The sequence below is a fragment of the Melanotaenia boesemani genome, chromosome 2, assembly GCF_017639745.1.
Source record: "Melanotaenia boesemani isolate fMelBoe1 chromosome 2, fMelBoe1.pri, whole genome shotgun sequence".
Classification (NCBI taxonomy): domain Eukaryota; kingdom Metazoa; phylum Chordata; class Actinopteri; order Atheriniformes; family Melanotaeniidae; genus Melanotaenia; species Melanotaenia boesemani.
The window spans coordinates 38,381,628-38,453,716 of record NC_055683.1 but is presented as its reverse complement, the minus strand read 5'-3'; the positions used below and the strand labels follow the sequence as shown (position 1 = coordinate 38,453,716).

Below are 72,089 nucleotides of genomic sequence, written 5' to 3'. Positions count from 1 at the left end.
TCATTTTTACAGCAGTAGAACCAGGGTCATTATTACAGCAGTATTACCAGGGTCATTATTACAGCAGTAGTACCAGGGTCAGTATTACAGCAGTAGTACCAGGATCAGTATTACAGCAGTAGTACCAGGGTCAGTATTACAGCAGTAGTACCAGGGTCAGTATTACAGCAGTAGTACCAGGATCAGTATTACAGCAGTAGTACCAGGGTCAGTATTACAGCAGTAGTACCAGGATCAGTATTACAGCAGTAGTACCAGGGTCAGTATTACAGCAGTAGTACCAGGGCCAGTATTACAGCAGTAGTACCAGGGTCAGTATTACAGCAGTAGTACCAGGATCAGTATTACAGCAGTAGTACCAGGATCAGTATTACAGCAGTAGTACCAAGGTCAGTATTACAGCAGTAGTACCAGGGTCAGTATTACAGCAGTAGTACCAGGATCAGTATCACAGCAGTAGTACCAGGGTCAGTATTACAGCAGCAGTACCAGGATCAGTATTACAGCAGTAGTACCAGGGTCAGTATTACAGCAGTAGTACCAGGATCAGTATTACAGCAGTAGTACCAGGGTCAGTATTACAGCAGTAGTACCAGGATCAGTATTACAGCAGTAGTACCAGGGTCAGTATTACAGCAGTAGTACCAGGATCAGTATTACAGCAGTAGTGCCAGGGTCAGTATTACAGCAGTAGTACCAGGGCCAGTATTACAGAAGTAGTACCAGGGTCATTTTTACAGCAGTAGTACCAGGGCCAGTATTACAGAAGTAGTACCAGGGTCATTTTTACAGCAGTAGTACCAGGGTCATTATTACAGCAGTAGTACCAGGGTCATTTTTACAGCAGTAGTACCAGGGTCAGTATTACAGCAGTATTACCAGGGTCATTTTTACAGCAGTAGTACCAGGGTCAGTATTACAGCAGTATTACCAGGGTCAGTATTACAGCAGTAGTGCCAGGGTCATTATTACAGCAGTAGTACCAGGATCAGTATTACAGCAGTAGTACCAGGGTCAGTATTACAGCAGTAGTACCAGGGTCATTATTACAGCAGTATTACCAGGGTCATTATTACAGAAGTAGTACCAGGGTCAGTATTACAGCAGTAGTACCAGGGTCATTATTACAGCAGTAGTACCATGGTCAGTATTACAGCAGTAGTACCAGGGTCATTATTACTGCAGTATTACCAGGGTCATTATTACAGCAGTAGTACCAGGGTCAGTATCACAGCAGTAGTACCAGGGTCAGTATTACAGCAGTAGTACCAGGGTCAGTATTAAAGCAGTATTACCAGGGTCAGTATTACAGCAGTAGTACCAGGGCCAGAATTACAGAAGTAGTACCAGGGTCAGTATTACAGCAGTAGTACCAGGGTCATTATTACAGCAGTAGTACCAGGGTCATTTTTACAGCAGTAGTGCCAGGGCCAGTATTACAGCAGTAGTACCAGGGCCAGTATTACAGAAGTAGTACCAGGGTCATTTTTACAGCAGTAGTACCAGGGCCAGTATTACAGAAGTAGTACCAGGGTCAGTATTAAAGCAGTATTACCAGGGTCAGTATTACAGCAGTAGTACCAGGGTCATTTTTACAGCAGTAGTACCAGGGTCAGTATTACAGCAGTAGTACCAGGGCCAGTATTACAGAAGTAGTACCAGGGTCAGTATTAAAGCAGTATTACCAGGGTCAGTATTACAGCAGTAGTACCAGGGCCAGTATTACAGAAGTAGTAGCAGGGTCAGTATTACAGCAGTAGTACCAGGGTCATTATTACAGCAGTAGTACCAGGGTCATTTTTACAGCAGTAGTGCCAGGGTCAGTATTACAGCAGTAGTACCACGGCCAGTATTACAGAAGAAGTACCAGGGTCATTTTTACAGCAGTAGTACCAGGGCCAGTATTACAGAAGTAGTACCAGGGTCATTTTTACAGCAGTAGTACCAGGGTCATTATTACAGCAGTAGTACCAGGGTCATTTTTACAGCAGTAGTACCAGGGTCATTATTACAGCAGTATTACCAGGGTCATTATTACAGCAGTAGTACCAGGGTCATTTTTACAGCAGTAGTACCAGGGTCATTATTACTGCAGTATTACCAGGGTCATTATTACAGCAGTAGTACCAGGGTCATTATTACTGCAGTAGTACCAGGGTCAGTATTACAGCAGTAGTACCAGGGTCATTATTACTGCAGTATTACCAGGGTCATTATTACAGCAGTAGTACCAGGGTCATTATTACTGCAGTAGTACCAGGGTCAGTATTACAGCAGTAGTACCAGGGTCAGTATTACTGCAGTATTACCAGGGTCATTATTACTGCAGTATTACCAGGGTCATTATTACAGCAGTAGTACCAGGGTCATTATTACAGCAGTAGTACCATGGTCAGTATTACAGCAGTAGTACCAGGGTCAGCATTACAGCAGTAGTACCAGGGTCAGTATTACAGCAGTAGTACCAGGGTCAGTATTACAGCAGTAGTGCCAGGGTCAGTATTACAGCAGTAGTACCAGGGCCAGTATTACAGAAGTAGTACCAGGGTCATTTTTACAGCAGTAGTACCAGGGCCAGTATTACAGAAGTAGTACCAGGGTCATTTTTACAGCAGTAGTACCAGGGTCATTATTACAGCAGTAGTACCAGGGTCATTTTTACAGCAGTAGTACCAGGGTCAGTATTACAGCAGTATTAGCAGGGTCATTTTTACAGCAGTAGTACCAGGGTCAGTATTACAGCAGTATTACCAGGGTCAGTATTACAGCAGTAGTGCCAGGGTCATTATTACAGCAGTAGTACCAGGATCAGTATTACAGCAGTAGTACCAGGATCAGTATTACAGCAGTAGTACCAGGGTCAGTATTACAGCAGTAGTACCAGGGTCATTATTACAGCAGTATTACCAGGGTCATTATTACAGCAGTAGTACCAGGGTCAGTATTACAGCAGTAGTACCAGGGTCATTATTACAGCAGTAGTACCATGGTCAGTATTACAGCAGTAGTACCAGGGTCATTATTACTGCAGTATTACCAGGGTCATTATTACAGCAGTAGTACCAGGGTCATTATTACAGCAGTAGTACCAGGGTCAGTATCACAGCAGTAGTACCAGGGTCAGTATTACAGCAGTAGTACCAGGGTCAGTATTAAAGCAGTATTACCAGGGTCAGTATTACAGCAGTAGTACCAGGGCCAGTATTACAGAAGTAGTACCAGGGTCAGTATTACAGCAGTAGTACCAGGGTCATTATTACAGCAGTAGTACCAGGGTCATTTTTACAGCAGTAGTGCCAGGGCCAGTATTACAGCAGTAGTACCAGGGCCAGTATTACAGAAGTAGTACCAGGGTCATTTTTACAGCAGTAGTACCAGGGCCAGTATTACAGAAGTAGTACCAGGGTCATTTTTACAGCAGTAGTACCAGGGTCAGTATTACAGCAGTAGTACCAGGGCCAGTATTACAGAAGTAGTACCAGGGTCAGTATTAAAGCAGTATTACCAGGGTCAGTATCACAGCAGTAGTACCAGGGTCAGTATTACAGCAGTAGTACCAGGGTCAGTATTAAAGCAGTATTACCAGGGTCAGTATTACAGCAGTAGTACCAGGGCCAGTATTACAGAAGTAGTAGCAGGGTCAGTATTACAGCAGTAGTACCAGGGTCATTATTACAGCAGTAGTACCAGGGTCATTTTTACAGCAGTAGTGCCAGGGTCAGTATTACAGCAGTAGTACCACGGCCAGTATTACAGAAGAAGTACCAGGGTCATTTTTACAGCAGTAGTACCAGGGCCAGTATTACAGAAGTAGTACCAGGGTCATTTTTACAGCAGTAGTACCAGGGTCATTATTACAGCAGTAGTACCAGGGTCATTTTTACAGCAGTAGTACCAGGGTCATTATTACAGCAGTATTACCAGGGTCATTATTACAGCAGTAGTACCAGGGTCATTTTTACAGCAGTAGTACCAGGGTCATTATTACTGCAGTATTACCAGGGTCATTATTACAGCAGTAGTACCAGGGTCAGTATTACAGCAGTAGTACCAGGGTCATTATTACTGCAGTATTACCAGGGTCATTATTACAGCAGTAGTACCAGGGTCATTATTACTGCAGTAGTACCAGGGTCAGTATTACAGCAGTAGTACCAGGGTCAGTATTACTGCAGTATTACCAGGGTCATTATTACTGCAGTATTACCAGGGTCATTATTACAGCAGTAGTACCAGGGTCATTATTACAGCAGTAGTACCATGGTCAGTATTACAGCAGTAGTACCAGGGTCAGCATTACAGCAGTAGTACCAGGGTCAGTATTACAGCAGTAGTACCAGGGTCAGTATTACAGCAGTAGTACCAGGGTCAGTATTACAGCAGTAGTACCAGGATCAGTATTACAGCAGTATTACCAGGGTCAGTATTACAGCAGTATTACCAGGGCCAGTATTACAGCAGTAGTACCAGGGCCAGTATTACAGAAGTAGTACCAGGGTCAGTATTACAGCAGTAGTACCAGGGTCATTATTACAGCAGTAGTACCAGGGTCATTTTTACAGCAGTAGTGCCAGGGTCAGTATTACAGCAGTAGTACCAGGGCCAGTATTACAGAAGTAGTACCAGGGTCATTTTTACAGCAGTAGTACCAGGGCCAGTATTACAGAAGTAGTACCAGGGCCAGTATTACAGAAGTAGTAGCAGGGTCAGTATTACAGCAGTAGTACCAGGGTCATTATTACAGCAGTAGTACCAGGGTCATTTTTACAGCAGTAGTGCCAGGGTCAGTATTACAGCAGTAGTACCACGGCCAGTATTACAGAAGAAGTACCAGGGTCATTTTTACAGCAGTAGTACCAGGGCCAGTATTACAGAAGTAGTACCAGGGTCATTTTTACAGCAGTAGTACCAGGGTCATTATTACAGCAGTAGTACCAGGGTCATTTTTACAGCAGTAGTACCAGGGTCATTATTACAGCAGTATTACCAGGGTCATTATTACAGCAGTAGTACCAGGGTCATTTTTACAGCAGTAGTACCAGGGTCATTATTACTGCAGTATTACCAGGGTCATTATTACAGCAGTAGTACCAGGGTCAGTATTACAGCAGTAGTACCAGGGTCATTATTACTGCAGTATTACCAGGGTCATTATTACAGCAGTAGTACCAGGGTCATTATTACTGCAGTAGTACCAGGGTCAGTATTACAGCAGTAGTACCAGGGTCAGTATTACTGCAGTATTACCAGGGTCATTATTACTGCAGTATTACCAGGGTCATTATTACAGCAGTAGTACCAGGGTCATTATTACAGCAGTAGTACCATGGTCAGTATTACAGCAGTAGTACCAGGGTCAGCATTACAGCAGTAGTACCAGGGTCAGTATTACAGCAGTAGTACCAGGGTCAGTATTACAGCAGTAGTACCAGGGTCAGTATTACAGCAGTAGTACCAGGATCAGTATTACAGCAGTATTACCAGGGTCAGTATTACAGCAGTATTACCAGGGCCAGTATTACAGCAGTAGTACCAGGGCCAGTATTACAGAAGTAGTACCAGGGTCAGTATTACAGCAGTAGTACCAGGGTCATTATTACAGCAGTAGTACCAGGGTCATTTTTACAGCAGTAGTGCCAGGGTCAGTATTACAGCAGTAGTACCAGGGCCAGTATTACAGAAGTAGTACCAGGGTCATTTTTACAGCAGTAGTACCAGGATCAGTATTACAGAAGTAGTACCAGGGTCATTTTTACAGCAGTAGTACCAGGGTCATTATTACAGCAGTAGTACCAGGGTCATTTTTACAGCAGTAGAACCGGGGTCATTATTACAGCAGTATTACCAGGATCAGTATTACAGCAGTAGTACCAGGGTCAGTATTACAGCAGTAGTACCAGGATCAGTATTACAGCAGTAGTACCAGGGTCAGTATTACAGCAGTAGTACCAGGGCCAGTATTACAGCAGTAGTACCAGGGTCAGTATTACAGCAGTAGTACCAGGATCAGTATTACAGCAGTAGTACCAGGATCAGTATTACAGCAGTAGTACCAGGGTCAGTATTACAGCAGTAGTACCAGGGTCAGTATTACAGCAGTAGTACCAGGGTCAGTATTACAGCAGCAGTACCAGGATCAGTATTACAGCAGTAGTACCAGGGTCAGTATTACAGCAGTAGTACCAGGATCAGTATTACAGCAGTAGTACCAGGGTCAGTATTACAGCAGTAGTACCAGGGTCAGTATTACAGCAGTAGTACCAGGGTCAGTATTACAGCAGTAGTACCAGGATCAGTATTACAGCAGTAGTGCCAGGGTCAGTATTACAGCAGTAGTACCAGGGCCAGTATTACAGAAGTAGTACCAGGGTCATTTTTACAGCAGTAGTACCAGGGCCAGTATTACAGAAGTAGTACCAGGGTCATTTTTACAGCAGTAGTACCAGGGTCATTATTACAGCAGTAGTACCAGGGTCATTTTTACAGCAGTAGTACCAGGGTCAGTATTACAGCAGTATTACCAGGGTCATTTTTAAAGCAGTAGTACCAGGGTCAGTATTACAGCAGTATTACCAGGGTCAGTATTACAGCAGTAGTGCCAGGGTCATTATTACAGCAGTAGTACCAGGATCAGTATTACAGCAGTAGTACCAGGGTCAGTATTACAGCAGTAGTACCAGGGTCATTATTACAGCAGTATTACCAGGGTCATTATTACAGCAGTAGTACCAGGGTCAGTATTACAGCAGTAGTACCAGGGTCATTATTACAGCAGTAGTACCATGGTCAGTATTACAGCAGTAGTACCAGGGTCATTATTACTGCAGTATTACCAGGGTCATTATTACAGCAGTAGTACCAGGGTCATTATTACAGCAGTAGTACCAGGGTCAGTATCACAGCAGTAGTACCAGGGTCAGTATTACAGCAGTAGTACCAGGGTCAGTATTAAAGCAGTATTACCAGGGTCAGTATTACAGCAGTAGTACCAGGGCCAGTATTACAGAAGTAGTACCAGGGTCAGTATTACAGCAGTAGTACCAGGGTCATTATTACAGCAGTAGTACCAGGGTCATTTTTACAGCAGTAGTGCCAGGGCCAGTATTACAGCAGTAGTACCAGGGCCAGTATTACAGAAGTAGTACCAGGGTCATTTTTACAGCAGTAGTACCAGGGCCAGTATTACAGAAGTAGTACCAGGGTCATTTTTACAGCAGTAGTACCAGGGTCAGTATTACAGCAGTAGTACCAGGGCCAGTATTACAGAGGTAGTACCAGGGTCATTTTTAAAGCAGTAGTACCAGGGCCAGTATTACAGAAGTAGTACCAGGGTCATTTTTACAGCAGTAGTACCAGGGTCATTATTACAGCAGTAGTACCAGGGTCATTTTTACAGCAGTAGAACCGGGGTCATTATTACAGCAGTATTACCAGGGTCATTATTACAGCAGTAGTACCAGGGTCAGTATTACAGCAGTAGTACCAGGATCAGTATTACAGCAGTAGTACCAGGGTCAGTATTACAGCAGTAGTACCAGGGTCAGTATTACAGCAGTAGTACCAGGATCAGTATTACAGCAGTAGTACCAGGGTCAGTATTACAGCAGTAGTACCAGGATCAGTATTAAAGCAGTATTACCAGGGTCAGTATTACAGCAGTAGTACCAGGGCCAGTATTACAGAAGTAGTACCAGGGTCATTTTTACAGCAGTAGTACCAGGGCCAGCATTACAGAAGTAGTACCAGGGTCATTTTTACAGCAGTAGTACCAGGGTCAGTATTACAGCAGTAGTACCAGGGCCAGTATTACAGAAGTAGTACCAGGGTCAGTATTAAAGCAGTATTACCAGGGTCAGTATCACAGCAGTAGTACCAGGGTCAGTATTACAGCAGTAGTACCAGGGTCAGTATTAAAGCAGTATTACCAGGGTCAGTATTACAGCAGTAGTACCAGGGCCAGTATTACAGAAGTAGTAGCAGGGTCAGTATTACAGCAGTAGTACCAGGGTCATTATTACAGCAGTAGTACCAGGGTCATTTTTACAGCAGTAGTGCCAGGGTCAGTATTACAGCAGTAGTACCAGGGCCAGTATTACAGAAGAAGTACCAGGGTCATTATTACAGCAGTAGTACCAGGGCCAGTATTACAGAAGTAGTACCAGGGTCATTTTTACAGCAGTAGTACCAGGGTCATTATTACAGCAGTAGTACCAGGGTCATTTTTACAGCAGTAGTACCAGGGTCATTATTACAGCAGTATTACCAGGGTCATTATTACAGCAGTAGTACCAGGGTCATTTTTACAGCAGTAGTACCAGGGTCAGTATTACAGCAGTATTATGAGGGTCATTTTTACAGCAGTAGTACCAGGGTCAGTATTACAGCAGTATTACCAGGGTCAGTATTACAGCAGTAGTGCCAGGGTCATAATTACAGCAGTAGTACCAGGATCAGTATTACAGCAGTAGTGCCAGGGTCATTATTACAGCAGTAGTACCAGGATCAGTATTACAGCAGTAGTACCAGGGTCAGTATTACAGCAGTAGTACCAGGATCAGTATTACAGCAGTAGTACCAGGGTCAGTATTACAGCAGTAGTACCAGGATCGGTATTACAGCAGTAGTACCAGGGTCGGTATTACAGCAGTAGTACCAGGATCAGTATTACAGCAGTAGTAACAGGGTCAGTATTACAGCAGTAGTACCAGGATCAGTATTACAGCAGTAGTACCAGGGTCAGTATTACAGCAGTAGTACCAGGATCAGTATTACAGCAGTAGTACCAGGGTCAGTATTACAGCAGTAGTACCAGGGCCAGTATTACAGAAGTAGTACCAGGGTCATTTTTACAGCAGTAGTACCAGGGCCAGTATTACAGCAGTAGTACCAGGATCAGTATTACAGCAGTAGTACCAGGGTCAGTATTACAGCAGTAGTACCAGGATCAGTATCACAGCAGTAGTACCAGGGTCAGTATTACAGCAGTAGTACCAGGATCAGTATTACAGCAGTAGTACCAGGGTCAGTATTACAGCAGTAGTACAAGGATCAGTATTACAGCAGTAGTATCAGGGTCAGTATTACAGCAGTAGTACCAGGATCAGTATTACAGCAGTAGTACCAGGGTCAGTATTACAGCAGTAGTACCAGGATCAGTATCACAGCAGTAGTACCAGGGTCAGTATTACAGCAGTAGTACCAGGATCAGTATTACAGCAGTAGTACCAGGGTCAGTATTACAGCAGTAGTACAAGGATCAGTATTACAGCAGTAGTACCAGGATCAGTATTACAGCAGTAGTACCAGGGTCAGTATTAAAGCAGTATTACCAGGGTCAGTATCACAGCAGTAGTACCAGGGTCAGTATTACAGCAGTAGTACCAGGGTCAGTATTAAAGCAGTATTACCAGGGTCAGTATTACAGCAGTAGTACCAGGGCCAGTATTACAGAAGTAGTACCAGGGTCAGTATTACAGCAGTAGTACCAGGGTCATTATTACAGCAGTAGTACCAGGGTCATTTTTGCAGCAGTAGTGCCAGGGTCAGTATTACAGCAGTAGTACCAGGATCAGTATTACAGCAGTAATACCAGGGTCAGTATTACAGCAGTAATACCAGGGTCAGTATTACAGCAGTAGTACCAGGATCAGTATTACAGCAGTAGTACCAGGGTCAGTATTACAGCAGTAGTACCAGGATCAGTATTACAGCAGTAGTACCAGGGTCAGTATTACAGCAGTAGTACCAGGGTCAGTATTACAGAAGTAGTACCAGGGTCATTTTTACAGCAGTAGTACCAGGGTCATTATTACAGCAGTAGTACCAGGGTCATTTTTACACCAGTAGTACCAGGGTCATTATTACAGCAGTATTACCAGGGTCATTATTACAGCAGTAGTACCAGGGTCAGTATTACAGCATTAGTACCAGGATCAGTATTACACCAGTAGTACCAGGGTCAGTATTACAGCAGTAGTACCAGGGTCAGTATTACAGCAGTAGTACCAGGATCAGTATTACAGCAGTAGTACCAGGGTCAGTATTACAGCAGTAGTACCAGGGTCAGTATTACAGCAGTAGTACCAGGGCCAGTATTACAGAAGTAGTACCAGGGTCATTTTTACAGCAGTAGTACCAGGGTCATTATTACAGCAGTAGTACCAGGGTCATTTTTACAGCAGTAGTACCAGGGTCAGTATTACAGCAGTAGTACCAGGATCAGTATTACAGCAGTAGTACCAGGGTCAGTATTACAGCAGTAGTACCAGGGCCAGTATTACAGAAGTAGTACCAGGGTCAGTATTACAGCAGTAGTACCAGGGTCATTATTACAGCAGTAGTACCAGGGTCATTTTTGCAGCAGTAGTGCCAGGGTCAGTATTACAGCAGTAGTACCAGGATCAGTATTACAGCAGTAATACCAGGGTCAGTATTACAGCAGTAATACCAGGGTCAGTATTACAGCAGTAGTACCAGGATCAGTATTACAGCAGTAGTACCAGGGTCAGTATTACAGCAGTAGTACCAGGATCAGTATTACAGCAGTAGTACCAGGGTCAGTATTACAGCAGTAGTACCAGGGTCAGTATTACAGAAGTAGTACCAGGGTCATTTTTACAGCAGTAGTACCAGGGTCATTATTACAGCAGTAGTACCAGGGTCATTTTTACACCAGTAGTACCAGGGTCATTATTACAGCAGTATTACCAGGGTCATTATTACAGCAGTAGTACCAGGGTCAGTATTACAGCATTAGTACCAGGATCAGTATTACACCAGTAGTACCAGGGTCAGTATTACAGCAGTAGTACCAGGGTCAGTATTACAGCAGTAGTACCAGGATCAGTATTACAGCAGTAGTACCAGGGTCAGTATTACAGCAGTAGTACCAGGGTCAGTATTACAGCAGTAGTACCAGGGCCAGTATTACAGAAGTAGTACCAGGGTCATTTTTACAGCAGTAGTACCAGGGTCATTATTACAGCAGTAGTACCAGGGTCATTTTTACAGCAGTAGTACCAGGGTCATTATTACAGCAGTATTACCAGGGTCATTATTACAGCAGTAGTACCAGGGTCAGTATTACAGCATTAGTACCAGGATCAGTATTACACCAGTAGTACCAGGGTCAGTATTACAGCAGTAGTACCAGGGTCAGTATTACAGCAGTAGTACCAGGATCAGTATTACAGCAGTAGTACCAGGGTCAGTATTACAGCAGTAGTACCAGGGCCAGTATTACAGCAGTAGTACCAGGGTCAGTATTACAGCAGTAGTACCAGGATCAGTATTACAGCAGTAGTACCAGGATCAGTATTACAGCAGTAGTACCAGGGTCAGTATTACAGCAGTAGTACCAGGGTCAGTATTACAGCAGTAGTACCAGGATCAGTATTACAGCAGTAGTACCAGGGTCAGTATTATAGCAGTAGTACCAGGATCAGTATTACAGCAGTAGTACCAGGGTCAGTATTACAGCAGTAGTACCAGGATCAGTATTACAGCAGTAGTACCAGGGTCAGTATTACAGCAGTAGTACCAGGGTCAGTATTACAGCTTAATTAACAGGGTCATGAACAGTGTTGGGCACGTTACTTTGAAAAAGTAATTAGTTACAGTTACTAGTTACTTCTCCCAAAAAGTAACTGAGTTAGTAACTGAGTTACTCCACTATAAAAATAACTAGTTACCAGGGAAAGTAACTATTTCATTACTTTTTTAAAGTTTAAAAAATGTCAAAGAAGTTTGATTTTTTTCAGAACAGGTTTCACAGGCCAGGTGCATAGAGTAGAACAGCAAAGACTGGTACCTGAACAGAGGTTTTAATATTTATTGCACCTCAAAAGACCACAACTGGTACAACTGTACTTCAAGAATTTTCTTCATCATTTCCACCTCGAAAACGCCGTCTTTCCCTGAGACTCCGGACTCGCCATCTCTGATTTTTTGTGTGTGTGCTTCTATGTGCTGGGTTTGTGTGTAAACATCCGCCCACCTGGTGTCTCTGATTGGCTTATAAAATTTTCCTCCAATCATCATTACTTAATCGCTTACCCCTGTTTTCACTACAGGGGAAAACACACACACATTTGGAGCTCCTGTGTCTGTGAGCCAAGCTAGCGTTAAACCAAGTGGGACGACCACTTCGTAGCTTCACTCAGTAACTTGTAGTAACGGCATTTTGGTAATGGTAACGGCGTTGTAACGATAGAAAAAGTAATTAATTAGATTACTCGTTACTAAAAAAGGCAACGGCGTTAGTAACGGCGTTTATTTTAACTCCGTTATTCCCATCACTGGTCATGAAGAGCTTCAACTCACCACTAATGTTCAGATGTAAACCTGCTTTAAAACTTGTATCCTGCATTCATTAACCAGTTTGTTGCTTCTGCTGGTGGGAACTTTTAAAACATCAAAATGTTTCCTCGTCCTGAATATCTTGTTAATTTCTTTAGTAAGGCCTCTCTCTGCTCCTTCTTTACTGTTTTTTCCCCGGGTCCATTGAGCCACCATCTTCTGCGTCTTCTAAGCTGTTTTGGCTCAATGCACTTTGCTTATGTTGATTATTAAAACCAGTCAGACTAGTTGAGGCCCAGTTCACTGGGAACTGTCCCACTGTAAGGCAGACCTGGACTATAGACACTGAGAATTGTCTCAATAGCCTGTCCATGCCTGTTTTCCAGTTAGTTATTGGGATGGAGAAATCTATTGTAAATCTGTCCAGCCCACGGGAAGAGAAATGAAATGTGAAAATGTGAATTATTTTAAATGTTTTGGCTGCATTTCACTGCTTGTCACTGACAACAGATTAAAAAAAATCCTAGATGTTTTATTTTTCTGTTCCAAGTAAATTGAAAGATAATGACAGGACCAAAATCCTGCCAGATCTAACACAAATAAATCCAAAATCCAGATAATGGTGTCATCCTACATCAGTTGAAAGTTTAACAGAATCCAACGCTTGTATCTGTGTTCGTCTACCAGCTGAGCAGAGAGAGTAGAAACAGAAAGTTTCCACTCATACACACATGTTAATGCTTGGGGAGAATATTGAACCACTGGGATGACCTGGACTGTTTGGTCCGTCACTTTAACCCCATCATGATTTTATGTGAGACTAATGTTTAACAAACACATCAAATCTCAGCCCAAAAGATTTATGGGACAGAAATCTGACCAGAAAAAAGAACATGCGAAACTTAACCCGATGCTGTAACGCATCTGATGGGTTTCTCTTTAATGACTTGACGAAGCAAAAACCCAATGCACTAAGATGGCTCATCTTGGGCTGTTCAACAAAATCAGAGGATTTTATTTATTTATTTATTTTTTTTTTTTTTTTTACCCTGTCCTGTCCAGCGTCCTAACATACAGAACGGTGGTCTGTGTGCCATATTTTGCTTGACAGATTTGCTCTACCAAGGGAGACATGTTATATACATGGCTGCTGTTGCAAATATTTTATATGCATTCTCATTCATTTACTCATTTATTATTCATTTACTTATTTAAGCATTCTTATTCATTTACTTATTTACATTTTATCCTTAGATTTTAGTAACATGCATTAGGCTCTGCTTTTAATTAATAGAACTACAGCTTAATTGTTATCATTGCTTTGCAGGTTACAGATAAAGCATTCACATAAACAGGAGACAGGGTTACTGGGTTCAGTGCTGGGAAAGTGGCAAGGGACCTTGAAAATTGTTCTGGTGCCCAGCAAGAGAAAGCTACTGAGAAGATAACAAATAAGCAGAAATAGGGAGGATAAAACTTGTTTTGCAGATCTCACCCAACTGACTGTGGGAAAGAAGAAAACAGCCTGGGAAGAAAAGTGACGGAAGAAGGATGGACCACCTTGCAAAATACACATTCACATGAATGCGCACCACATGCACGCACATAGCCACAATGCTTTGTATCACTATAAATGAGGAGGATAATTTAGGTAGGCGGGTCTTTTGGCTGAACCGAAGGTTCCCGACACTTCTGTGTTTTAGTGGACCAGATGCTAAGGCTAACAGGCCTCCTTCTCGAGAAGATATGTATTGTTTTCTTATTACTGGCTTAACAAAGAATTGTCAATTCTACTCAAACTCTGGTGTTTTTGCCTTCTTTTAAAAATGTGGATTTTTGAACACTCTTCCTTCTGATGATTGATTTACAGGGGGTGAACAAATCTTTTAAAGCCAACAAAGAATATTTTAAAACTTCAATTGGTGACCCCGACGTGATCCACTAAGAACGGCAACGGAGAGCATCCAGAGCAGGATTCGGGTTGTCTGAGTCTGGGATCCCACCACAACAAAGGTAAGCAGTAACCTATTGTACTTAATGTACTAAATACTGCAGATTGATTTTAACCAAATTTATCAGACATCCTGAACCCTCACTCTGGTGAGTAAAAAGCCAGTCTGTAGGAAAGCAATTCATTATGTGGTAAAAAGTTAAAGGGTATTTCAGTCCCTTTAAGGATAGGGGTGCCAGTCCCCTACAAGTAAACAGGGTTTGAGTCCCTGTAAAAGTGAGGTGCCAGTCCTCACCGCAGGAGGTTAGAGTCCTCCTGTGAGTAAAAAGGGTATTTCAGTCCTTTTAAGGATAGGGGTGCCAGTCCCCTACAAGTAAACAGGGTTTCAGTCCCTGTAAAAGTGAGGTGCCAGTCCTCACTGCAGGAGGTTCGAGTCCTCCTGTGAGTAAAAAGGGTTCCAGTCCCTTTCTAGTTTTGGGGTACCCCGTTGTATGTTTTATGTTTGTCTAATGTCTTATGAATAATAATTTATAAATATAAATATTAAGATAAATATATAATTACAACAATAATAGTGGGGAAGAAAATATATATATATATATATATAAATAAATTGTATGTAGAGCAAACTGTGGTGGCTTTGATACACAGAACATAGAGCAACTGAAGATAATAACCTAAAAGTGTGGGATTGCACTGTCCTATTCTAGAACCGGACAGCAGCAGCTCAGAAGGAGGTGATTTTGCTTAAAGCATTGTGATATTTCTGCATTGTGAGTGTTTTCAGAAGTGTTTTGAGAAGCTGTGGTGATTTTGCTTAAAGCATTGTGATAGTTCTGCATTGTGAGTATTTTCAGAAGTGTTTTGAGAAGCTGTGGTGATTTTGCTTAGAGCATTGTGATATTTCTGCATTGTGAGTGTAAATCAGAGCTTCAGTTATTTTCCTAGGGTATTTTGCATACTGTATTGTGACATCTTTACATTGTGAGTGTTATTAGAGCTTTAGAGATTTTTCTGTGGTGATTTTTGCCTGCAGCGTTGTGGCATTTTTGCATTGTGAGTGTATTCAAAGCTTTAGTGATTTTGCTATGGTATTTTGCATGCTGTATTGTGATATTTCTGCATTGTGAGTGTAAATCAGAGCTTCAGTTATTTTGCTATGGTATTTTGCATACTGTATTGTGACATCTTTACATTGTGAGTGTTATTAGAGCTTTAGAGATTTTTCTGTGGTGATTTTTGCCTGCAGCATTGTTGCATTTTTGCATTGTGAGTATATTCAGAGCTTTAGTGATATTTGCTATGGTAATTTTGCATGCGACATTGTGACATTTTTCCATTGAGAACTTCATTGATTTTGCTATGCTGATTTTGCATGTGGCATTGTGATATTTCTGCATTGTGGGAGAATTGTATTGTGGGGAGGCTTTTAAACACAGAGCTTTAAGTGTTTTGAAAAAAAAAAAAAAAAAAAAAAAACTCTCTGCTGTCTTCATTTAATTCCGGACAGTAGAGGATTGAGACAGCAGAGGGGGAAACTGTATTGATTGTTGACTTCTGTTGTGTGGAGAATTAAAACCGGGTTTTGCGATTATCACACCGGACGCTGAGTGAACATTTTGACTGAAGCATCGCACTGGTGGAAACCTAGCGGTGTTAACATAAGCCAGTGGTCTGGTGAAGTAGGTTGATCTGTGATCTCAAAGGTGCTGTGAAGGTAGCAAACCCGGGGACACGATCCATTCACATACATCAGAGTCCATATTTTATAACATGTCTATTTCAGCAGAGCAAGTCCCTCCTGCGGAGGGCAAGAAAGACAACTTTTTAACTCGTGTAAAAAATCAAGCCCAGTCAAGCATTGCAGGCAAAGAAAAAGAGTTTGATTCTTTTTGGTCAGATTGTGTGACTAGAATGCAGACAAGCCAGGTGAATGTGGTAAACCCTGACCCTCGGAAAGTTTTGATATGGTTAAAATGTGCAGGATCTGAGGCAGAAGGAGCTGAGGAGGTTGTTAAGAAAGACATGGAAAATGCGAGTAGGATTAATAAGGGTAAGAAGAAGAAAAAATTTGAAGAAGCAGAGAATTGGAGAGTTTTTATTCATCATATCTATATTACTGCAACAGCATTGTATGCACTTCAGCTACACCAGCGTAGCAGACACGGGGAGTCGAGCTTCTCTCCCTCCCGTCCTGGTCCACCTCCTTATCAGACCTCTCCAAGCCCTGCTCTTCAGGCGCCCATCCTTAATGTAAAAGGAGGATTTTTGGATTGTGAGGAGGCTCGGGCAGACTCTTTGACTTCTCATACTACCCTGTATCCATCACTTCTCCATTCTACATCAATGGAGCAGGATAAGAGGGACAGTTTTAGCAGAAGAAATGTTACTAGTCAGCTTATACACCACCCTCAGGAGACTGAGAACACATCTTGCTCCCAAACTGAACCTCTTTCTGGTTCAGACGGAACATTTTCTATGACAGTGGCAGGAGTTTTGAGTGCCACTCCAGTAAAGGCCAGCACGAACCCCTTTCTGCAGCAGATGGAGGACATTTCTAGACAGAACCATCAACAGGTCACACATGACTCCACTTCTTTGTGGCATTCTTCTCGGGACCCCGCTCCCTCTGCCAGCATGGCCACTTCTGACTTGATTACTTTTAAAAGCACAGAAAACATTTCTTCAGTGGAACCGCAGAGCCCTCTCACCGAGCCACAATTGGGCCCACCATACTTTCAGAACATGCCACAGCGACTTGGAGGAAATTTTCCTCTGATGCAACACCCAGCTGGAGGCTCAGTTTACAAGCCTTATTCTTTGACAGATATGCATTCTCTTACTTCTAAGTTACCTGCTCTCACTTCTGGGGGACTGATGTGGTGGAACAAAATGATTTCTCTTACTGCAGGGACTCAATTGGCTCTGGGAGATGTGCGAGGGATGGTTGCCTCTTGTACATCCACGCTGACTCTCAGAGAACTTGATTACTTGGCAGGAACTTTTACTCATCCTAATGACACCCCTTTGGGACCTTATGCTACTGCATGGTCAGCTGCACTTGACAGAACATTTCCCCCTCCTGCGGGTGATGTAGCTAAAATGACTTTCCAGAGAGATGACAAAGAGACACCAGAGGACTATGTACTGAGATGCATTACTACATACACTGACAGGGTGGGGCATCACCCCAGCCGTAGTGAGGTCCACTGTTCATGGTTTAAGCAGGCGTTTGAGCCTGGGCTCCCTATTGAGGGTGAGGACAAATTAGGGGACCAGCCTGACCTTTTCCCTTCAGAAGCTTTTGAGCGCTATTACATGTTTGCTAAGCATCATCTTAATCAGTATGACAAAAAGTAGAAGGACCAGCAACATCAGAAAGAAGACATAGAAGTCACTGTGCTTAAACTACAGCTTGCTAAACTTAGAGAGGAAGTTAATAAGGACAAAAAGACCAAAGAAGCTAAAAAACAGATGATAGCCACGCCCCCTACTCCTCCACTTCAGGCCCGGTGACTGTAGCTCCACAGGCCCCTCCCCCAGCTATGCATCAGTCCTATTATCCAACCTACTCTGGCCCTCCCAGAGGGCAGGGTAGCTTTCAGGGACGGTCCAATGGGGGCTGTACTAGGCGGGGTGGGCGGAGAAGGGGTGGATCTGGGCGTCAGGGTTGTTACAGTTGTGGACAGACTGAACACTGGCAGAGGGAGTGTCCCTTCCTTCAGCCACTCCCACATCAGGCACCCTATGCTTCTGCAGCACCGCCTCCTGGAACAGGGACGGGGGAAGACCGCGAATAGGGGTGCCCACAAGGAACCTATCCAGTCATGGGGGAGGAGGCAGAGCCCATGATGACCGTCAGAGTGGGTGGAAAGTTTGTGAATTGCTTGGTAGATTCAGGGGCAAAATGGTCCACTTTAACCTCTGTTTCACCTGAACTTCGGTCCACTGACATCTGCCACTAACTGCTTCTCTTCCCACCGAGGCAGCTGGATATCATTTTGAGCATCGCTATGTTTCCTCTCCACACTGCCCAGTCCCACTGATGGGCAGAGACATCCTCACAAAGCTGAGGGCAGAAATTCTTTGTTCTGCAGATGGAGTGACTGTCAGATTCCCTAATGGAAATATAGTGGACTGCAACTCTGGTCTCATTCATTCTGCCTCACATGGACAATGGCTTCTTTCCACCCCTCCTGCTTCTGCACCCAGCATGCAAACTGAACATGCACGTATATTCTGGCTTCTTTTGGATGACCTCACACCTTCACCACAGTCACTGCTCACCCTGTATGCTCAATGGTCCCCCTGGATCCATCACCATGCTCCCTACGGCCCCCCTCCTGACCCTCCTCACTGTACTATGTTATATGATCGCTGGGACACCAGCACTGATTATTATCACAGATGGACAGATGAGGCTGTGGGGACCTGGGACCTGTCTGGCTCTGGCATTGTTTTGGGCCCCCAAGGTGTGGCTGCTTTAATTGATTTAACCCCTGAACAGTTATCCTTTTATGAAATGTCTCCTTCTGCAGCACCTCATGTCACTCTGGCAGTCAGTCCTGCTCATTCTGCTAAAGATTTAGGCCCTATGTGTAAGCAGGCCTCAGATGCTTCTGACTGGGTAAACACTCAGCTGCCCCAGGTTTTGTTTTCTCCTTCTACCTCACTGTACAAAATCTGTTCCCTCACTCAGGACAAAGCTACACCTGAAACTCTTCTTTTGGACAGACAGCATGGCTGTGAAAAAACTGACCATCCACATAAAGATTTTCTTTGCTCCACTCTGTCCTCTTCCCTGTGGGCTGAGGGGCCTGGTGATGTGGGGACCCCTATGAAAGTGTCTCCTGTCACCTTCGACTATGAGTCCCCCAAACCTGTCTTTCGAGCTCAATATCCCATTTCTGAAAAAGCTATGGCTGGATTGAGACCTGTCGTTGCTGATCTCAAAGCTAAACAGGTTATTTATCCTACCTCTTCTCCCTGGAACACTCCTATTCTTCCTGTCCCCAAACCAGGAACTGACATTTTCAGAATGGCTCATGACCTCAGACTCATTAACCAGATAACCAAAACCAAACCACCTGCAGTTCCTAATCCTTATACCTGCCTGAACTCCATCACCTCCTAATTCCAGTTTTTCTCTGTCATTGATCTGAAGAATGCTTTCTTTCACATTCCTCTTCACCCATCAGTCCAACCTCTTTTTGCTTAGTTCAGTGTCATCCTCTCACTGTACACACTCCTCATGGAGTTAGAGCTTTGTTGGACTCTTTTGCTTTCACTCTCTCTCCTCTTAGACGCACAAAAATTTCCCGCATTGTGTGTCAGCCCCATATCACCTTTGAGTGCACCCGTTCTAATGCTGCTGAGGCCTTCCCTGATGGAGAACCACATGACTGTGTGCCCAGAGTTATCTCTCTTTCATCTTTTCGCCCTGGCCTGTATGCCACACCTCTTTCTGATCCTGATCTCTCACTCTTTACAGATGGTTGTTGTTTCAGGGGCGCACAGGGGGAGTTAAGGGCTGGATTTGCAGTGGTCCAAGATGTAAATACACAGAGAAAAGAAGGACAGTTTGAAACTGTCCTAGCTGAAATCATTACAGATGAACACAAGTCAGCACAAAAAGCTGAACTAAAAGCTATCATTGCAGCCTTAAAATATGCAAAACATAGAAGAGTGAATATTTTTTCAGATTCTGCTTACATTGTAAATGCTGTACATATGGAACTTCCACAGTGGGAAAAAGGTGGATATCTGACATCCACTCACAAACCAATTAAACATGCCAAACTCATGAAGGACTTGGCACAGGCTCTCTTAGAACCCACAGAAGTGGCAGTTGTTAAAGTCAGAGCACACACGAAAAGCCAGGACAGGCAAGCCAGAGGAAACGCAGCGGCAGATAAAGCAGCAAAAAACGTCACTGGCTATTGACCACATCTATTTCAGATGCTACTCTCAGACCAGGAGGGACTGAAGGAAATAGAAACACAGGAATTGAGAGCATTACCAGAGATTATAAAAACTACTGTTTACTATTCATTTGATATTTAAATTTTTCCTTTCTTAGACCTTTTTGGGAGCTAATGAAATTTAATATTTTTATATTCTAAAATTGTATTGTATTTTTTATTCTAAAGCAGCACTGTTTAGGCTTATAGGGCAAGTTTCTTATTTTATTAATTTTAGTTGTCTTTAGAAAAATAAATAAATAAATAAATAAATAAGGTCTTATTTCCATACATTCCTTAAATGACAGATAATGAACCTGGACACTGTTGTATTTACAGCAAAGGCATTAATTCAAAACTCTGAACAGATGTTATTCTCACTGAAAACAATTCAGCAGATTTTAAAATCATATCAGACATACGTTTTATTTTAAGACAAAATTTGGAACTGAACCATGTTTGTTTTTTCTTTTCCTTTTTTCATAGCCGATTTTTAAGATGAAATTGATCTGTGGCTGCTGTTGTATTACACTAATCCATTCTCTCTGTGAGCGTTCTATTCAGGCTGCGGTTGACAAAAAGTATTCTCCTCCACCGCCCTATTCAGCTCAGTTTCCCCTTCTGGAGGTCCAGTCCCTGCTGGACTCTGATGACCCCCTGGATGGAGAACTGTCAGGGGAGGACACAGAGGTTTGAGACCCCTTAACCATGTTTTCTGCAGCTGACTTCCTGCTTAAAGATACAGACCGTACTGTGTTGGTTGATGAGGGTTTGAAGCTCCGGGAGACAACGGATCTCTCGTACAATTGCTATTTAAGGGTTAACCACACAGGAGGATGGTTTAGTGGACTGAAGGGTTCCTTCAGTCCAACAGGGGGAGTTGTTGCAAATATTTTATAAGCATTTTGATTCATTTACTCATTTATTATTCATTTACTCATTTAAGCATTCTTATTCATTTACTTATTTACATTTTATCCTTAGATTTTAGTAACATGCATTAGGCTCTGCTTTTAATTAATAGAACTACAGCTTAATTGTTATCATTGCTTTGCAGGTTACAGATAAAGCATTCACATAAACAGGAGACAGGGTTACTGGGTTCAGTGCTGGGAAAGTGGCAAGGGACCTTGAAAATTGTTCTGGTGCCCAGCAAGAGAAAGCTACTGAGAAGATAACAAATAAGCAGAAATAGGGAGGATAAAACTTGTTTTGCAGATCTCACCCAACTGACTGTGGGAAAGAAGAAAACAGCCTGGGAAGAAAAGTGACGGAAGAAGGATGGACCACCTTGCAAAATACACATTCACATGAATGCGCACCACATGCACGCACATAGCCACAATGCTTTGTATCACTATAAATGAGGAGGATAATTTAGGTAGGCGGGTCTTTTGGCTGAACCGAAGGTTCCCGACACTTTGTGTATTAGTGGACCAGATGCTAAGGCTAACAGGCCTCCTTCTCGAGAAGATATGTATTGTTTTCTTATTACTGGCTTAACAAAGAATTGTCAATTCTACTCAAACTCTGGTGTTTTTGCCTTCTTTTAAAAATGTGGATTTTTGAACACTCTTCCTTCTGATGATTGATTTACAGGGGGTGAACAAATCTTTTAAAGCCAACAAAGAATATTTTAAAACTTCACTGCCCTTGATATTTTTATTATTTTTATTGTAAACTTATTTTCTTTAGTCTTATATGTCAGTGCCGAACCTGACAGGGAGATAGAGGAAGAGAGAGAGAAAGAAAAAGGGAGAAAAGGACAGGATTAAAATGTGGAAATAACAGTTGTCTATGCTGCCCAGAACATATCACAAAAAAAACAACAACATAAACTACAACAGTACTACATGATACCGAAAGAAAGATAGAATGATGATGATATAAAAAATTACAATAGTCATCAAACGTACCTGCAGATGAACGTACCAACACACAAACATCAGCTACATCTAGTGAGAAGCAGATGGAGAGATGAGTATGGCGTTTATTCGGTTCCAGAAGCAGCGCGCTTGAAAACCGCACGCGCACGGGCATCACCGCGCGCGAGTACGTGATATGAGCGAGTAAATTAGTACCCGCGAGTTAAAACACACGTCGCGAGGAGGCATTTCTGCATTGCGAGGGAATAACACAGTATTTGCAAGCAGAGAATCACCCTCGTGAGAGCTCATCAATCCACCGTGTTCACACATGTGGACCTGCTCGCTCTCAGTTCTGTCACTGCGCGCTCGGCTTAACAGTCCTCCTCGCTCGACTGCTGGAGTTTTGAGACTCTGGAGGCGGAGACTTTATGGCAAGCCGTTTTAACATTTATTCAAAGCGCACTCCTCTCATTGTTCCCATTGGTAGATGTCTACATTACATTCTTCCAAGTCAAAATTACATTCTTACTAGTCAGAATTCTAATTAAAGATATCTTCAATCACATTATTGATTGCAGAAACTGAATTTTAAGATATCTACAATTACAAATGTACTGGTAAGAACAGAATTTCAGATATGCACAAATCTTTACAAATTTTAGTTAGCCATTTTTAACATATATTAGCTTGACTGGATATGTATTTCAGATATCAGTAAATCAATTCTTCCTAGTCAAAATCAACATTTCAGATATCTAAAATGACATTCTTACTAGTCAAAATGAACATTTCAGATATCTAAAATGACATTCTTACTAGGACAAATGACGTCACATTCTCCATTCATGTGTATTGCGTTTTTACTTCCAGCTATCCTAAATGACATTCCTCCTATCTAAAATAAACATTCTGGATATCTGAAACAGTATTCTTACTAGGAAAAACGAGAGTTTCTGATATCCAGAATCCAATTGTTTCTAGTCATAATTTTCATTTCAGATATTAGCAATGAAAAAACATTTCAGATAGCTACAAAATCATTTCTATTATCACAAATATATTTTGACTAGTAACAATGTCATTATAGATATCCACAATGGGATTTCTACTAGGAACAATGAAGTTGTGGATATCCATAACTGCATTTTTTCCTATCAGTTATGAAAAGCCTTTTTTAACATTTAATAGCTAGGTAGATATCTGTAATTCTATTCCTCCTAGTTAAAATGAACATTTCAGATATCTAAAATGACATTCTTACTAGGACAAATGAACATCTCAGATATCTAAAATGACATTCTTACTAGGACAAATCAACATTTCAGATATGACATTCTTACTAGGACAAATGAACATTTCAGATATCTAAAATGACATTCTTACTAGGACAAATGAACATTTCAGATATCTAAAATGACATTCTTACTAGGACAAATGAACATTTCAGATATCTAAAATGACATTCTTACTAGGACAAATGACGTCACTTTCCCCATTCATGTGTATTGCGTTTTTACTTCCAGCTATCCTAAATGACATTCCTCCTATCTAAAATAAACATTCTGGATATCTGAAACAGAATTCTTACTAGGAAAAACGCGAGTTTCTGATATCCAGAATCCAATTGTTTCTAGTCATAATTTTCATTTCAGGTATCAAAAATCATTACTAAAACAAACTAATGTAATCAGCCGCGTGTGACCCATAATGCTTAGCGGCTCACATTCCGTATTTAACACATTCAGCTTCGTTAACTCCGTTTTCTCCATGATTGTAATGGCATTAGCGGTCATTGACAAGAACAACCTAATTTAAAATCCGCCCTGTTTTTGGATTTTGATAATTCCTTTTCTTTTTATTTTTCCTTCTGAATTGAAAGATGAAGACATGTTAACAGGCGGCCCAGAAGTTAGACTATTTCTTTCAAATTAAAAGCCTAGATTAACACGTAGCATCGTTCAAGCACATACTGCGTTGACTCATACAAAACAAAATGAATATGTTCGTTCGGGCAGACAGCGACCCCAAGATGATGACAATAATAATAATAATAATAATAATAATAATAATAATAATAATAATAATAAGATAATGATAGATAGATAGATAGATAGATAGATAGATAGATAGATAGATAGATAGATAGATAGATAGATAGATAGATAGATAGATAGATAGATAGATAGATAGATAGATGTAAATAAAAGCCTAGTGGGTAACAAGTAACCAGGATTATAATGATTGTTCACAGTGATCACAGTGCTGTGAACTATTCATAGCTATTATTCCTTGATGGCTAAGTTACGTTGAACGTCTGGAATTTATCTGTGCCAAGCCGTCATATTACATGGTGAACAACTTAATCTGCCAAAGCGGAAAATCAGCATTTTCATTCAGATTTTTCCAGAGGGTGGGTCATTTTGTGCAGTTTTCTCAATAGTAAATGTAAATGGAGTCTATAAAAGTTGTTTCATCAGTACAGGGCAGGAAAACTTCTAATATTCTATTTCCTTACACAGCTGCTGTTACTGAATCACCACAAGGTGGCAGAATACATGAGGGAAATGGACTGGACTTTTGGCAGGCTACACATACTGAAGACTTTATTCCATGTGGGAATGCCAAAGATTGAACAATATACCATCCACTCCAATGTACAAAGGAAGCTGTTGCCACAGTTTCCACAACAGTGCCTGATATGGAGCCTGAGTGAAATTAGGGTGTAATCAAGACCTGTTTCTATGTTTATATCACCATAGAATAAAACTATATGTCATGTCAGTATTGATGAACGTTTAAAAGTCCATTTAATAATTTACTACACTAGAATGAAACTCCTGATTAAGTTAATACTTAAATTAACTGGCTTTCCCACAGGAATCCTGGTAATAACCAAAAACACAACGGCTTGATTTTGATGGTGCACAAGCTCTTTAAGGTAGTTACCACTTGTATGGGAGATGAAGTTAAATATGAAAGGCTGCTGGCAACAGCTGATGAAAACTAAGTGTATGCTGGTTTTACAGTGTATGCTAGTCTAACAGATGTAGCTGTCGAACGTATGCCGATCTGACAACGTATGCTAAACTGACAGAACATGGGCAGACAGACCAAGTGTTTGGGAGAGGACAAAATGGACAGAAGATAGAGGTGTACAGGAGGACATGGATGCTGAAGTGCTGCTTCAGTGCCATGATTATGATGTAAAACCAGAACCAGGAGCTTTAGGTACAGTGCACAAAATCATGGGGCTCAATATGTTTTTCACTTTTAAGGTTTGCCAGTTACCGTCATCTACTGACATTTTGGCATCACACTGAACAAAGAGCTGGTACACATCATCTGCATCGACCAGTAGGAATAGTTTATAATTCAAGTTTTTGGTTTAACTTTTAAAACAGCTTTCTGCCAAGTAGCCCTTGAAAACACTGTTTTTCATTTTAATAAAGTTAAAATTTTCTTTTAAATGACCACTATCCCTTCTTCACTTTACCAGAACCAATGTCTTCCAACAATTGTTGAATAGTTCCAGTTCTTGGTGTACCTGTCTCTCGGTCTGAAGGAGAAAGATCTCAGTGACCGTTTCAAAGTTCATCAGTCCACTGTAAGCAGGATCATTACAACCTGGATCAATTCTTTGTACACTTGGCGAAGTTGGGATATGGATGTCTCCTGACATGATTAAAGCCACAATGCCAAACGTGTTTTGACAGTACTCTGACACCCCAGTAATTATTGACTTAACAGAGATGAAATGTCACAAAACTTCATCTTTTCTCTTACAGAGTGAGATGTTTTTACAGTACAAATCCCACTCTGCCATGAAAGGAATGTGTCCCCACATGGTGCTATCAATCCTGCTTCTTCGTTGGATTCTGGCTCTATTAGTAACAAAGAATTGTTTAGGCAATCTGGCATTAACCCGCTTCTGGAAAAAGATATGGCCATTATGGAGAATTTTAGAATAGATGACCTGGTGCCCTTCAAAGTTTACAAACCACCTTTTCTCACTAAAAACTCACAGTTATCACATGACGTGCTGTTCACTCAGGACTTTGCATGGTTAAGGATACAAGTGGAAAGGGCCAATAAGGAGAACAAATTATTTGACACCATCATCCCCTGAACCATTGCTGGCAGTGTCAACCAGCTTTTTGCAACAACCTGCCTCCTGAGTAACTATGAAAACAAATCCCCGGTCAAAACTTGGGCCAAGGAACTGACAGCAGGTTAAGTTGCACATGGGGTGATCAGATAGCTCAGTGGTGCCCTACTAGTGTACAGAACAATAACATGTTTGAAAATGCCATTTAGACAGGGACTTCTGTTTCTAATGATAAGTAATCTGTCACTTTAAATTTTAGTTGCAGACCTGATGGCCAGACCAGTGGTAGCACCCTGCTGCCGCAGTCTGATTGGCTAAGACACGTGCGCTGCAGAGTGGGTGATGACTTCGCCTAATTGCCCAAAATGCAGAGACAGCCCCCCAATCCCAAACCGAAAACTTGAGCACTCGCCCTGAGCCCCTGATGACTAAATGACATCACCTGCGTGAGGAGTCTAGGGTGACAGGCCACAAGGGCTCGAAATGCTTTAAATAGGATTGGGACAGCACTTTGAGACCTGCACTGCAAGGAGAGAGACGCCATACACACATATATATATATATATACACACATATATATATATATATATACACACACACATATATATATATATATATACACACATATATATATATATATATATACACACACATATATATATATATATATATATATACACACATATGTATATATATATATATACACACACACATATATATATATATATATATATATATATATATATATATATATATACACACAATATATATATATAGTATATATAGTAGAGGTCAGGAAGCTCCTGTAAACGCCGCCGTGGGGAAATTAAACGGCGAAAAATATAACGACCCAGCGCCACAATACTGAAGAACATGTTTCACACGTCGGCTTCTCTCGGTAAACTCCGTGTTTCACGTGACATCGCAGTGATTTATGGGTAATTCCTTAGCGAAAGTTGGCATCGATGCTGACTTATGGAAAGGGGGCAGAAAGGGCTCAAAAATGTCCGCCATCATCCCTTGATCACTCACACAGTTCCAATTGGAATACCACTGAACCCTTGAGCCCCTCGCGGGAGCGCGCCCGTGAGTGCAGGAGTGCTCAAGTGTTCCATTTGGGATTCGACCTTCATCTTTCAATGGGCTTTATGCGCAGTCTCTTCCTGGTCACGATGAGCCAGCCCAACTACTTCTGGTTGACAGCTGCCAAAGCGGTTAATATGGTGTTTTTTACCCGTTGTCTTCAAGACTTGTCTCGCATCAACGTGGACGATGTCCACAGGATTTTCCAGAAGCATACGGCGACGTCCGCAAGCAAGCGGATTAAAGGCTTTAAGTTGTTTATCACCAACTTTATACACGATTATGAAGGTAAGTGTTTCGCTAACAGTGGTAGCTCGAAGGTAGCATCATAAGAAGACAGGCAGCTAGTCAACGTGTTAATGTGATTAGGACACCGTGTAGTAAGAACATTAAATATTAAGCTCGCATTTTACACAGAAATATATTTGGTCTGGTTTTGACATATAGTAATGCTTTGCTACTTATATTGTGTGTTCTTTGGTTAGCACCATTTGCTAATAAGTCACTACTGCTTCTCTTCCTCAGTTTCCGACAAGAGTGAGACAGAAGTGACAGTGAGGGCAAAGTGCTTCAGATCCATGAAAAAGAGCCAGAAGCCGCATTCATTGAGTGTAGTGTATTAAATATGACCTCAAACGGTAGTTAGTTGCAGTACTGGGTTTTCATGCTGCTGTAATTTTTGCTGTTAATGTCTGTCGTTCAGAGGCATTTTCTACTCTGGTTTATTAATGGCATGGAACTATGTAGCTCTACATTTATTGTCAGGAGTTTTTTTTTTTTTTTCTTCATTTAGACGAAATAAGGGGAAACGATGCATATTAATGAACATTCAGTCAAATGTAAATATAGCTCAAGGCTAATTTCCATCTGTAGACCCCCTGGCAGGTTAATGGTACTACAGAAATGCACACTAGACAAAAATAATTCAGTATTTTATATCTATTCAGTATTTTAATATATAAGAATATTTGGCTAAAACATATAACAAGTTTAACAACTTTAGTTTCTGTGTTTTATAAGTCATACCAGTTTTAGGGCTATCATTCACTGCATGGATATAAAAACACTTCACATTGTACTGTTTCTATCAACTTCTTTTACAGGTGGTTCTCAAAGACACTAAGCCTGTTGAGCTGCTGACGTACCAGTGTTCATGTGTTGCTGGGCTTGTCCTGTGCAATCATGTTGCAGCCTTGCTGTATCAGTCTGCTGATTACAGCCAGAAGGGACTTACAGCTGTACCCCCAACACAAAGCTGCACAGATTCTGAACAGCAGTGGCACAAACCTCGTACTCAGGTGAAAAATCCAAATTTTTTAACATAATGTTGTTAGTTACACACATACAAAAACATCATCTTTAACTTTTACATTTCTTTACAGGGCTTCAAACCTGGTCCGACCAATCAGATGGTGATAGTATCAGCAAGACCCAAAGAAAGAAGACTGGCTGAAGGAATCCGGTAATACATTACACATAGCATAGTTAATTTATTTTCCTTTGTCTGTTTCATTAAATTTCCCTTTATAAGCATGCACACATGCACACTCTTCTTCTTAAAGCACACAGCTTGTTAACAGTGAGGCACAAGAGAAGGCATAGATGCAGTGAGTACATAGTACATGATAGATGATACCAAACCAACAAGCAGCGTGAACAACTTATTAAGAATAAAGTCTACTCAAAAGTTTGGCAGGTCAGAAGGTTATACTGAATTGATCTCATAAAATATTTGACTGAACATGTAAAACAATTACGCTATGTTGTAATTGCAGGAGTAATTTATACAAAGCAGCCTCAAACCTGACCTGCGAGCTCCCAGACATGACTGTGCTTCACCTGAACGAGGCCTATGAACAGATGCCAAGGGACACTGCTCCACTTATAACCACCATGGGGATTTCAGGGGCTATACCACTGGTGGACAGTGCCTTTGGCAAAGTTCAAGAAGGAAGTGTCCTCGCCTATCTCCTCCCACCTAAAGCGTGTTTGCATCACACTGCAACACCACGACCATCTGTACCTCCCTCGAATTACTTCTTGGGCCCCACCAAGTGCTGCTTTGTACTGAGCCATCATCAGCAACTCCACACGATGTCTCTGGAAACATCACATGACATGGCCCACCGAATGGAGGAGAGCACAAGGCAGCAAAGCTCTCTGCAGGAATGGCACCTCTTAAGGAGGCTGCGTGCGACATCCTCTAGATTTAGGTATGTGCACTTTTCGCCCAACAGGATATATAGTTGTAAACAAACATTAAACTGCCGACATGAAGAGAGGCCTCGAGCTGGAGCCTGAGGCAATAGAGGAGTATTGTCTGGCGAGGGACGTCAACCACTACCCATGTGGCGTCATCATTCATCCCGATGCGCCGTGGTTTGGGGCTTCACCAGATGGTCTGATCTACGACCCAAAAGCTGAACCTGCATTTGGACTGGTAGAGGTGAAGTGTCCTAATGTCAGAAGCTATGTGGACTGCACTTACCTCAGGGTCTCTGATGACATACTTCAGTTAAAAAAAAATCACATGCCTACTACTGGCAGGTGCAGGGGCAACTTTTATTAAGTGGATTTGAATGGTGTGACTTTGTAGTCTACACTGAGGATGACCTGTTCATTCAGAGGATTTACAGGGATGATGAAGTTCTACAAGCTAAAAAAGAGAAAACTGATTACTTTTATCTGCCTATGCTTTTGGCATGAAAATTATGATGCTTGCACTGCTTGTAAACAGAGGTGGGTAGTAACGTGGTACATTTACTCCATTACATTAACTTGGGTAAGTTTTTACAAAAAATGTAGGAAGTAGTTTTAAAATGGTGTGCTTTTTACTTTCACTCAATTATACTTATAAATTAACACTACTTTTACTCCATTACAAATGCATGCATTCCACTTGTTGCTTTTTTTTTGGCCATTTATTAATATGAATCAGTTTTGTTACACGACTTCCACATGACCATCTCAGAAAACAAACATACTGTGCTGGTGGCTACGTCAGTTTTATGAAGACTGTTTTAATGTGATGGATGTTTTATTCATGTTCATTTTTAATCACTTTCAGTTATTGATTTTTAGTTAAAAAGAATATATCTGATGTTGTTCAGAGAGCACTCAGTATTTTAGTAGTTTTTTTCAATAAGTACTTTTTAGTCTAACTAGAGTAATTATTTGGATGACTAGCTTTGACTTTTACTTGAGTCATATTTTTCTCATGTAACAGTACTATTATTTCAGAATTTTTGGCTTCTCTACCCACCTCTGCTTGTAAATAACAAATAAACACAAAACAATTAAAATTCCACCGTTTGTGTCCCAAAGGAAGGCTGTGAGATCGCCTTTTTTATTGCATCAAAATGTTTAAAACAGCAATAACAATATCACATTCAATGACTAACTATTCTACAATAATCACTTGCAATGTCAGATTTGATTGTTTTACTTTGCCCAAGCCTTAACCAAGGGGCCATTTTCGTAGTTCAGCAGGAGACATGCAACAACGTACAGCTGATTAATGTTACCAAACATATTCAAAGGAATGACTGAATCGAATAACTTGTGTTCTTTCGATCTTCGAATCACATGCTCCACATGCACTCTGAGGTGTGCGATTGCCTGCGTTTCCCTGACCTCACTCTCAGGCATTTGATGTCTTCCTGAAAGAAATGCAGGTCTGTACATCTTACAGGGCACACAGTTGTCGATCAGGAAGCCTCTGTCCACCATGATCGCTGAGTCTGGACGGAGAAGCTTGCAAAGACCTGATTCCACAAACAGCTGCTTGTCACTGATCGAACCAGCATAGAGGGGAGAAAAAAAGGTCACTGGACCATGTGGTGCTATACCAATCATTCCTTTCAGGGTGCAGTGGGACTTGTAGTTTGAGTAGACCTCACTCTGTAGCAAGGGAGAAGAAGGGGTTTGGCACCTCAGCTCAGTGCAGTCCAGAATCACAGTGGTGTCAGCATAGTCTCTGAACTCTACGGGTAGGTACTCCCGGATCCTCTCTTGTGTCATCCAGATTCTCTGTGCACCCAGGACAGAAAGCAAAAAAAATGCTCCACGTGAGAATTATTCTGCTCACAGTAGATTGGTGGATTTGATAGCGGTCAGCCAGGTCCCTCTGCTTCAGTCCAAGGGCCAGGTAGATCAGGAACAGGAACATCTCATCTATTGGGTGTAGAGCCTGTCCCTGTGAAATACACAAGATAAGAAATAAATGGTTGGCTGTACTACTTTATTGTGCTCTAGTTGGAAAATCACATAATTACAAATAAGGCCTACCAGCAGTTAAGCTGGTCGCTCGGACCATGTATTTCAGTGATGGTTGAATGACCTGCCAAAACCACATCAGGTGGTCATAAGATGCAAACCTGGAAACAGATGGAGGCCTATCTTCACCTGAGGGACATTCCATTTTGTTTTATTTATTATTTTGAAAATTACGATAAGCAGGATAAATGTTAACCAAACTACATTAGTCAGATATTCAGTCATTTTTTTCCCCACACGCTGTGTACATTTTTAGATAGACATTTATTTATGCCTCAGTGGGGTAATTCATAGTGCTGTAGACAGCTGTACAATTTCAAAGTAAACAAGTAAAAAAAATATGAATAGATAAACAAATTGTGTATACAAATATATATATACACAACTAGAATATAAATACATCAACACTGCTGCGAACAGGCCTAATTGTGGAGTCTGACAGCAGAGGGGAGGAAGGACCTGCAGTATCTCTCCATTGCATGATGCTTTTGGTGTTCTTGACCTTCATCTGCGATCTGAAGTAAACCTTCCTGCTACAAGCAACCACCTGTTAGACCGGGGTCTTATTAATTTGTATTTCAGAATACGTTTTTAATTTCCATGTTCATGGAGTCTAACAAGTAAACCAGTCTATCCAAATATAAGAAGACAGCCCCTCATTTCCCCTTGATGTTTCACTCTCAGCAGATATCTGCATCTGATCCATCCACCTGGCTGCTTACTACCTGCAGATTCTACAGGTGAAGCTCCTGCAAACTTCAGTTATACTGAGGGGTTACCTTATGAAATAAATGCTTAACATTTTCACAGTACAGGGCAGCCCCTTTCACCCTGCTGCTGTCAGACCTTACAATCAGACCAGCAATATACCATCTCCTGTTCTATAACTCAGGTCTTTAATTTTCACCAATCCATCCATCCATCCATTCTCTTCCGCTTATCCGGAGTCGGGTCGCGGGGGCAGCTGCCTAAGCAGGGAAACCCAGACTTCCCTCTCCCCGGCCACATTCACCAGCTCATCCGAAGGGATCCCGAGGCGTTCCCAGGCCAGCCGAGAGATGTAGTCTGTCCAGCGTGTCCTGGGTCTGCCCCGGGGCCTCCTTCCGGTGGGACGTGCCCGGAACACCTCACCAGGGAGGCGTCCAGGAGGCATCCTAACCAGATGCCCGAGCCACCTCATCTGGCTCCTCTCGATGTGGAGGAGAAGCGGCTCTACTCTGAGCCCCTCCCGGATCACCGAGCTTCTCACCCTATCTCTAAGGGAGAGCCCGGCCACCCTGCGGAGGTAACTCATTTCGGCCGCTTGTATTCGAGATCTCGTTCTTTCGGTCATTACCCACAGTTCATGACCATAGGTGAGGGTAGGAACGTAGATCGACCGGTAAATTGAGAGCTTTGCCTTTCGGCTCAGCTCTCTCTTCACCACGACAGACCGATGCAGAGCCCGCATCACTGCGGACGCCGCACCGATCCGCCTGTCGATCTCTCGCTCCATCCTTCCCTCACTCGTGAACAAGACCCCGAGATATGTAAACTCCTCCACTTGGGGCAGGACCCCATCGCAGACCCGGAGAGAGCACTCCACCCTCTTCCGGCTGAGGACCATGGTCTCGGATTTGGAGGTGCTGATTCTCATCCCAGCCGCTTCACACTCGGCTGCGAATCGCTCCAGTGCGAGCTGAAGATCACGTCCCGATGAAGCCAACAGAACCACGTCATCCGCAAAAAGCAGAGACCCAATCCTGAGGCCACTGAACCAGATCCCCTCGACACCTCGGCTGCGCCTAGAAATTCTGTCCATAAAAGTTATGAACAGAATCGGTGACAAAGGACAGCCTTGGCGGAGTCCAACCCGCACCGGAAACGATTCTGATTTACTGCCGGCAATGCGGACCAAGCTCTGACACCGGTCGTACAGGGACCGGACAGCTCTTACAAGCGAGTCCGGCACTCCATACTCCCGGAGTACCCCCCACAGGAGTCCCCGGGGAACACGGTCAAATGCCTTCTCCAAATCCACAAAACACATGTAGATTGGTTGGGCAAACTCCCATGCCCCCTCGAGGACCCCAAAGAGGGTATAGAGCTGGTCCACTGTTCCACGACCGGGACGAAAACCACACTGCTCCTCCTCAATTCGAGGTTCGACTATCCGACGGACCCTCCTCTGCAGCACCCCTGAATAGACCTTACCGGGGAGGCTGAGGAGTGTGATCCCCCTGTAGTTGGAGCACACCCTCCGGTCCCCCTTTTTGAAGAGGGGGACCACCACCCCAGTCTGCCAGTCCAGGGGGACTGTCCCCGATGTCCACGCGATGCCGCAGAGGCGTGTCAACCAAGACAGCCCTACGGCATCCAGAGCCTTAAGGAACTCTGGGCGGACCTCATCCACCCCCGGGGCCTTGCCACCAAGGAGATTTTTAACCACCTCAGCGACCTCAGCCCCAGAGATAGGCGAGCCAGCACCAGCTACCCCAGACTCTGCTTCCTCATCAGAAGACGTGTTGGTGGGATTGAGGAGGTCTTCGAAGTATTCCCTCCACCGCCTCACAACGTCTCGAGTCGAGGTCAGCAGCCCCCCATCCCCACTGTACACAGTGTTGACGGAGCACTGCTTTCCCCTCCTGAGCCGCCGGATGGTGGACCAGAATCTCCTCGAAGCCGTCCGGAAGTCATTCTCCATGGCCTCTCCAAACTCCTCCCACGCCCGAGCTTTTGCCTTAGCGACCGCCGAAGCCGCGCTCCGCTTAGCCCGCCGATACCCATCAGCTGCCTCTGGAGTCCCACAGGCCAAAAAGGCCCGATAGGACTCCTTCTTCAGCTTGACGGCATCCCTTACTGTCGGCGTCCACCAACGAGTTCGGGGGTTACCGCCACGACAGGCACCGACGACCTTACGGCCACAGCTGCGGCTGGCCGCCTCGACAATAGAGGCACGGAACACAGCCCATTCAGACTCAATGTCCCCCGCCTCACCCGGGACTTGGTTGAAGCTCTGCCGGAGATGGGAGTTGAAACTCTTTCTGACAGGGGACTCTGCCAGACGTTCCCAGCAGACCCTCACAACACGCTTGGGCCTGCCAGGCCTGACCGGCATCCTCCCCCACCATCTGAGCCAACTCACCACCAGGTGGTGATCAGTTGACAGCTCCGCCCCTCTCTTCACCCGAGTGTCCAGGACATGCGGCCGCAAGTCCGACGACACGACTACAAAGTCGATCATCGAACTGCGGCCTAGAGTGTCCTGGTGCCAAGTGCACATGTGGACACTCTTATGTCTGAACAAGGTGTTCGTTATGGACAATCCATGACGAGCACAGAAGTCCAACAACGAAACACCGCTCGGATTCAGATCAGGGGGGCCGTTCCTCCCAATCACGCCCCTCCAGGTCTCGCTGTCATTGCCCACGTGAGCATTGAAGTCCCCCAGCAGAACGAGGGAGTCCCCAGAAGGAGTGCTCTCCAACACCCCCCCCAAGGACTCCAAAAAGGGTGGGTACTCTGAACTGCTATTTAGTGCATAGGCACAAACAACAGTCAGGACCCGTCCCCCCACCCGAAGGCGGAGGGAGGCTACCCTTTCGTCCACCGGGGTAAACCCCAACGTACAGGCGCCAAGTTGGGGGGCAATGAGCAGGCCTACACCTGCTCGGCGCCTCTCACCGGGAGCAACTCCAGAATGGAAGAGGGTCCAGCCCCTCTCGAGGGCAGTTGTTCCAGAGCCCAAGCTATGAGTCGAGGTGAGTCCAACTATATCTAGCCGGAACCGCTCAACCTCGCGCACCAGCTCAGGCTCCTTACCCGCCAGAGAGGTGACATTCCACGTCCCTAGAGCTAGCTTTTGCAGCCGAGGATCAGACCGCCAGGGTCCCCGCCTCTGGCAGCCGCCCAGCTCACAATGCACCCGACCCCTATGGCCCCTCCCGTAGGTGGTGAGCCCACGAGAGGAGAGGCCCATGTCTCCCTTTCGGGCTGAGCCCGACCGGGCCCCATGGGCAAAGGCCCGGCCACCAGGCGCTCGCCTCCGTGCCCCACCTCCAGGCCTGGCTCCAGAGGGGGGCCCCGGTGACCCACGTCCGGGCAAGGGAAACCTTGGTCCTTGTTTTTTCATCATCATAAGGGTTTTGTGAGCCACACTTCGTCTGGTCCCTCCCCTAGACACCTGTTTGCCATGGGTGACCCTACCAGGGGCATAAGCCCCCGACAACATAGCTGCTAGGATCGTCAGGACACACAAACTCCTCCACCACGATAAGGTTTCACCAATATAAAAAATAAAATAATGGAGCTCCTCTTGTGACACTGTATTATTATTATTATTATTATTATTAAGAAGAATAGACTATGCATTATGTGGCGTGGCTATGTATTATTATTATTATTATTATTATTATTGTCATTGCTGTTATCGTTATTATTATCACTTTATTTCTAAAGAGGGGCTCCATGTAACTGGTCTAAAAGTATAAGATAACTAACAAAATGTACTTACCGGGTGAAAAAACGAATGTCCACATCGGACCCATCAAATCGCTGTATCCCGAAACGTGACAGGAACATCTGCTCCAGCTGCTGCCTTAGTGGAGCGACTTCCTCTTGTAGCCTCTGCTTTTCCTCCAGCACACTGTCCACAACGGCAGGATCCGGACCCACGCAGTAGTCGTGATCGTGTGCACAATCTGGTTCCCCAGTTTCCACATTCTCTGGTTCTCTAGCTGTGCGTTCCCACACAGAAAGTCTTCTCTCACCAAGAGAAAAGTTGTTCCACGGAAATAAAACTGGAACGGCGCCGGGTCTCAGCCGCCCCCTCTTGCCTTCCTTACTCGGCTCTTTGACATCTTGCGCTGTAAAGTGTCGACTGCATACACGGGTGTGTGGAGTGATGGTGAGATTATCCCTTCTGATGTTCACCATCCATCTCTTCCGTTGTTGATCATCCGAGGGAAACATGTGGAAACTGATTGTTGAATTGTATTTAGCTGACGAGGTACACAATGGAACACAGCAGTGTTCAGCTGTCCACCTTTCACGCCGCTGAAACTTGTGTGCCTGCTTCATCTCACGTTATATATTATACCATTATAGTAATACACTCTTCTATAAACAACTATACAACCTGTTGTCTCGAATATGAACAATATCTTATTCCTTTGTTTCCCTCAGTGTTCAAATCTACAGCCACAACGTTACCATAGCTTTAACCGGAAGCGTTTTTACTGGCGTGTCGTGAACCGGAAGTAAAAAAAAATCAGCACCGTGCATAAAGCCCATTCAGAAGGAAAAATAAAAAGAAAAGGAATTACCAAAATCCAAAAACAGGGCGGATTTTAAATTAGGTTGTTCTTGTCAATGACCGCTAATGCCATTACAACTCATGGAGAAAACGGAGTTAACGAAGCTGAATGTGTTAAATACGGAATGTGAGCCGCTAAGCATTATGGGTCACACGCGGCTGATTACATTAGTTTGTTTTAGTAATGATTTTTGATACCTGAAATGAAAATTATGACTAGAAACTATTGGATTCTGGATATCAGAAACTCGCGTTTTTCCTAGTAAGAATACTGTTTCAGATATCCAGAATGTTTATTTTAGATAGGAGGAATGTCATTTAGGATAGCTGGAAGTAAAAACGCAATACACATGAATGGGGAAAGTGACGTCATTTGTCCTAGTAAGAATGTCATTTTAGATATCTGAAATGTTGATTTGTCCTAGTAAGAATGTCATTTTAGATATCTGAAATGTTCATTTGTCCCAGTAAGAATGTCATATCTGAAATGTTCATTTGTCCTAGTAAGAATGTCATTTTAGATATCTGAAATGTTGATTTGTCCTAGTAAGAATGTCATTTTAGATATCTGAAATGTTCATTTGTCCCAGTAAGAATGTTATATCTGAAATGTTCATTTGTCCTAGTAAGAATGTCATTTTAGATATCTGAAATGTTCATTTTAACTAGGAAGAATGTCATTTTAGATATCTGAAATGTTCATTTTAACTAGGAAGAATGTCATTTTAGATATCTGAAATGTTCATTTGTCCTAGTAAGAATGTCATTTTAGATATCTGAAATGTTCATTTGTCCTAGTAAGAATGTCATTTTAGATATCTGAAATGTTCATTTGTCCTAGTAAGAATGTCATTTTAGATATCTGAAATGTTCATTTTAACTAGGAAGAATTGAATTACTGATATCTGAAATACATATCCCAGTAAGCTAATAAATGTCAAAACTGCTTGCCATAGAATGTCTTTAATCACAATTGTCACTAGGAACACTGTAATTCTGAACAGGAAACAAGCAGTTCAGACGAGCAAGAAAATTATTCTAACTGGGAAGAATGCTTTAATGCTATCTAAAATAGAAATGTGGAGAGTCAGTTAGTCTTTTTTATGTCAAAATGGTGCCCCACCATTCTGTCTCAAGATAACTAAAATCTGTTTGTAGGTATCTGTAACTGCATTATTCCTAGACATAATTATAATTATAGATAGTTGAAATGTAATTTTAACAAGTCATATTAGCAGTAGTTGACATCTGTAATGACATTGTTACTATTTAAAAAAAATTGTAGATGTCTGAAATGATTTTATAGCTATCTGAAATGTGTTTTTCATTTGTGATATCTGAAATGAAAATTATGACTAGAAAAAATTGGATTCTGGATATCAGAAACTCTCGTTTTTCCTAGTAAGAATACTGTTTCAGATATCCAGAATGTTTATTTTAGATAGGAGGAATGTCATTTAGGATAGCTGGAAGTAAAAACGCAATACACATGAATGGAGAATGTGACGTCATTTGTCCTAGTAAGAATGTCATTTTAGATATCTGAAATGTTGATTTTGACTAGGAAGAATTGAATTATAGATATCTGAAATGTCCATTTTGACTAGGAAGAATTGAAATACAGATATCTGAAATACATATCCCGTTTACCTAATAAATGTCAAAACGGCTTGCCATAGACTTTGGCTGATGTGCCTTTTCCTCTGATTGGTCAGTTTTCGGACTGTAAGAGCGGTCACGTGGGTCGTGGAGCCTCCAATAGCCCCAAACAAACCCCACGCTGCTGGACTCTACTACGGAACAGACAGCAGCGATCAGATTACTGAGGGTGAAAACTAAATAAACATATTATTGCTGCACATACACGTTTGTCACTGAATGCATTATTAAGCTAATGTTGATTTAAGTGATGATCAAGTCATGTTTGACAATAGATTAAATAAGTGTAACCAGCACAATAATTTCATATTTTTTTAGAGGGAAATATTCATCTCAACCAACAAGCTAGCATTTATTAAAGATCAGACATGGTCCTCATTAGCCTCTATATTTCTTACTGATAACCATCCTTACAATTCACTTTCATATGGTTAAATGATTAGGTTGATACGGCTTACTTTCATCTTTTAAAGCCAGCCGTGTGGTAGCATCTAATGTCCCAGCAGTATGGATTTAAAGTCAAAGACAATGCAGACACCACTGAAGATCCCCTTCACACAGGATTATATCTCTCAGCTGCATTTCAATGGTTTGTACTTAAAAGACCAAATTTGCACCGTCTCTCTTAAGGTGGATAAAAAAATAAATAAATAAATAATAATAAAACGTGATCATGCTTAGTTTATATTCTTACCTTTTCATCTTTTTTAAAATTATGCTTTATATAATCTTATGTGTTTAATGTCTTTGTAAAGCCCTTTTAATCACCATGTTGTTGAATTGTGCTCTACAAATAAAGTTGCTTTGCTTTGAATCTAAAATGAAATGTCTCACTGAGTAAGAACTTGGTTTAACTAAAAACTCACCTGACCTACTGGTGGGACTGGCACCACAGGACAAGAAAACAAGTGAAACCTTTTAAAAAACAAACTTTTTAATGACATAAGACAACAGGACAAGAGAATAAAGTAAATAAATTAGTTCCAGTGTGCATAATGAAATGATAAAAATAAACCTTGGGAAAGGAAAAATGACAAACTGATAGATATCAGTGTTCCCGCCTGCTGCTCCTGAATAATTTTTTTTTTAAATGATTGTAATGGCTAAATTAGCTTCTGTGATAATGACAGGTATTTGTACATAATTAGATAGGGTGTCCAGGACGTACAGCTTCTGGCGACATAAAAACTCCAGATAATCAAGATTCAGTGGTGTTGTGCTGAATCCTCTTTGTATTTTATGCAGAAGCCGTTCAAGCAGGTGACATCTCGGCTATTGACAAATGAAAGCATAGTTGAAGATATGTGTTATGATGCACAAACATGGCATTTTTTAAAGATATAACAATTGAATGTTTAACATGCATTGGAAAAAACGTGCAATCGGATATAACGTGAATACTTATTAGTTATACAAAACTAAAGCTAGTTTAACCAACTTAAAGCCATTTGAAATTCGCTGCACAGGTGCTGGTTATCTGTTAAATAAAGCATGTTAAGCTACAGTTGTTTCTATTACTTTTTTATTTACCACTGGGGATTTATTGTATTTAAATCACCGGTTTAAACAAAACCCCTCTCCATGTAAAATCTGCTTAAAAAATAAAAATAAAAAATCTGCCTTTTAAAATTATAATATTAATTTAGTATCTTAGTGAAAAACTAAAAAAAACTAAACCACACTTTATTGTAGGATTTTTGCATTACACCACATTTTTTGGTACTGTGTACCAATAACTAGTAGCAGTTTAATTTAGGTGATTCAGAGTTTATCACATTAGACTATGAGTTTTTATTAAGGGGCAGCTAGTTAGATTTACCAAGTGGCAATAAAGTGAAGTCTGAGTGACATACACACACAGTTCCAACTATGTTGGGCTGCCTTTTGGAGAGGAGGCTTTTACAGCGGTATAGCAATCAAAAACAATAGCTTGAAACTTTTAAATATAGTCTCTAGAAGTGTACTTATTCAATATCTTTTTCGCAGTATTTCTCTGTCCACTAAATTAGCATGTAAACCAGGGCAATTCAATTAAAAATTCACTCGGGCCAGATTTTCGGACTAAAGATATGAACAGGGCCGCACAATTTTAGCAGACAGCGAGTAAAGTTAACCATTTTGAATAAATACAAATAGATAAGATAAACATACTGGATGTTTATTAACATATTGCCACATCCAAAAGCACAGAATAGAAGAGCAATGCTAAAACTCGACATGCTGAAATACTGCCTCTTTATATTACATTTTAAAACACATAACTTTGACACATTTTGAGCACATGTTAATGTGCAGATAAGAAACATTTGTTTTGGCTACATCTTAAAGTGCATAAAAAAGTAACTTGCTTAACAGCAACTTTTCAGAACTTGATATATTTTTCTTCTTTTGAAATAACAAAAACAGTTTTTCCCTGCCCATATTTGATCTCATCTGAGACAGATCTCATCTTGAGCGCATGTTTACTATTGTTCTTAAATGAAATAAAGCTGACATCCAAGTGTATAATAAAGTGCAACTAAATTAAATAATTGAAAACAAAATGTCTTTCCTAAATATTTAACCTATAATAAGTTAACAAAAAACAGTCACTTAAAAGACATAAAACTGCATTTAGTTTGTGCTACAACACAGTCTGATGCACGATACAATGCAGGGTTGTCAGCTGAGGCGCAACAGCGGACCAACGTGCAGCCAAGCCGCTAATTATTCCAGCCATGGATGGAGCCCCATCCGTTACGAGCATGCACACGCGCTTCATGTCCAGATTATTATCTTCAAAAAATTATATTTTTTCAAACAGTACCTCGCCTGTTGTGTGCCCATCTAATGGCAATAAACCCAGCAGTTCCTCTTTGAAAATGTTGCCGTCAAAAAAACGGACATACATGCAAAGCTGGGCTGTGTCGGTTTTATCTGTAGACTCGTCTACTGCTACAGCCATATTATCAGCCTTTCTGAGCTCTTTTAGTAGCGTCTCGAATACATCTGTGGCAAGAATATCAACCCTGCGAATGTTTGAAGTGTCAGACAGAGGTACCTGTTTGATAGCAGATGCCACACTCGTCCTCATTTTTTCGTCAGTTAAAACTTCTTCCACGACAGCCAACATGCAGTCCTTTACTGTTTCTGAGTCTGTGAAGGGTCTCTTTTTCTTTGCCAAGATCCATGACACGCGAAGCGAAGCTGCTGTGGCCCTTTCCTGAGCAGTGCAAGTCTGCTTCATTGTAGAACAGCTCCGGTTGTAAGATGCAGTCAAACTCTGGATTTTAGCCACCCTCTCATGTGATCCCTCAGGAAAGTTTTTCCGAAACGCGGCATGTTTTTCAACGTGGTGTCTTCGGACATTATAGTCTTTCAGCACTGCAACGCACTCATTGCAGAGTAAACACATCGGCTTGGCGTTTGGACTAGGTGGCAAAATAAACAAATACTTGTCGGTCCACGCAGGATTAAACTGACGATTTTCCTCGCCAATACGTCGTTTCAGGGTAGGTAAGGACATGCTGTAAAATTGCTAATGCTAATTATTGCGGATTGCTTCTCAAACGCGCCTTCTTAACAACGCAATGCATTGCGGGATAGTTGCTAGGTTACAGTAAACGTTGCGTTCAATGTTTGTGATACTGTTGGAATTTTATGGAAGTCACTGCTATTAATAGGTGTTTTCCTGTAGTCCTCGGACCCAAATTCCAATCACTTGGCATTTGCTATCGGGCCACTGCAGGGTTGCTTTCGGGCCGCATGCGGCCCGCGGGCCGCTAAATGAATAGGGTTGATGTAAACAATAACCGTGCTCCCGCTATGGTGGACAAAGTCCCCGAATGCACTAGCTTGGCTGGGCAATGTGTGAGCATTTAAACTGACCAATCAGAGAATAAGGCACATCAGCCAAAGTCTCCGCCTCCAGAGTCTCAAAACTCCAGCAGTCGAGCGAGGAGGACTGTTAAGCCGAGCGCGCAGTGACAGAACTGAGAGCGAGCAGGTCCACATGTGTGAACACGGTGGATTGATGAGCTCTCACGAGGGTGATTCTCTGCTTGCAAATACTGTGTTATTCCCTCGCAATGCAGAAATGCCTCCTCGTGACGTGTGTTTTAACTCGCGGGTACTAATTTACTCGCTCATATCACGTACTCGCGCGCGGTGATCCCCGTGCGCGTGCATTGTTTTTATGCGCGCGTGCGGTTTTCAAGCGCGCTGCTTCTGGAACCGAATAAACGCCATACACCAGGCAGCCCAGGGCGACGGCGAGCAGGCCCAGCGGGCGCCGGGCACTGTGGCGCGGGCCGCACGGAGGGCAGGCGCCCCACAGGCCCAAGGGCCACCCTTTCCCCCAGCAAAGCCCCACCCAGGAACCCGACGGAGCCCAACCACCCCAGGCAAAACCACCGCGGGCCACGCCAACTCAACACCAAGGCTAGGCACCCCAGGTACAAGAACATGTCCGCAACCCCCCGGCAGCCCAGGGAGTCTAGGGCCTGGTGGGCCCCAGACCCGACCCTCTCCACATACACACACCCACACAACCACATACATTCTCCCTGGGGTCTCACCAGCCCCCTGATGCGGCACCGAGGGCAGCCCCCAGGGCAGATGGCGCCCAGTGGCACCCCGCACAGGACTCCAGGCAGGCACCGAACCTCCACCCCCCGCAGCCCCGAGTGCATCCCGGGACACGAGGGCGTAGGAAGACCCCCGCCTAAATCAGAGGATTTTAAAATCAACCTGGTGGCTCCTGAACCCACCATAAGAAATCTGTTTTCCACAAAGTGTCAGAGTCAAAACTGGAAACTATTTGTAGGCATCTGAAGTCAAACATACATGTCCCCTCAGGTTTCCCTGTAATTGTAGCTTCCAGCATGAGTGATTCTATCATCAGCAGCAGTTCCAGTGTCTCTTTGTTGAATAAAATCAAATTCAAATTTAGCTTTATTGTCATTTTGCTGTACATACAACAGTAGCGCAGACAAGATGAGAGGATATTTCTCCAGGATCCACAAAAAAGTATTCTATTCTATTCTATTCTGAATAGAATAGAATAGAACAAAAAAGTACAAACCAAATCTAAAAAATTTAAGGGTTTAACACACACACACACACATACACACACACTCTCCTGAGATGTAATATTTTGTAGATGACAGAATATATGAGACTGGTTGAATTTAATGTCCGTAGCGGCACCCTGTGATGTAAAGTACAGTTCACAGTTAAAGCGACTTAGTGAATAATTAAAACACACAAACTAAAAACTATAAATACTGAATACTGAAATTAAACTAAAATTCTAAAATTAGATGAAGGTGCCTAGTGTGAGCATATCTGGATCAGCAGCTCAGCATGCTGACAGCTGGTAGAAAGAAGCTGGTCTACTGGTTCTGCCTCCAGCAGCATCTGCCTAATGACAGCAGTTCAGAGTTCATGGGGAGGATGTGAGGAGTCTCTGACAATGTTCAGTGCTCTGCTCCTGCAGTGGATCTGGAAAAGTTCTTGTACAGAGGGGAGAGAAACTCTGATGACCCTCTCAGCTCCCCTGAATACCCTCAGCAGGGCTTTTCTGTCAGACACACTGCAGCTGGAGGGCTATACTGAGATGCAGCTTGTCAGGACGCTCTCAACCACACCTCTGTAGAAAGTTCTGAGGATGCTGGTGGGGAGAGAGGCTTGTTTCAGCTTCCTCAGGAGGTGCAGTCTCTGCTGGGGTCATTTGACCTATTCCAGCTCAGGTCCTGCGAGATCTGCATTCCAAGGAACTTGATGTTATCTACTTTCTCCACTGTACAGCTGCTGATGCTGAGGGGAGCATTCTCAGGTTGTGGCCTCTGGAAGTCGATAATGATCCCCTTTGTTTTGTCCACACTGAGCAGCAGGTTGTTCTCTCTGCACCACCCTCTTGTTTATGATGGTCTGGGCATGCCCTTGCATATATGCGAACATCTGCTTGTTTTTTCAGTTTGAGAGAAAGGAGTGTTTCCTTCCCATCCATCAGCCAGTACTGGGTGTCCACCATGTTTAGAGCCAGTGAACATGCCTGGCAGAGATAGTCGATAGCAACACGGTAGTTATTATTTGCAACATTGAACCAAAGTGGGACCATCTGTCTTGGTTCAAGGTCTTGGAGGTGGCCCTGGATTTAGGCTCTATCAGTGACCTTCATTGCTTTGGCCAGCAGTCTGCAGACTTCAGCACAGATTGGTCTGATTTCTCAGCAGAAGACGAGGACATCATCAGCAAATTTTGGACCTGACAGTGTCGGGTCTGGCAGGTGAGCCGCGGCTTTGGCCACATCAGCTGCTGTCCAACACCAGAAAACCAACATTGCAAAATTCGTTCCGGCTGCTTTAACCATAGGAAAGTTGTATGTTTAATTGAGGTCACCCAGGCTCTGTCTACACAACCCAGTGTCTCCCACAAGAACCACACTCTTACCTGTTTAGGGTCAGAGTCTCTCAGGTCATCATTTGTATTCAGAAAAATACATAAAGACTGATTAAAAAATTTAATATGTGACTGTACAGGAGTCTTTATCTGGATCAAACTGTGAAACCACAGATTTATTCACCAGTACCTTTATGGTGCACCTGCAGTTATGAGTCACCTGCTCTGAAATTAAATCTGCATCGTGGTTTCTGACAGAGATGACAAATTCAGTTTTATTTATGTTAAGATGATAAAACAGTAGAATCTTAATGATGGAAATTTAAAAGACTGGAACTGACAGGAGTAACAACCAGTCAGGTGATGTATGGATTTCCAGATGAAAACAAGACTGATGAGAAAAATCTGACACTTTAGAATTAAACTGACAGTTGGAAACTGAGGAGGAGGAAGATCTGATGTTGCTCCTCCTTCCTATCCTCCTCCTACCTCTCCTCCTACCTGTCCTCCTCCTACCTGTCCTCCTCCTACCTCTCCTCCTCCTACCTGTCCTCCTCCTACCTGTCCTCCCTCCATCACAGGTAGAAATGTGACTCATTCCAGGAAGCAGCTCACCTGTGTATCAGTGGAGATTCTTCTTCTTCTTCTTCTCTGAACAAACTGTAAGTGTGAACTTTCCTCTTTGTTTCTGGAATGTTTGGAGAACTTGTTCACTTCTGATTTCAGCTCCAACTTTGATCTCTGCTGTTTGAAGACAAATCTACATGATGATCAGATCGTTATTTCTCTGAGGATCAAACTGTGGTTTTGTTGATGTGTAATGAGGCGGGAATGTGGCTCTACAGAACAACTTGAACTCTGACTTTCTCTTCGTGTTCACAGTAAAAACAGTCAGGCAGGTTTTTCAGGTTTTAAGTTCTGTGTTGCAACATTATTTCCTGGATCATCCTCCACCTCCACCTTGTTTCACATAAACAGCTCCAGTTACAACAACGTTGGGACTCTGTGTAAAAGTGTAGAAAACCAGAATTCACCGATTTATAAACCTCATCAGGTCATATTTTATTCCCAGTAGAAGATAAACAACATGTCAGATGGTGAAACTGAGACATTTTACTATGTGATGGAAAATATTAGCTGAATCTGATGCAGCAACACGTCTGGATAAAGTTGTGATGGTCTTCTTACTGGTTTCCAGTTCATGTGCTTTGTGGTGAGAACTTCTAGATGCTCTGCATGGACAAGCTCCTCAGTTAATTTCAGATTTCTTAAAGCTGAACTCTTTAACTTTCACTCTCAGCTCATCTGGAGGATTGTTTTTAGCTCCAACATCTGGTTCACCCACTCAGAGACATTTTCTAACTCAAACTGTCCCACTTCCACTGTGTTTAATGTGCTTCTGTTGTTTTATCTTCTTCTTTGTATTTGCTATGAAAATGTGAGTGAAGTGAATTATAATTGTTCTGCATATTATGGTCCTCTTTGTCCTGTAAATAGTTTCATCATCATGTCCTGTGCTGGTCTGCAGCTCCATCCCTCCATCTGGTGTCCTGATAGAAGTCCAGCAGCTGAAGGCAGCTTCCTCTTCCTCACTGCTGTCTGACTGCATCCATCTGACTCTGATATGAAGCAGAAACTCAGAGCCAATCAGAGGAGGAGCAGCAGATGATGGAAAGGAGGATTTCAGTTGATGTTCAGATGAATGATGTGTGTTTCCTCTGCAGGTGAAGGTAGAAAGTGTGTGTGAGCTGATGTGAATCCAGCATCATGGATCAGGACAGAGAGGAGGGAGTCCCTCCCTCTAAAACCACTCAGAGGTGAGATGTCCATCTCTAACTGTCCATGACTCTTCTCCATGTCAGAGATCACAACTCACATCACCAAACATCTGGATTCACAGGAACCAGTCTGGACCTGGACCTGGACCTGGACTTGGAGCTGAGCCCAGCTGTTTGTCCTTCAAGAGCGACCGGTCGAAGAATATTCCTCTTGATTTTCAATCAGAGCCACAGAGGTGAGCTGTGTGAAATTATTGCATCAGTTTAGTTTTATTCCATCTTGTGTTTAAACTCAATAATAACAATGATAATAAATAATAATAATAATAATAATATTAATAATAATAATAATAATAATAATAAAGGATATCTTCAGTATTTAAGGTGAAACATCCAGATGAAGCTCTAATAATAAACATGTGAGTTTTATTAAATATTTCTTGTGAGCTGAGAATAATCAGGAGGATTCTGTCTCAGTGCAGGAAACATAGAATCTCCATAATTCAACTTTCTCATCTGTGGAACGTAGAAGCAGACGAGAGTTTTTCCTCCTCTGGAAAAAGGAAACAGATTCTGGACGTTTTCCAGAAGTTCAGGAGATTCTCTGAACCTCAGTTACTAAGTGACCTGCAGTCAGTTTGGCTCCTCACAAACACACCAAACTTTTTCTTAGTGGAAAACTCCAACATCACACACATTTATACTGGGAGCTGCCCAGTCTAACCAGTCTCATCCAAGCACACACTGGCTGTGGCTGCCTTGCTCCAGGGCACCTCAGCACAGAGCTTCATGAAGGTGTTGGTGAGAGCTTCCTAAAAGCTGAAAGCAGCTTCTCCATGTGACAGAATGTGATGTGATTCTTCCTGATTCCTCCACAGAGTGGACCAGCAGAGCTCAGAGCTTCCCAGTGGTCAGTCTGCCCAGCAGCATCAAACACAGCTGGACTCCATATTTATGGTCTGTACATGTACAACAACTACTTCTCCATCTCTTCTGTCCACATCATCTCCATGCTGACCTTTGTAGACCAGTGGATTGTCAGTGTGTCCAACATGGATCTGATGTTTGGCTCCATGATTTCAGTCTGATTGTGTCCTTCATATCGTTTCTCTTCCAGCTGCTGGAGGACAACATGATCACTTTCATGAAGAAGGAGCTGAAGAAGATCCAGAAGCTTCTGAGTCCAGATTACCCAGAATGCTCAGTGTTGGAGGGTGAGGATGAGGAGCAGAGGAAGAGCAGCAGAGAGGCGTTAGTGAAGATCACAGTGGACTTCCTGAGGAGGATGAAGCAGGAGGAGCTGGCTGAGCGTCTGCAGAGCAGTAAGAGGATTTCTCTAAAGATTGAAGCTGCTGGATAAACGACACATTTACTGATGTCTCAACACATGAACATCACATATTCACATCCTCATTCCTCAGAGGCTTCAAATCTTTACTGACTCTTCTTATTTCTTCTTTTCTTTCAGAACTTCTGGCTGCAGCTTGTCAACGTAAACTAAAATGTGGTCTGAAGAAGAAGTTCCAGTGTGTGTTTGAGGGGATTGCTAAAGCAGGAAACCCAACCCTTCTGAACCAGATCTACACAGAGCTCTACATCACAGAGGGAGGGACTGCAGAGGTCAATGATAAACATGAGGTCAGACAGATTGAAACAGCATCCAGGAAACCACACAGACCAGAAACAACCATCAGACAAGAAGACATCTTTAAACTCCCACCTGGAAGAGATGAACCAATCAGAACAGTGATGACAAAGGGAGTGGCTGGCATTGGGAAAACTGTCTTAACACAGAAGTTCACTCTGGACTGGGCTGAAGACAAAGCCCACCAGGACATCCAGTTCACATTTCCACTGACTTTCAGAGAGCTGAATGTGCTGAAAGAGAAAAAGTTCAGCTTGGTGGAACTTGTTCATCACTTCTTTACTGAAACCAAAGAAGCAGGAATCTGCAGCTTTGAAGAGTTCCAGGTTGTCTTCATCTTGGACGGTCTGGATGAGAGTCGACTTCCTCTGGACTTCTACAACAATGAGACCCTGACTGATGTTACAGAGTCCACCTCAGTGGATGTGCTGCTGACTAACCTCATCAGGGGGAAACTGCTTCCCTCTGCTCGCCTCTGGATAACCACACGACCTGCAGCAGCCAATCAGATCCCTCCTGACTGTGTTGGCATGGTGACAGAGGTCAGAGGGTTCACTGACCCACAGAAGGAGGAGTACTTCAGGAAGAGGTTCAGAGATGAGGAGCAGGCCAGCAGGATCATCTCCCACATGAAGACATCACGAAGCCTCCACATCATGTGCCACATCCCAGTCTTCTGCTGGATCACTGCTACAGTTCTGGAGGATGTGCTGGAAACCAGAGAGGGAGGAGAGCTGCCCAAGACCCTGACTGAGATGTACATCCACTTCCTGGTGGTCCAGACCAAAGTCAAGAAGGTCAAGTATGATGGAGGAGCTGACACAGATCCACACTGGAGTCCAGAGAGCAGGAAGATGATTGAGTCTCTGGGAAAACTGGCTTTTGATCAGCTGCAGAAAGGAAACCTGATCTTCTATGAATCAGACCTGACAGAGTGTGGCATCGATATCACAGCAGCCTCAGTTTACTCAGGAGTGTTCACACAGATCTTTAAAGAGGAGAGAGGACTGTACCAGGAGAAGGTGTTCAGCTTCGTCCATCTGAGTGTTCAGGAGTTTCTGGCTGCTCTTCATGTCCGTCTGACCTTCATCAAGTCTGGAGTCAACCTGTTTGAAAAACAAAAAAAACTTTCTAAGATGCCCACAAACTTAAAGAAACCAGATTCAAAACGTCTCCATCAGAGAGCTGTGGACGAGGCCTTACAGAGTCCAAAAGGACACCTGGACTTGTTCCTCCGCTTCCTCCTGGGTCTTTCACTGCAGACCAATCAGAGTCTCCTACGAGGCCTGATGACACAGACAGGAAGTAGCTCACAGACCAATCAGGAAACAGTCCAGTACATCAAGAAGAAGATCAGTGAGAATGTGTCTGCAAAGAGAAGCATCAATCTGTTCCACTGTCTGAATGAACTGAATGATCGTTCTCTAGAGGAGGAGATCCATCAGTTCCTGAGATCAGGACGTCTCTCCACAGATGAACTGTCTCCTGCTCAGTGGTCAGCTCTGGTCTTCATCTTACTGTCATCAGAAGAAGATCTGGAGGTGTTTGACCTGCAGAAATACTCTCCTTCAGAGGAGGTTCTTCTGAGGCTGCTGCCAGTGGTCAAAGCCTCCAGCAAAGCTCTGTAAGTACATATATAGCAGGATGTGGAGAATTATCAGAAGACTCAGATAATAGTGTCAAGAAATGAATCAGAGATGATAAAACATGCTTTTATCTCTTCATGATTAGACCACTGTCACAGTATGTTGATTTAAAGAAGAGGTCCAGAACTCTACCATGAGAACTCTGCCTCATCCAAACAGAAGATTTCTATGTTTTATAGAAATTTCACTGGTACCATTTAATGTTAAAATTCATTTTAAGACTTTGCTCTCAACCTTCAGAGCATCACATGGTCAGTCTCCTCTATATATGAACTGCTGCAGCCTTACACATGCTGTCGCAGTCTGAGGTCATCTAATCTTTTAATGGTCCCTCACACTTCAGGACTCAACCAATCTTTCCAAGCAGTCGCCCCCACTATAATTCCCTTGAAGCAAAGGCTTTCTGGCTTTCTTGCTACTAGTTTATTTGAAGACTTCTCCCCAAATTTCACAGTGAAAATTGAAGAAAAAATCCTTCCAATCTCCAGCTTATTAACACACCTCGATGAGGGACCACAGCTCTGCAGAGAACACCATCCCAGTCATTGTAATTCTGGATTTAATCTTCAGTTTATTTCTGGACTTAGTTCAGGGTATGATAACCTGCTTCTGCAGAGAGGAAGAGTCACAACCGATTTCCATCGGGTCCGTGTGCGCTGTGTTCTGGTTTTCTGTGGCGCATCAAGTCACCAGAAACGTGTCAGACACGAAGTGCTTTACGAGTGTAGTTTACATATCTGCTTCTACAAGATTATGAAGTCACAGGAGAGTTGCGAGATCACGCGTGATGCCGTCAGTTCACGCAATTACAACCATGGATAAAGATGGCTGCATGTAAACAGAAGATCACTCTGCCTGTCTGACGTTCATTTTCTGGTCTTTTGGTTCACTGACCTTTTAACTCGTCTTTTAACAAGTATTACAGACAGCTCACCTGACTGAATGGGTAGCATGCTGTAAAAAAATGTATTTATGTTAATAAGCATGTTAAACTCACCATCTGCTCCTAAAACTGTTGATATCTCAGTCCAGACCTTCTCCTTTCTGCTGTTGTCCTTGTAAAACGGATCTGTGGTGTCATATAAAATCTTTTGATTCTCCACTTCAAGGATAAATGTCTCATCATCCATCATGAAAAAAAAACCCTGAGGCCTGACTGATTGACTTCTCAAGCTGTTTTTATACATTTAGCTCCGGAGGATGGGGCGCACACGGACCCGGTGGAAATTTGCTGTGAGGCCGTGTTTCTTATTAAGGCAGCGTCCTAGCCTCAGGTGGTGCTGCCAAATAAATGCCTCAGTGCCACTGCTGGCTCGGTGGTTTGATGCCACAGTTACCTACGGTGAACACACACTGGCAGTTCATATGAAAGCAAACATTATTTATATGGTCTTTATGGGTACTTTGCAGATTCTTTTTAAGTGATGTACAATCTTGTAAACCATTGCAGCTTCCTCAGTGTTACCATGGAAACGGGCCAGTTGTTTCCGAATCAGTTTTCAGATCAAGGACAGTTTTGTTTACGCCACAGACACCGCTTAATCTAGAGGTTCATCACTGATGAATAAACATACAGAACCTATTGCATTAATCATTTCTAAGACTTATAGCCTATCTACGTCCACGAATCCGGCTAAAAACTGCTAAAATTTATGTTTGCTGTAAGTGTGATGGATTTGTCACACATCTCCATTTGGCTTTTAGCAATAGTTTTACCTGGTAAGGAATTCATAAAGGTGTCCGCCGATGCCTGACAGAATGTAGAACTATACAGCTTTTGGTAAAAACCACTGCAGTAACTGGATATAATTCTATGATCTTCTGTAATAACTCCGTCTACATTAAGACAGTGTACGAAAGCACATTTACTTCATGCACTGTTTTGTGTTTGGCAATATCACTGCTAACTTTCCTGAAATATTTACCAATCTCAAATTTAAACCATTCCCAGTATATCCCATATTGATTTTCCCTGTTGGCTTTAAACCAAAAGAAACAATCCGTTCTTTGAGTTGTTCTTTAACAGAGTCATTTAACAATATAGAACTATTTATTCTCCAGAAGGCTGAATGAGTAGTACATGGCTTGTAGGTGGATAGGTTCATCTTTATAACTGTGGCTTTGTGGTCTGTAAGGGGAGTGGGGCAAATGTCCACAGTAGGGCTGCACAATAAATCATTAAAAAAGTCACGATCTCGATTCACACATACATGTAATCTAATTTCTACACACAGCGATTCTAAAGCATTTTATATCACAAGCTGCATCACAAACCAACGCTCCTAATTTCCTCCTGGAATTTTTCAAGAGTCCCCAAACGCAGCACTGCCGTTGCCTCCTCCCTCAACCAATGATAAAGCGGCGTTACAACATGTGATTCAGTGGAGGAAGTAGAGATGGGATTTATGGCTCTTTGAAGGCAGCCGGATCTTGAGGAGCCGTTCCTCTCAAAGAGCCATTCAAAAAATTGACAATATAAGAATGACAAACAATCAAAATAAATATATAAAATCTACTATACAAGATTAAATAATTATAGGAAAAATAGATAAAAAAGGATAAACGTGTGTGCGTGTGACTGTGTGAAAGATTTCATTGAGTGTTTTTAATCATGTAAAGCACATATGTCAAACTGGTCCAGCAAAGGGCCGTGTGGCTGCAGGTTTTTGTTCCAACCAAGCAGCAGCACACCAGATTTGACTGATTCAATCAACTGATCTCAGACTTCAGACAGCTGATTGGTCAAACTGTGTGCTCTTGGCTGGCTGGAACAAAAACCTGCAGCCACACGGCCCTTTGCTGGACCAGTTTGACATGCCTGATGTAAAGAAATTTGTGTTGCCTATGGCATGAAAAGAACTTTATAAATAAAGTTTGATTTGATGAAGGCAGTGTCAAAAACTTGTATATAAAAAGTCTCTCAAATGAATGGCTCACAGCTGTGAATTGGTTCCCATCATTCATTTAAAAGAGTTGTTCAAAAGAATTGATTCGTTCATGAACGTCACATCTCTGGGAGGAAGCGGCCTGTGTTTGGAAAGAGGGAGCGAGCGTGAAAGAGGAGGGAAGTTGGTGGGAAGGACGTTTAAATGCATAGCGATGAAAACCCAAGCGGTAGATGCGAGAGAAGTCCCCCCCCCCCCCCCCCAACTGAACTTGTACCCAAAAAACTCACATTCTGTAGTGGTTTGGAAGTAATTTAGGTGTGTTTTCCCTAGTTGCAGCACCGCAAGGCAACACCACAAATCTCTACAGTCACATTAATCACGTACAAATAAAGAAACAAAGACAGACGTCAATAACTGGACTGGAACAGTGGCTGGAGAGAAGCATCAGTCCCTGAAGCTATTTATTTCCAGGAACCTCATGGAGCAGTCATACCATGTCCTATGGGGGAGAGGCAGTTCGCCGACGTTCAGCAAACTATACTGTTGAGGTCCACGGGTCGGCGCAGGACTCCGGGTCGTCCCGGTCTGGTGCCGTTGCTGCTGGCTTCATCCTGAATGAGCGAGAGTTTCCACCACTGGGTGTTCAGCCACCAAATACCCCGCAATCCTTCTCCTCTGCCGCGGGCGAAGGGGTGGCGTCCTCCTCCCTGGATCCCCTTCACCACCGGACGGCCCGGCGTTCATGCCCACCTCCTCTCCTTCCCCCTACGACCCTCATAATCGGGGACTCTGTGGTAAGACATGTCCGTTTCTTTAATGCGACCACAAAATGCATGCCGGGTGCCACCGTACCGGTAATCATGAGTGAGCTCCCCGGTCTGCTGCAGTCTCTTCCAGACTCAGTGAAGCGGGTGGTTGTGCACGTCGGGACCAACGACACCACCCACCGTCAATCGGAGTCAACTAAGAACAATTTTAGGGATCTTTTTAACATTTTAAAAAGCAGCGGCAAGTCTGTTTTTATTAGCGGCCCGCTTCCCACTCTGAATCGCGGCGCAGAGCGTTTTAGCAGACTACTCGGACTGAACACTTGGCTCCAGCATACTTGCAAAGCTTTGAACATTGATTTTATCGACAATTTTAACGTGTTCTGGAACCGCTCCACTTATTACACATCGGACGGTCTGCATCCGAATAGATTAGGTTCCCGTATTCTAGCATTCAATTTACAGTACACATTGCAATCAGATGCACACTGACTGTTTACATCTGACGTCCCCACGCTCATTTCTTCCTCTGTACAACCACAACCAGTATCCGATTACCCCGTGCTCACTAGCCCCCCCATCCGATCCCTACAGCTTGATCCACCATCCAATCAACAACCGCCATCATTAGATCCGGACAAAACAGACAATTGTTACATTCTTTCATCTATCCCAGTCATATCCACGAATAGAAACACATACAGACGAAAAGAACAAACCGCACTCTTAAACCAGTCAACATCACTGTAAACAAACTCAGAAATAAAGCTTGCCCTACATCTCTGAACATGGCTCTTTTAAACGTAAGATCTTTAGTAAATAAGTCTTTTATTATCAATGATTTAGTTTTAGACTTCAAGCTTGACTGTATGTTTCTAACTGAAACTTGGCTGGGTGCAGACGCGACTGCTGTCCTTGCTGAGGCCTCACCGCCTAATTTTAACTTTGCTTTTTCGACAAGACATGGTAAAAGGGGAGGTGGCACTGCTTCAATAACATCAAAAGCTCTTGCCACCAAACCTGTTTTATTTAATCACTATGACACTTTTGAATACCATGCAATCATTCTTAGCAGTCCTCCCATCCTGATTATAACCATTTATAGACCACCCAAGAAATGCTCAGCTTTTATTAGAGAATTTTCTGATTTTTTATCTATTATCTATAATTCTTATAGTATGATTGTTTTAACTGGTGATTTTAACTTACACATAGACAACCCCTCAGATCCTGTGGCAGCTGAGTTTTTAAGTGTTCTTAGTTACATGGGTTTTATTCAACACGTGGGGCAGTCGAGTCACAACGGCGGGCACGCCCTAGACCTCGTCATCACGTATGGCCTGTCTGCTGGTGTGTCCTCCGTTGTCGACTTGGCTGTTTCTGACCACTACTGTGTGTTTTTTAACGTCACCAGTTTTATCCAGCGGGGTGCCTCGGTGAGGACGGTGAGGAAGCGTCATCTGACCCCTGAAGTGACTGCAAACTTTCTCCAGGTGTTAGAGAAATGTCCTCCTGCTGTTTTAACTGCCTCCTGTGATTTTATTGTTGAAAATTTTAACAGTAGACTTCAGTCAGCCCTCAACATTCTTGCCCCACAAAAAACTACATCCATTTATACTAAACCTATAGCCCCATGGAGGAATGAGGAACTAAAGAAAATTAAGAGGAAATGCAGGATGGCTGAGAGGAGATGGAGAAAAAACAAAATAACAATAAATTATCAAATTTACAAAGATCAACAAAAAATATACAATAACGCCCTTAGGAATGCACGAGATAATTACTTTTCAAAAATAATCAGTAACCATAAAAACAACCCCAAAATCCTCTTTTCAACAATAGATAATATCTTAAATTCAGATTCTATTATATCCAATTTTAACCCAACACATGCTCTATGCGAGGAGTTTGCAGACCACTTCGTGGGTAAGGTAGACACTATAAGACGTGATATTTTATCCTTTCAAAATAACATTATTTTAAATACATCTGAGTGTCTGCCTTTACCGGAGGAAACACTGGACAGTTTTGCCCTGGTTAACGCTGTGACACTTGATAAGGTTTTCTCCTCAGTGAGGCCTACCACATGTCTTTTGGACCCAATCCCAACTTCGTTTTTTAAGTCATTTTATGCATCTTTTAGAGACGAGCTTTTAAACATTATGAACTGCTCTCTTCAGACGGGGGTCTTCCCTGCTGCCTTTAAAGGAGCTGTGGTGAGGCCCCTGCTGAAGAAGGGCGGTTTGGATTTTAATGACCTTAATAACTTTAGACCGGTGTCCAACTTACCATTTTTAAGTAAAATTTTAGAGAAACTAGTTTTTATTCAGCTCGCTGATTTTTTAAACACACAGAATGTCCTTGAGAAATTTCAGTCTGGGTTCAGGGTGAACCACAGCACTGAGACGGCCCTTTCTAAGATTTTAAATGATCTTAGATTAAATTATGACTTAGAGAAGACAACAGTGTTGGTTCTCCTGGATCTAAGTGCTGCTTTTGACACCGTTGACCATACTATTCTTTTATCTGGTTTAAAGCAGCTCGGCCTCTCTGGTACAGTTCACAAGTGGTTCACCTCATACCTCACAGACAGGACATTTATGGTAAGCATGGACAGCTACTCCTCTAGGGTCCGGGAGATCACATGTGGTGTGCCCCAGGGTTCGGTTTTGGGCCCAGTGCTTTTTAATCTATACATGCTCCCTCTTGGCGGGGTCATCAGGAGACATGGGGTCAACTTTCATAGCTATGCTGATGACACCCAGCTGTACATCTCCGTGTCTCCTGATGACTCAAGGCCAATGGATGCTCTTTTTAACTGTATTTTGGACATCAAATCCTGGATGGCAGAAAACTTTCTCCAGCTTAACCAGGCCAAAACTGAGTTTTTAGTCATCGGTCCTGGGGCCCAGAGAGAGAAACTTTTACCTAAACTACAATCAATGTCTTTTAATCCATCTTCACAAGTAAAAAACTTGGGCGTGATTTTTGACTCTGAGCTGACTTTTATTCCCCATATTAAGAATATTACCAAAATAAGTTTTTATCATTTAAAAAACATTGCCAGAGTGCGCCCAATTCTCTCCCGGGCTAACACAGAGATGCTTATGCATGCTTTTATCACAAGTCGTATTGACTACTGTAATGCCCTGCTTTCTGGTCTTCCCCAAAAAACCATCTCAGGTTTACAACTTCTTCAGAATTCAGCAGCACGTGTCCTGACAAAGACCAGAAGGCGGGCCCATATTACACCCATTTTACGATCACTGCATTGGCTCCCTGTGTGCTTCAGGATCGATTTTAAGGTCATTTTATTAGTTTTTAAATGTCTTAATGGTCTTGGACCTTCTTATCTCTCAGATTTGCTTTTACCCTATGAACCCTCGCGATCCCTGCGGTCCTCCGGCAGTAGACTTTTAGTCATTCCTAGGGTCAGGACACACACCCACGGGGAGGCGTCGTTCCAGTGGCGCGGCCCTCACCTGTGGAACAGTCTGCCGGAGGACCTCAGGGTTGCAGAGAACATTCAGGTTTTTAAGACTCGCTTGAAGACCCATCTATTCAGCTTAGCTTTTAGTTGATATTCAGTTATTTAAGTCTTAATTAGTTTCGTAATATTTGGTTTTATTACTTCTGACGTTTTATACACTGAGTGCTCTTTTACTGCCTTTTATTGTTTCTGGATCCTTCCAGTGTTTCCTCTACGGGGGTCCGTCTGTACTGGGGGTGGTATCCGGCTGTGGCTGATCGATGCGGTGGGACGTATGTCTTGGCGGTGGGGGCTGGTGTTTCAGCCAGGTCTCCCCGGGCCGCCGTGCTCCTGTGTCCCTGCAGTTGCAGAAACTTGACAGAATACTGTCCCACCCTTGGTGCAGATGGATCCCCTTCTGATGAGGTTTCCTCATTTTTCCATCTGCACCTGGCATCATGTACTTTGAATTTGAAGGAGTGTTTGTGCGTGTATGGGGGGTGGGGGGTGAGGGTGATTGGACGGGAATGTTTTTAAATGTAAGGCGCTTTGAGCCACAATCTTGTACGAAAGGCGCTTTATAAATAAAGTTTTGATTGATTGATTGATTGATGATGGGGACAAAGTTGAGGACCTAATTAGAATAAGTATGTAAGGACCAAGCACTGATGACTTTGCTGTCAAGGAGGCTATACAAATGTGCTCAGTCAAGCTCAGCGTACAAGGAGACCAAATTTTTATACTGTTTTTTACTTTGCTACCTTTAGAAGCACAAATGACTGTACCGCTGCAACACCTAAATTTCCCAGCTTGGGATGAATGAAGTACTTCTATCTATCTATCTATCTATCTATCTATCTATCTATCTATCTATCTATCTATCTATCCATCTATCCATCTATCCATCTATCCATCTATCCATCTATCCATCCATCCATCCATCCATCCATCCATCTATCTATCTATCTATCTAATTACAAAGGCTGGCCTACACAGGCACCTTATTCCCCCAAAAGGAGGGTCTGTTCTAGGGAGAGGAGGGAGTATAGGCACAAGTTCTATGTCTACTAGTTTTGTATTCATGTAAGATGGTTTTTATGTTAACTGCTGCTCAAAAAATGTGAATTGTAAACATTGTAATTTCTGAATTTATTCAAGTATTTATCACTAATACAGTGAAAATGAGAGGAAATGTGAATGTTTGCTTTACAAGTCGACTTTAGTGTGCACCCCGAAATTTTCTGCTTCCACTCTTAAACATTTAAGTTAGGGGCCACTGTGCTCCTCATAAGAAAAGTTAGTGTGGAACCCTGTCCAGATATCATGAAGGTTAAACCTCTCTATAAAATGTTAAGCTTGGTGATGCTTCTGTTTGGTGCACGAGGAGGCCATTTGTCTAAAGAATTGTGAACATTGAGATCACCTCCTAACAACAGTGTTGCATTTGTAAATTTATCTAAACAATTTAACAAAGTTTTCCCTAGGGACAGAAACAGACCGTCATTTTCCTTCTCCGTGTTGTACCCGTAGACATTAGTGGTAATAATTATTTCATTACATTGGATCATTTGACATATGAAGTGGCCTAATAGGTCATTTTCAGTGAATAATGCCTCCCCACAGAATCTGTTTTTTAAAGTAGTTACCCCGGCTGAGCGCTCTGTACCAGCTGAAAACCATAAGGTGACACCCCATCGCCTTTTCCAAAATTCAGCATCATCAGAGGTAGATTGAGATTCTTTTAAAAAAACAAAAGTCTGGATTAAATTGTTTAGCAAAAAGGAATAAAGCTTTAACATTTTGTTGCGTAGCCCCCTGGCATCAAGAGACACAAAAGATAGAGTAGACATGAAAATGAACAGTAATGAACACAAAGAATAAAGTTTTGTTTTATAAAACCTTTAAAGTTTAACAAGTAGTGTAACATCGAGAACAGCAGCAGTAAAGTTACCCTGATAGGATTATTTAACGCTTACAGGAACTAAATAAACTGTTTTCTTATTATAATATCTGGATCAAGAAAGAACAGACTCAGATGTTCACAATCGAGGCTCAAAAAACACCTGAGAGCAGAGGGGACCGAACACAGGGACCATCTCATAGATGTAGTTTTTTAGGGTTATGGATGAATCTCTGAACCATTGATAAAACCACCACCTCCCTCGAAGTATGCAGCCTTTCCCTCCTCACCAGCTTTCTTAATCTTTGGCCACAGCTTCTGTCGGTTATCCCTTTCCTCCTTTGTTAAGTCCTAGGAGAAGCGTAGGCCTTAAGATTAGAGAAAGCCACTATTCTTAGCAGCTGTCCAGAAGTCCTCCTTCAGACGTCGGGAGATGAACCTGATGATAATGCCGTGAGACCTCGAGTCGTCCTGGCGGGTTCTCCCCATCCGGTGGGTAAAATCAATGTCATCAGACAACTTTTCTTTACTGGATGGAAAGTTTTTTTGGCAGATACAAACCACCTCCTCGAACACATTTTCCTTTTCCGCCTCCAGAGCGCCGTATAGCCTCAAATTCCACTGACGACCATAGCTTTCCAGATCTGCCACGAGCCATGGATTTCAAAGCAGATTCCTCACTTTTTTCCACATGTTTTTCAGTGTGAGCAACCTTTTCATTTATGAGTTTAGTTTCAGAGCGGACGGTGTCCACCATTTTCTCCAATGCATCACTCCTGGTGTTTATCAAGTTAGCCAACATGCAAACAGCATCATCAGTTTAAAGCGTGAGAAAAAAAGGGTTTCTTGGCAAGGGGAGGTTTACTTGGGGTCAGCGGTAGTGGAGGGAACTCCTCTTCCATCACTGCTTGCAGATTGCCATCCTTCTTGCTGTTGTAGTCGTGCTCTTTAGCAAACAAGCTAGCTGAGCTTCCTGCCTCTTTGCAGGACGTGTTTCCTCTACAGACTGAGGCATTTTGCTTGGTACTGGTTCAGATATTACTCCAAAATAGAAAACCAAACAACTGGTCTGTCACTTTCCACAGGAAAAGTATATCTGCTGCGTTAAAACAACGCTGATAGTAGGACACCGGCTTACATGTGTGGAGGGTGTGATGTTGGTGACGTCATCGTACACCTGGAGAAAGCACATCTATTGCATCATACAGACAAGAAACCAGATCACACTACCCGAGTAGATGAACAGTTACATGAACATTTTCACAATCATACATTGAAAGACTAACACACACGGACAGACTGAGGACACGGACTAATTTGGATATTTGACTTTTTTGTTGGACTTATTGGACTTTGTTCTGTTTGTTGTTAGGGGCCAAATTTAAACAGAGTTCTTGGAGTCACCTTTCTAGTAGGGTTGGCTAGATTGTTAGATTGTTGGATACCCTTCCCAGTGTTCTCATGTGGAAATATGTGTCCCAACCCGTACCCGTTGGTGGAAACTGGGCTTAGTAGGCAGAGTGAGGCGTCCAGAGGGATGCGACAGCTCATGAAGTGAGAAAGAGATTCTGGGATTTCTTTCCAGAATTGTTGAACTGGTGTGCAGTGCCATACGGCACGGATGTAATTACGCCTGTCGCAATAAGCAATAAGGCAATTAATTGCACGGTAAGAAAAAATAACTCCAAGTTTGCTGGCCGCCATTAGCTTGTTTTCCTATCTCACTTTATCATAGACCATGTATGATAACAGTTTCACTATGAAGTATCTGGACTGAACCTCTGGTTTCTTGCGTAGGGATCTCTCTCCTGTCACACTTGACAGCAGCATGTTGCGGCAGAGACCTGTACGAGCCACATCTGTTTTACAGGGCTGAAAACCATCACTCATCGGCCGTGAGACTCGTGCATTTGAGTGGCTTCTCACGCTCATCCTCCAATTTCTCACGTTGAAATAAACATCAAGAGCAATGGCGGCTAATGGAGAGGTTCAGGAAGATTCCAAGTGGGCCGCATTACTTTTTGGCCGGTGTCCCAACGTATGTGAAAAAGCGCAGCGTCGCAGCAGCGGTTCACCCACTGCTCGTAGATCAGTCTGACACGCAGTGATGAGGGAGATATTTCAGCTCCACAAACAGCAACGATGGGCAGTATACTTTTTTCTAGTTTTATTTTTAATACAATGGTACTAACTGGCAGTTTTACTGGTTTTCCCTGTCTGTGCTCCATGTTTAATATTTTTTATTTATTTTTTGAAGGGAAGTTTTGTTTACAGAACAGAGACTTTATTTTCTATCATACTTAATGTTTTTGGTTGTGTTTGGTTTTCATTTATTGTTAATGAGACTGAGAGTCCGTTCTATTTATTGTTTTTGTTTTATTTAAATTTTCTTCCAGTTCCAGTATAAAATGTTCTTTAGAAATTAAAGTTTATTGATCTTTGAAAGGGTGTATTTGCATTATTATGGCATTGTCAATTATATTAGTTGGAAATGGTCTCAAAATTACATTATTGCTTTGCGCAATGTTATCGCGTATTGCAAGAAAATTAATCGCACAGCAAAATTTGCTATCGCAACAGGCCTAGATGTAATTATCCAAGGTGTTTTTAGAGCAGTTAGCGCAGAAATCCGAATGAAATCCCATTTTGAACATCTTGTACTGTATTAGTTTAGTATTTGTCTTCTAATATAACATTAAGACCATAAATTGAAATCTTCCATTACTAAGTTCAAATTTACTTAACATTTCTTCTTCCAAAAAATCATCTATGTAAAATATACAAAATAATACAACAATCAGACAATAGCCCTTCCTTACCAGAATCCCAGTGGGACAAAGATTGATTCTTTGCTCCTGATGCTGATTTCTGTCTCTTCAGTTAGGTTAGAAACGATGATGGTTTGTAGTTGTTTTATTTTCTGTTCCGGTTCAGCTTCTTGTTGTTTTTTTTTTATTTTTGTAGGTGGAAATTGAGCTCAATCAATCAATCAATCAATCAATCAAACTTTATTTGTATAGCGCTTTACAACAGCAACAGCTGAACCAAAGTGCTTTTCAACGTGCTATAATAAGAGAATAAAAACAACTAAAAACAGGTTAACAATAACAGTTTAGACAAAAATAAAAAATTTTCAGAGTAAATTAGTGTAAAACAAGAGTCACAATGTAGTTAAGTACCAAATGCAAGTCTAAACAAATAAGTCTTTACCTTAGTTTTGAACAAAGGCAGATCTGTGATGGTCCGCAACTCAAGTGGCAAAGTGTTCCAAAGTCTGGGACCGGCTACAGCGAATGAACGGTCGCCCCACTGCTTGCAATTGGTCCTGGGGACCTCCAGCAGGTGTTGGCCTGCAGAACGCAGGGCTCTGCTGGGTTTGTGTACAAATAACAATTCACATAAATAAGAAGGTGCAAGTCCATGAATGGCTTTAAAAACAAACATTAAAAGTTTAAAATCAACTCTGAAGTGTACCGGGAGCCAGTGGAGGGAGTACAGAACAGGAGTAATGCGACGTAATGCGATGTTTGTCAGAAGCCGAGCAGCAGCATTCTGCACCAGTTGCAGCCGATTGAGTGTGCACTGGTTCAGACCGATATAAAGAGCATTGCAGTAGTCAATATGTGAGCTAATAAAAGCATGCGTAGCCTTCTCAGGTCGTTCTGACAAAGGAAGGGTTTGACCTTGGCCAGAAGGCGGAGCTAGAAGAAGCTGGCTTTAACAACACTGTCAATCTTCCTGTCATGTTTCAGACAGTTGTCAAACTTCATTCCCAGGTTTTTTACATCTGGTTTACAGAGCGGACCAAGAGAACCAAGATCAGGTACATCCTCAAACAAGTTAGGACCAAACAAAATACCCTCAGTTTTGCTTTCATTTAGATGCAGAAAATTCTAAAAAAGCCACATCTTAATATCCGCCAAAGAGTTTTGTATGGACACAAGTGCACTGGGATTGTTAGAACCAATGGGTAGGTATACTTGAAGGTCATCTGCATAAAAATGAAAGAAAAGGTTATGTTTGTAGATGACTGAGCTGAGAGGAAACATATAAAGAGAAAACAACAAAGGCCCAGGGATGGAGCCCTGTGGCACACCAGTGGTTAGAGGGACCGTAGAGGACGAGAGGTCATTAATTATCACCCTAAAGCTCCTATCAGTCAAACAAGATTCCAACCACTGCAGGACAGTCCCACGGAGACCGACCTGTTGGGACAGGCGAGTGATGAGGACTGAATGGTCCACAGTATCAAAAGCTGCTGTGAGGTCCAGCATCACCAGCAACACACGCTTCTTGGAATCAAGAGATAAAAGAATGTCGTTTTGCACTTTTAACAGCTCAGACTCTGTGCTGTGTCTAAATCCAGACTGAAATTTGTCTAAAACAGTGTTGTTTTCTAAAAATGATTGCAACTGAGTAAAAACAACTTTTTCTTAAACCTTAGCTAAAAATGGTAAATTTGAGACAGGTCTAAAATTTGATAAAACAGATGGGTCAAGGTTGTGTTTTTTAAGTAGTGGCTTGACAACAGCGTGTTTGAAGGCAGCTGGAACCATTCCACACCTGAGGCAACTGTTAATAAAAGAGAGAAGGCATGGCTCAACAGTAATAAAAGCCTCTCTGAGCACCTTTGCAGGTACAATGTCCAAGGGACAGTAACTGGGTTTAATACTCTGTACCACCTCAGTGAGAAGTGATAGAGACACTTGCTCAAAACTTTCCAAAACAGCAGACAGTGCAGGAGGAGTGTACAGTTCAGCACAAGCATTTATATTATCCTTAATGTGCTGTCTCACATATGCCACCTTATTGGTGAAAAAGTGAAGAAAATTTTCACAGGTTGAAGCTGAAACATTAGACAGAACAGTGGGAGGGTTTATAACAGAGTTAATTGTGTTGAACAATACTCTAGGATGACTGCAACTGTTGGTGATTATATCTGACAAATATTGAGACTTGGCCTCTTTCACTTCTCTATGATAGTCCTTCAAACTGTCTCTCAAAATTCCCAGAGACACATGCAGCCTGTCCTTTTTCCACCTGTGCTCCGCCTGTCTGCAGCGCTGTCTGATGCCACGGGTGGTGTCATTGAGCCAGGGTTCAGGTTTTGGTTTGGTAGATTTAGACTTAAAAGGTGCAACAGTATCCAGAATCCCAGAGCAGGTGGAATGAAAAGAGGTGATGAAGTCGTTAGGGCACAGAGTAGAGGCCAACCCATCTGCGGAGTATAGATGAGTGTCCAGGAAGGCAGATGCAAATTCTCTTGCTGTAGAGGAGGTGATGGTACGTCGAGAGCAGGCCAGCATTAAAGGTTTGGCTGTGGGACAAGGAGCTGTGTATTCAAACATGACAGGGAGGTGGTCAGAGAGACAAATAGCAGCTGTTTCTTTGACAGACAGAGAGAGCCCATGTGAAATGATCAGGTCCAAGGTGTGACCCAGTTGATGTGTGGGGCCATTCACTGACTGAATGAGATCAAAGGAATCCAGAAGACATTTAAAATTGTCAGCCAGTTCATTAGATGTGCAACAAACATATATATTAAAGTCCCCACAGAGTAGTATCTTATCATATTTACACATAATGTTCGATAAAAATTAAGAGAATTCAGATATGAACTCCTTTTTATATCTAGGGGGGCGATATATTGCAACACACAACAAAGGAGAGGCAAAGTCAATTACAGTAGTTGTAATATAAAAGTAGAATAGCAGTCTGCAGGGATTAAATGGCAGTTGAAGCTCTGTTTAAACACTGGCCACACCACCAGCACAACCTGAAACTCTGGGGGCACTAAAGAAAGGCTATTCTTTCTTTAGTGCCCTTAATGATTATACTCTTAATACTGCTTTGTCATTTTCTCAAAAAAAAGGATGGAGATGACTTTGGGAAGTCATTTCTATCTAGAAAGGATGCCTGCATCATCCTGCAGCAGTTAGACTGGAAGTTAGCACTGCTCCCAGGAGACCACAAACACTCTCAATAAAATCTGATATAATTCATTAATGTACATACATCATTTTTCTTATTTTTATAATTCTTATACATTAACAAGTTCTGGGGGGAACCTGTGTGGAGTTTGCATGTTCTAAAGACCTGCATGTTAGGCTGGTTTGAGTCTCTAAACTCTTTCTAGGAGTGAGTTTGAGTCTGATTGAATGTTTTTCTCTTTGTGTTGGTTCTATGATGGACCAGCAACATCTCCAGGTCCCCTGCCACCCTGTATTTAAATAATCCGTTATCACAAGAAAACGGTGTTAAAAAAACATGAGCGTGACCACTCTCAGCTTCCGTAGGATCATTCTGTGTATTTTATTTCTCTTGATAGAAACCACAGACTTACAGATATACATGTGTTTATACGTAAATGTGACTCAGCAACAATAAAGCGTGGCATAAGGAGAAGTGTGTTGGACTGGTGCTGTATACCTCATCTGTTCTGACTGGACCATCTGTGGAGGCTGCACATATATAAATCAGTGTCTAATACTCATCTCTGAGGTCACAGGTTGGTCCTTCTGAACTGAGATTATTTTACCAACACCTCTTTTACCAGTTAGACACGTGTCAAATGAAACAGTCAACAAACAGTAAGAACACTATGAAACAGGTAAAACACTGTGGAGTTACACCTGATTTTCTCTACAGGTGTTCTTTGAGTCGACGTTCAACATGAGTGCTGATTCAGTCTTTTCACGTCTTACATTTTCTCTGTAACTTTCTCTCCAGGCTGAGTGCGTGTGGTCTCTCAGAGAGAAGCTGTGGACCTCTGTCCTCAGTCCTCAGCTCCCAGTCCTCCAGTCTGACAGAACTGGACCTGAGTAACAACGACCTGCAGGACTCAGGACTGAAGAAGCTGTGTGGTGGACTGAAGAGTCCAGACTGCAAACTGGAAACTCTCAGGTCAGGATTCATCAAACTAAAAGTTTAAAAGAGTTTTTTATTCATGAGTAACAAACTTGTGGAAGCTGTTTGTATGAATATCAGATGTTTGTGTGTCTCTGATTTAGGTCTCTTACACCACAACAAAGTTTTATATGATAATATTTTTATATTTATCTCTCTGAGCATCTTGTAAACAGAAGAGTCAGCAGAGTAGTGTTCATACCCCCACAACCACCACTCAAACTCAGAAACACACAACATGGGCCAAAAGAAAAAAGTGAACCAAGTTGAGGGCCGGACAGGTTCAGTGTTTATTAAAACTTTTTTAAAATGACCTTATTGCAAACATTGAACCTGGAACTAACAGAGCCTATTAGTTATGGCCTACAAAACAAAAATAGTAATTCAATTAAAAAAAAAAAGTCTTTTTAAATCTGTTGCATTTATTTGTTATGGCTCTATATTTATTTTTCAAGGTAAAACATTTTTACAGGGAAAGAGCAAAAAATAATTTCCTCATTTTAAAAATCAAAAGCCCTGACATAGCAAGAGAACAAAAGCAAAAAATTAAACTGCATTGAAGGTCAGTTTTTACAGGTTCATGTGTATGTTTATATATATGTATATATTATTGCTGGGCAACGATTAAAATTTTTAATTGTGATTAATCGCATCGTTACGCACAAAATGTCTCTTTCCTTTAAAAAAGGCCTACAGCTATAAAAAGAAAATGCAGTAAGTTTTGGTTTACAAAAACTACATCAGGGGTCTCCAACCTGCAACTCTGGAGCTGCAAGTGTCTCTCTGGACCTTCCACAATGTCTCTAAATACGTGGCTAAAATATTTTTTTTAAATCTATCTTTATTGTCATTAGGTTGGAAACCAGGAACTTTTTTTTCCTTTCTTTTACATCATCCACAAATATCTACATTTCTTTGCAGAAAGTCTGCCTATCCTCCTTTTTTATAAAGGTTTTATGTTTTTCTTTATTTTAAAACCTTAAAAATGGAAATAAAAATGTGGTTCTTCAAAAATAACAAACATCCTATGGTGGCTCTTCATTAAAAATATATATTAACTTGCCTTTTTGAAAAGTCTCGTAACATTTGCGTCTCTAAAGTAGTTTTATTTAGCTGGCTGAGGGAAAAATGGCTCTTTGGATTGGAAAGGTTGCAGACCCCTGCACTAAACACATAAACAGGTTTAGCAGCAATTTTCAGGTAAAATATTTCTTCATATATATTTATAAAATCAAATATTTATGAGAAAGAAGGATGAAATGTTCAGGATTTACTAACTAAAAGGTAAAAAGTCATCTGTGAAGCTGTTTCCTTCTAAACCCAGAAGGAACAATATGTGATGAATATCAGCATCAGGTGAACAGAGAAAGCAGGATTAGAATCTCACAGCTTCTAGATGGTGAGGAGAGAGAAATATTCACAATATGCACAATAACTTCCTTCCATGCACCTTCAGTGTTTCATTATCCAGGTTTCTGGCCTATAATTTCTCTAAACTTTCATTTTCAGCCTCCGCTACTGGGAGTTAAGGGGTTAACATCTCGTTCCGGTTGTAGCGTCAGGTCTGTAGATGTAACTCTGAACGTGTGGTATCCACAGAAAGTCCAGAATCTCAGCTACCAGCTCAGTAAAACCATTTCTATCACCAACAAACACAGTTAAGACAACAAATTCTTTAAAGAGCAGATACATAAAGTGCGAAAAATATGTAAACACAAATGATGTCTCCCCGTGTCCACCCCACGGCATGAACACGAACAAACGGCTCCTCTACTGAAAGCTCACATCTCACAGATTCCACAGCTGGAAGTTTCATCTCGCTACGACCAAGATTCACCGAACCAGAGGCAGAAGAAGACCCGATTTATGCTGCACGTTTGTAAAAGTCAGAAAGCATGTCTTACCTTTGCTGTCATGCATAAATTAAAACCGCATTTATTAAAAAAAAATAATAAAAAGTTTCCCGTCCAAAAATTACGATGTGCTGTCCATCTGCATGTATTTTGACAAAGAGAAACGTTGGTTCTTTTTTTTTTCTTCCTGAAGCTAAAAGTTAGCACACAGTACAGCTATATCCTCATGTAGGAAGCTAAAAGTTAACACACAGTACAGTTATATCCTCAGGTAGGAAGCTAAAAGTTAGCACACAGTACAGTTATATCCTCATGTAGGAAGCTAAAAGTTAACACACAGTACAGTTATATCCTCATATAGGAAGCTAAAAGTTAGCATACAGCACAGTTATATCCTCATATAGGAAGCTAAAAGTTAGCACATAGTACAGTTATATCCTCAGGTAGGAAGCTAAAAGTTAGCACATAGTACAGTTATATCCTCAGGTAGGAAGCTAAAAGTTAGCACACAGTACAGTTATATCCTCATATAGGAAGCTAAAAGTTAGCACATAGTACAGTTATATCCTCAGGTAGGAAGCTAAAAGTTAGCACACAGTACAGTTATATCCTCATGTAGGAAGCTAAAAGTTAGCACACAGTACAGTTATATCCTCAGGTAGGAAGCTAAAAGTTAACACACAGTACAGTTATATCCTCATATAGGAAGCTAAAAGTTAGCATACAGCACAGTTATATCCTCATATAGGAAGCTCAAAGTTAGCACACAGTACAGTTATATCCTCAGGTAGGAAGCTAAAAGTTAACACACAGTACAGTTATATCCTCATATAGGAAGCTAAAAGTTAGCACATAGTACAGTTATATCCTCAGGTAGGAAGCTAAAAGTTAGCACACAGTACAGTTATATCCTCAGGTAGGAAGCTAAAAGTTAACACACAGTACAGTTATATCCTCAGGTAGGAAGCTAAAAGTTAACACACAGTACAGTTATATCCTCAGGTAGGAAGCTAAAAGTTAACACACAGTACAGTTATATCCTCATGTAGGAAGCTAAAAGTTAACACACAGTACAGTTATATCCTCAGGTAGGAAGCTAAAAGTTAACACACAGTACAGTTATATCCTCAGGTAGGAAGCTAAAAGTTAACACACAGTACAGTTATATCCTCAGGTAGGAAGCTAAAAGTTAACACACAGTACAGTTATATCCTCATATAGGAAGCTAAAAGTTAGCACATAGTACAGTTATATCCTCAGGTAGGAAGCTAAAAGTTAGCACACAGTACAGTTATATCCTCAGGTAGGAAGCTAAAAGTTAGCACACAGTACAGTTATATCCTCAGGTAGGAGGCTAAAAGTTAACACACAGTACAGTTATATCCTCATATACGAAGCTAAAAGTTAGCACACAGTACAGTTATATCCTCAGGTAGGAAGCTAAAAGTTAACACACAGTACAGTTATATCCTCATGTACAAAGCTAAAAGTTAGCACACAGTACAGTTATATCCTCAGGTAGGAAGCTAAAAGTTAACACACAGTACAGTTATATCCTCAGGTAGGAAGCTAAAAGTTAACACACAGTACAGTTATATCCTCATGTAGGAAGCTAAAAGTTAACACACAGTACAGTTATATCCTCATATACGAAGCTAAAAGTTAGCACACAGTACAGTTATATCCTCAGGTAGGAAGCTAAAAGTTAACACACAGTACAGTTATATCCTCAGGTAGGAAGCTAAAAGTTAACACACAGTACAGTTATATCCTCATGTAGGAAGCTAAAAGTTAACACACAGTACAGTTATATCCTCAGGTAGGAAGCTAAAAGTTAACACACAGTACAGTTATATCCTCAGGTAGGAAGCTAAAAGTTAACACACAGTACAGTTATATCCTCAGGTAGGAAGCTAAAAGTTAGCACATAGTACAGTTATATCCTCAGGTAGGAAGCTAAAAGTTAGCACACAGTACAGTTATATCCTCAGGTAGGAAGCTAAAAGTTAGCACATAGTACAGTTATATCCTCATATAGGAAGCTAAAAGTTAACACACAGTACAGTTATATCCTCATATAGGAAGCTAAAAGTTAACACACAGTACAGTTATATCCTCAGGTAGGAAGCTAAAAGTTAACACACAGTACAGTTATATCCTCAGGTAGGAAGCTAAAAGTTAACACACAGTACAGTTATATCCTCAGGTAGGAGGCTAAAAGTTAACACACAGTACAGTTATATCCTCAGGTAGGAAGCTAAAAGTTAGCACATAGTACAGTTATATCCTCAGGTAGGAAGCTAAAAGTTAACACACAGTTATATCCTCGTGTAGGAAGCTAAAAGTTAGCACACAGTACAGTTATATCCTCAGGTAGGAAGCTAAAAGTTAGCACATAGTACAGTTATATCCTCAGGTAGGAAGCTAAAAGTTAACACACAGTACAGTTATATCCTCAGGTAGGAAGCTAAAAGTTAACACACAGTACAGTTATACCCTCATATAGGAAGCTAAAAGTTAGCACATAGTACAGTTATATCCTCAGGTAGGAAGCTAAAAGTTAGCACACAGTACAGTTATATCCTCAGGTAGGAAGCTAAAAGTTAGCACAGAGTACAGTTATATCCTCAGGTAGGAAGCTAAAAGTTAACACACAGTACAGTTATATCCTCAGGTAGGAGGCTAAAAGTTAACACACAGTACAGTTATATCCTCAGGTAGGAAGCTAAAAGTTAACACACCGTACAGTTATATCCTCAGGTAGGAAGCTAAAAGTTAACACACCGTACAGTTATATCCTCAGGTAGGAAGCTAAAAGTTAACACACAGTACAGTTATATCCTCAGGTAGGAAGCTAAAAGTTAACACACAGTACAGTTATATCCTCAGGTAGGAAGCTAAAAGTTAACACACAGTACAGTTATATCCTCAGGTAGGAAGCTAAGAGTTAGCACACAGTACAGTTATATCCTCAGGTAGGAAGCTAAAAGTTAGCACACAGTACAGTTATATCCTCAGGTAGGAAGCTAAAAGTTAGCACACAGTACAGTTATATCCTCAGGTAGGAAGCTAAAAGTTAGCACATAGTACAGTTATATCCTCAGGTAGGAAGCTAAAAGTTAACACACAGTACAGTTATATCCTCAGGTAGGAAGCTAAAAGTTAACACACAGTACAGTTATATCCTCAGGTAGGAAGCTAAAAGTTAACACACAGTACAGTTATACCCTCATATAGGAAGCTAAAAGTTAACACACAGTACAGTTATATCCTCATATAGGAAGCTAAAAGTTAGCACATAGTACAGTTATATCCTCAGGTAGGAAGCTAAAAGTTAGCACACAGTACAGTTATATCCTCAGGTAGGAAGCTAAAAGTTAACACACAGTACAGTTATATCCTCAGGTAGGAAGCTAAAAGTTAACACACAGTACAGTTATATCCTCAGGTAGGAAACTAAAAGTTAACACACAGTACAGTTATATCCTCAGGTAGGAAGCTAAAAGTTAACACACAGTGCAGTTATATCCTCAGGTAGGAAACTAAAAGTTAACACACAGTACAGTTATATCCTCAGGTAGGAAACTAAAAGTTAACACACAGTACAGTTATATCCTCAGGTAGGAAGCTAAAAGTTAGCACATAGTACAGTTATATCCTCAGGTAGGAAGCTAAAAGTTAACACACAGTACAGTTATATCCTCAGGTAGGAAGCTAAAAGTTAACACACAGTACAGTTATATCCTCAGGTAGGAAGCTAAAAGTTAACACACAGTACAGTTATATCCTCAGGTAGGAAGCTAAAAGTTAACACACAGTACAGTTATATCCTCAGATAGGAAGCTAAATGTAAGGACGATGTAAGGAATTGTGTGGGTTGGTACACCCAACAACTGAATGTTTTGACTTGACATAACTAAACATGAACTACAGAATCGACTACTGACTACTGTCTTGCAAGACTTCTACCTACTTGCCCGCCATGTGTCTATCAGTCTTTGCAGCTCTCTTGGGACTATCCCTGGGAACATCTCCCTCTGTTCCTCTAGCCACCTTTGGTGCACATATGACCCTGAGACAAATGCTTACAGTTTCTGCTGAAGAGGAAAGAAATGGTCTGTTTCAGGAATGCATTTTACAGTGTCAACTAACACTAAATTCAAGCAATGTGCATTGCAGTGAAAGTAGAAAGCTAATGGAGCACCATCATAAGCTTGCCCTACCAGGTGGTTTTTGTAATCCAGGCCATACTTTTGCAGTAGTTGTTTTATTTTTTGTGCAAGTGCTGCTGCATCAAGACGCTCAGCAACTTCAAATGTTAGGAAACGTTCACACACCTTTCCTTTGTAATATTACGTAATTACA

The 72,089-nt window shown here is 42.1% G+C and overlaps 2 long non-coding RNA genes across 2 annotated transcripts; one reads left to right on the top strand and one right to left on the bottom strand.

Annotated features, from left to right (window-relative positions):
* Nucleotides 1–40,862: 40,862 nt before the first annotated feature.
* On the bottom strand, nt 40,863–61,286 carry LOC121651937. Its single transcript, XR_006012536.1, has 3 exons — nt 61,121–61,286; nt 43,775–43,781; nt 40,863–40,873 (listed from the first exon to the last, which is right to left on the bottom strand). It is a non-coding gene; the product is annotated as an uncharacterized LOC121651937 (long non-coding RNA).
* Nucleotides 46,644–47,552, top strand: LOC121651919. The gene is made up of 3 exons (XR_006012532.1): nt 46,644–46,689; nt 46,773–46,886; nt 47,529–47,552. It is a non-coding gene; the product is annotated as an uncharacterized LOC121651919 (long non-coding RNA).
* Nucleotides 61,287–72,089: the final 10,803 nt, after the last annotated feature.